Here is a 71,646-nt window from a genome sequence, read left to right as displayed (position 1 = left end):
AAGAGCAAGAGGGGATCGATTTTGCTGTAGCTTTCTTTGTGCAATTGAATTCAGGTAAGGGTGAGACTATCTCTCAATGATAATGGTTATATAATTCTGATTTTGGTTTAGCATAGTTCTAGTTGAAATTGGGAATTGGGGGTTAGGTTTTTGGAGTATGATTCTTGGATTGAAAAGTGTAGAAACCATGACAATTGTGTTAAGAATCGATGTTCAGATTGTAGAATAAACATAGGTTGAGTTTCCTATCAAATTTGGGGTTTGGGTGGATGAAAAATTGGGTTTTTGGCTGAAAACTGGTCTGTTCCCGTAGGGTTGTTCGTCGCAACTCACCACAGCGAGTAAACTTACTCGCCTCGCGAGCTGCACAGAGACAACATCACCTGTTTCACGTTCTTGCATCTTTTTCACATGTTTCTGTTTTGAATTGGTCTTTGGTGTAAACATGAAATTTGTAGATAATTTTGTTAGCTTTCCAATGGCTTTAATTTAACTCGAAAATGATTTTTGGTTTATGAGATATGATGAAAATACTCCAAGGAGGTCTTAGTGAATTTTTATGAATTTCAGCACAACTTTGTCAGAATTTGAAATGAAAACTGGTATTGATTGGTACAGAATAGGTCTTAGGTGTAAACACGAAAGTTGTAGGTATGGATGTTAGCTTTCTAATGCTGTTGGTTTGACTTCAAAAGGATTTATAGAACTTGAGTTATGGTCAAATTACTGCACGTAGGTCACAGTGAAGAATTGTTTATGATTGATGAATTAATATATGTATCTATATATTTGTGAATACGATATTGTCAATGATTTATGAAGTGTTATATGTATATATGATGTTTTAAGATGTTGATTACCATTTGATGTTGTTATGTCTTGAGATTGTTGCCATGTTACTGGTTATTATTGATTAAGATGCATCTGTTGGTTGTGTTGTGGAAAATGTTGGTTAATATTTGATTAAAGTGGGTTAATGTTTAATTAAAGCAGGTTAATATTTAGGTAACGTTGTTTATGTTGTTGATTAAGCTATTGAGGTTGTTGTCTTAAACATAGTTATATTAAATTATGCATTATTCTGAATGGTTGGATTGCTGAATTGTCGAATGTTGCTGATGGCTGTGATGTATGATTTATTATTTAACCATACATGTTGTAAAAGTGGAGTCATATGGAGTATGTATGCATGCTCAAGTTGTATGTAGATATACACAAGTAGGTCCATTGCATATGCATAAACAGCTGAGAGGACTCATGTCCTGGAACACTAGTTGTTCATAGCGGTGAGGGCTTCGGTCCTGATGAATGCTTTAACCATTCAAAAGCGGTGAGGTCTTCGGTCCTGTTTGGTACCACATGCATATTTGCATTTATTGAGGAGTCTAAGGTGTTGTCTTAGCAGTGTTGGCATATCATTTGCATGAGTCGTTGTTGTTGGTTTTAATTATCATTTGGTTGATGTTGTTAATGATGATATACTTATATATTGATGAATTATTATTATGACAGGGTGTTAGATTTAATTGATGAGTTAGATATCTATTATTGATGATATTGTTGATTATGAAATATATACATATATTGCATAATTGTAGTTATCGTCGTTGTTGGTTGAATTAGTAAGTGTTACTAAAGTTAAAGAAGTAAGAACATTATTGTTAAATATATGTAGTTGTTTATATTGTTATGATGTGATGATTATGTTGTGTCGTTTATATTATTATGAGAAGATGTTTATGGTGTTGAATATGAGGTTGTTATGATGTTACGTGATGATGATTATGAATGTTGTGATGATGATTATGTGATGTTATCTATGAGTTGTTAAATGTACTTGATGATGGTTATGTTAAGTTGATAAGTTGTCTTTTATTCATGAATTGCTAATGGAATGTTTGATGAATAATTATTATTATGGAATGATGATGTTACGTATAGTTGCTAAGTTGTCCTCTATTCATGAGTTGTTAATAAGGTGCTTGGTGGAGAATGTTAATACGAATTAATGATGTAGTTATGTTGTATATGAACTATGAATATGATGTTGTTACGTTGTTTATGTCATTGATTATGAAGTTGTCATGTTGTATACGAATTATGAGTATGATGTTATATGATTATCATTAAGATGTTGATTATGATGTTAAATGATGTTGTTATGATGTTGTTTATGATATCGAGTTATGACTGTTGATATGATGAGTACATAATATGGTTTAGGAGTCGTTAAAAGAATTATTATTACTAATTGATGGAGTTTAAGTTGTTAGGTGCATTTGATGAATTATATATTATTATTATTGATTCTGAATCTCACCCCTTCTGCTTGAAAATGTTGCCCTTCCTATGGGTAACTTGCAGGTGATCCTGAGTAGTCGGTGGTGGCTCAAGAGTCGTGTCTAGGGCTCTGATACGTGGGATGAGATTTATTATATTATATTATTGTTGTTTTCCTTTCCATGTATCAAATTTTGGAACTTGTTGATGTGGCCCTTGTTGGTTGACTTATTGATGATTAGGCTTAATGCCAAGATGATGTTGGTGACTTAAACCGTTGTTGTTGTTATTGAAATGCAAACTTTCCGCTGCATGATTTTGAAGTTATTAAACATAATGAATTAAATAGTTTTATTTTCTATTTAAGAAATTTTGAATTTGCAATGTAGCATGCCCGTTTGATGCTTAACTCTGATTAATATCTATTATTTAATTACTTTTGGGTAACGGGGTGTTACAGCAACAATCATATTCAATCAACAGCAACACAAACGGTATACAAACAGCGTTATATACCAATATCTTATGCAATTCAACAATGTCTAACATTTCCATATAATCCAAATAATGCGTATACAATTATATCATATTAAAAATAACCTCAATTCATCATAATCAGCTTCACAGATCATCATTAATATCATATACAACTTTCATTGTTATCCCAAAGTTCAACTCACAACATGGATTAAATACTCTTAAAACACCTTAATTGAACTCATAGTACTTCTAGTTTTGAGCTTTGGAATTATCCCAATTATCCCTCTTTATCTTATTTCCACTTATTCCACTAAACTGTCTAAATTATCAAAACATCCCCCACAACTTAATTTTATTTTATTTTTAAATCTGATTCTACTAAATAATAAAATAACACTACTTAATAAAATAACGACACACCACATAATCATTTAAATCACGTAATCACTAAAAATAGACTCTTAAACTTAATAAAATAATCTAATAAATAAATAGGGCGTTACACGTTGTATTTACTACAATATTATTTAGGTTGTCCCATGAACATATAATTTTTCACTTATTCGCATCAATGAATGAATTTTGGCAACCGGATTACTTGGACAATTGTTAAAACTTCTTTCAAATCCAAAGACATTGTATCAACCTCCAGACCCTTAGAGTTACTTCATATTGATCTGTTTGGACCAGTTAACACTGCATCCTTATATGGAAGTAAATATGGATTAGTCATTGTTGATGATTACAGCAGATGGACTTGGGTAAAATTTATGCATGTGAAGTGTTTAGCAGCTTCTGCACTCAAATACAGTCTGAAAAAGAATTGAAAATTTTGAAAGTCAGAAGTGATCATGGTGGAGAATTTGAAAATGAGCCATTAATTTGAATCTTTTTGTGAAAAATATGGAATTATTCATGAATTCTCTTCTCCTAGAACTCCACAACAAAATGGGGTTGTAGAAAGAAAGAATAGAACTTTACAAGAAATGGCCAGAACCATGATCCATGAAAACAATTTAGCTACACATTTCTGGGCAGAAGTAGTTAATACTTTATGTTATGTCCAAAATAGGATCTACATCAGACCTCTATTGGAGAAAACTGCATATGAACTCTTCAAAGGAAGAAGACCCAATATCTCTTACTTTCATCAATTTGGATTTGGATGTACATGTTACATTCTAAATACCAAAGACTATCTGAAGAAATTTGATGCCAAGGCTCAAAGAGGAATCTTTTTAGGTTACTCTGAAAGGTCAAAGGCATACAGAGTGTATAATTCAGATACACATTGTGTTGAAGAATCTATGCACGTAAAATTTGATGATAGGGAGCCTGGAAGTGAAACTCCAGAGCAAGTTGAAAGTACTGCAGGTACACATGATTCTGAAGATGCATCAGAATCTGATCAACCTTTTGATACTGAAAAGAATCCAGAAGCTGAATCAAATCCAGAAGCTGAGTCAAGTTCAGAAACTGAACCAAATCCAGAAGCACAAGATGAAAATGCTTCTAAAGATATTCAAGATAACACTCAGCATGTAGTTCAATCCAAATTCAAGCACAAATCTTCACATTCTGAGGAGCTAATCATTGGAAACAAAGACAGTCCTAGAAGAACAAGATCTCATTTCAGACAAGAAGAATCTATGATAGGATTGCTGTCAATAATTGAACCTAAGATAGTTGATGAAGCTCTCTCAGATGATGGATGGATACTAGCTATGCAAGAAGAGCTAAATCGGTTTCAAAGAAATGATGTGTGGGATCTGCTACCCAAACCAAATCAGAAGAACATTATTGGAACAAAATGAGTATTCAGAAACAAGTTGAATGAACAAGGTGAAGTAACTAGAAACAAAGCCAGACTTGTTGCACAAGGTTACAGTCAACAAGAAGGCATTGATTACACTGAAACATTTGCTCCAGTTGCAAGATTGGAAGCGATCAGGTTACTTCTATCCTATGCAGTTAATCATGGCATAATATTATATCAAATGGATGTCAAGAGTACATTTCTTAATGGTGTCATTGAAGAAGAAGTGTATGTCAAACAACCTCCTGGTTTTGAGGATCTTAAGCATCCTGACCATGTTTACAAACTTAAGAAATCACTATATGGCTTGAAACAAGCTCCCAGAGCTTGATATGATAGACTAAGTAATTTCTTAATAAAAAATGATTTTAAGAGAGGCCAAGTTGACACAACACTCTTCAGAAGGACTCTTAAGAAAGACATTTTGATTGTGCAGATATATGTTGATGATATAATATTTGGTTATACTAATGCATCTCTTTGCAAGGAATTCTCTAAGTTAATGCAGGATGAATTTGAAATGAGCATGATGGGAGAATTAAAGTTCTTTCTTGAAATTCAAATCAATCAAAGCAAAGAAGGAGTATATGTTCATCAAACAAAATATACAAAGGAGCTTCTGAAGAAGTTCAAGCTAGAAGATTGCAAAGTGATGAACACTCCAATGCATCCAACCTGCACCTTAAGCAAAGAAGATACTGGAACAAAAGTAGATCAAAAGCTGTACAGAGGTATGATTGGTTCTCTGTTATATCTCACTGCATCTAGACCAGATATTTTATTCAGCGTATGCTTGTGTGCAAGATTTCAGTCAGATCCTAGAGAATCTCATTTAACTGCGGTTAAGAGAATCTTCAGGTATCTGAAGGGAACAACTAATCTTGGACTCCTTTATAGGAAATCCCTAGATTATCAGTTGATTGGATTCTGTGATGCTGACTATGCTGGTTGTAACACCCCGTTTTTCCAATATAAAAATTTCTACACATTTATCAGAGTAAACAGCATAAACGGGATATCACATACAAACTTAATCCAAAAATCAGTTAAATAACAATTTAACTTTCAACAATATACTTAAATAATGCAGCGGAAAATTATTTCGAAAATCCATAAATCATTTTGGCACGCAGGCCACATCATAATATCTCAAATGAGTTACTCAAACATAAATAGCATAAAAGTTCACGTAAGAGAATGAAGCATGCATAATCATATAACCCCATCCCGTTACGTATCAGAGCGACCTAGACGACACAGTGAGGCAAGGCCACTCACGACGGCAACTGCACACTAAGCACGATCACCTGCAAGTTACTCATACGAAGAGCAACATTTTCAAGCAGAAGGGGTGAAATTTCATAACACAATAACATTAATCAATGTAATTCGAAATCATAAATTAACATCATAATCAGTCTTAAACAACATAGCATCTTTGATAAACAATTATCAAGTAATCACAGCTTCAATCATAATCAATAACATATACATCTTTAAACTCGACAAATGCGACAATGCAACTTAGACACTTATATGCATGTGGTACCAATCGTCATCATAAGTATTAATATACTTTAATCGTGCGGAGGACAAAGCTCCTAAACGTGTGGAGGACAAAGCTCCTAACATGGTGAGGACAAAGCTCAATGAATGCTAATGCATGGGCTTAAACAACAAAACGTCTTAATCAACTTATCACTTATACATCCAATAATTTGGAGTTCATCATCAGCTTATTCATGAACATGCAACTTAGTTAAATAACATTTGCAGCTTAATCAAATCACAACAGGTTTAATAACAAATCATTCTCAACAATTTCTTGATCATTCAACAATAATTCAAGTAAAGGCAATCAATCCATATTTCATTTCATAATCTCTTAACAGTTCATAAAAACTTCACAGTTCACAGTCATTATCTTTAATAGGTCTCATTAGTACCTAAAGTTCCTTTCCTAACCAATCCAAACCACCCAGGTCTCACAATCCTCAAAAACACTCGGTTCTGGAAGTGCTCGCGAGGCGAGAGCATCTGCTCGCCATGGCGAGTACAAGCTAGATTCCCAACTAAGGTTGTTCCAGGTTCAATCTCATTCTAAATCATCCTCTAATCAATAGTAGACACCTAAAGGTACTCAAAGGCATCTAAGGTTCAACTTAAAAGTCAAAAACTCAGAAAATGACATGCTCTCTGGTCAAGCTCGTTATGGCGAGTAGGGCTATTCGCCGTGGCGAGCGATGAACTTTGGCTCGGGTAGAATGCAGTTTTCACACGATTTCCATCATCTAACAAGGTTCTAAGCCTAATTTCAATTCAAGAATTCATCCTAAACATATTCCAAGGTTATAGGACGGTTTCTACATCAATCTAACTCAGTTTTACCGTTTGATCATCAATTTTAGGGATTTGACCTAATTCCAAAACTTCTCTAAATCAATCCTAACTTTGTCAATTAATCATCAGGATTACAACAATCAATATTACTGAATTATTAGTCTCACCCTTACCTTGTATTGAAGAAATCGCAGCCCTCCTAGTGATTCTCTCTTCTCTTGGCTTTTTTCTCCTTTTTCCAAAGTTTGATCGTACGTGCAATTGTTTTCTAAAAACTAGGTCTATCTCTTATATACTTCTTCCTAATATCTTATCTTATCTCACTTTCTCCCCCAAAACTATCTAAAATCTCAAAACAGCCCTCATCTAAATATTTTTATTTTCTTTTCAAATCTTATTTTATTTAACAATAAAATAAGTCTCATAATCTTAACAAATCATCAAAACACATCAAATCATTCAAATCGACTTAATCATCTTAAATCAACAAAACTCACGCATATATTATATAAATATAATATAATTGCCTAAACTTGAATAAATAAATAATTAAACGAAAGCGGGCGTTACACTGGTGACATGATTGAAAGAAAATCAACCAGTGGAAACTGTCAGTTCCTGGGAGAGAATCTGATATCCTGGGCAAGCAAAAGACAAGCAACAATTGCTATGTCTACAGCAGAAGCAGAATACATTTCAACTGCAAGTTGTTGTACACAACTACTTTGGATGAAACATCAGTTGGAGGACTATCAGATAAATGCTATCAGTATTCCCATTTATTGTGATAATAATGCTGCTATTTGTTTATCAAAGAATCCAATTTTACATTCAAGAGCCAAGCATATTGAAATCAAACACCATTTTATCAGAGATTATGTTCAAAAAGGAGTTTTAGATATACAATTCATTGATACATAGCATCAATGGGCTGATATATTTACAAAGCCTTTAACTGTTGAAAGATTTGATTTTATTAAGAAAAATTTGAACATGCACTTTGTGTCTGATTAAAATTTGCTTGCCTCTGAATCTGTTGAAAGCTAGATATATTTTTTCATTGATTTGAGTGAGTGTGTGATAAAGAAGTGTTCTAAGATCATAGTTATGGTCACTTATTTCATATGGATCGATGATTATGGTCACTTATTTCCCTGAGTCACAAATTTGATTATCCAATTTGTATGTTCGAAAAAGGTAATCATTATAATTTTTGAAATTTCTTAAACTTTCCACCCTACTAAATTTTGAAGTTTTTCTTTACTAGATATGTTGAAGAAATAAGCTGATCACAAGTCACTAAATGATGTGACAGTGGATATCATAGTTTTAAAATTCGACTCGGCTATCGACTCGACAGGGGTATTGGGTCACTGGGTTAATGGTCGAACCATTGAGTTACTGGTTGAACCGCATAACTGAACCGGATCAAATCAAATAACTCGGTCATATGACTCGGTCTTAATATTAAATTGTTATTGGTATTTAACCAAATTAAATTTAATTGAACTAATGACTCATCACTTAAAAACTAAAATGCAATATGTATATTAATATTTGTATAGCTATATATTATAGTGTAAAAGGGTGTATGTCATCTAAGATGGTTCATGTATAAGATATTTTGTTAACCAATCATTAATTGACATCACACACATTTTTCCTCTAGGACACTTGCAAGAAAAAATAAAGTTTTCTATTGAAAAATAACACTTTTTAAACTTTAAAGAATTGACGACATAAATTTCAAGATACATCTTAAAGTTTGTTAGTATTTTCCTTATCAAATCCTTAGACCGTGTATAGCTAGTGCAAAACCATCAAAGCTACAACCTTTGTCCCATAATTTTTCCAATTATATATGTATATGATGTATCAAATGAGAACACTATTTATATTGAGAGATGAGAGGATTAAATCAAAGCAATTTAGATCAATATTTACTGTGTAATTTAATTTTTAAAACTACAGCTTATAATCTTTTCATCGCTTTCATTTCCTTTATCCCTGTATCTTCTCCCACCATCTCCTAGGTTGGTTGATGCTGTTTCATCTTTTCTTAAAACATGATTTAAGTTTGAAATAAAAAAAAAATGTTAACTAGTAATAGACAAACTTTTTTTTTTTTTTTTTTATGTACATGTTAAGAAATTCGTTGTATTTACTACAATATTATTTAGGTTGTCCCGTGAACATATAATTTTTCACTTATTCGTATCAATGAATGAATTTTGGCAACCGGACTACTTGGACAAACTTTGGTTCCACTAAAAACTTTGAGAAAATGGTTAAATATGTTTTTTTTGTCATTTTAAGAATTTCCTTCAAACATTAATTCCTCTAAATTTATTGTTATCAGTTTATTCCTAGCTTTTTGACAAAAGTCCGTGTCTCATGTGCCAAGTGACTTTTTTATGGCATGGCGTTGTTATGATCTTAAAATATTATTAACTTTATAATTTTACTATTTAATATTTAATTTAATAGTTTAATCTTTGATTCGAAGTTAGAGATATATCAATAAAGATTAAAGATTGAATAGTTAAATTATTAATCTAACGTCTCTCTTCTCTCTTTCTCAAACCCTAGCCGTCATCCTTTTCTTCTTCTTTTTTTTAGAGGGGTGATTTAGGGTCAATTTTGACCCAAAAATCACCCCTCTGAATTGTTTTTCCTTCTATCCTAATTGAATAAGTGATTTCACATATTTTCGATTTTCTTTCGTTTGTTTTTGTGATTTTGTCGTCTCTGAACGACTCTGTTTGTTTTAATTTCCCGTCTTTGTGCGGTGTGTTTTTGATTTCCCGTCTTAGTGCGGTGTTTATTTCATTCAAGTTGAAAGATTAGCTTTGAGCAAGTGCATATCCGATCAATGACAATGACTTTGGCATCGTCAACGTTGCAGATCCGGAGACATGAGTATTTCGGAGACATGAATATAGTCATATTAGTCATATTTGTAGGCATAAGCACTTTGCCGGTTTATGCTATTAACATGGATGTTGTGAGTTTGTTTACAGATTCATCCTTTTTGTTTTTAGCGAATTTGGATTTGTATTGTATCGGTGTACTCTATCAATTTGAATGAATGAATATCGTTTATTTTTGTCAAAAAAAATTATTAATCTAACAATATTTTAAGACCTTAACGATGACATTTCATCAATAAAGTCACTTTGAACATTCGACGTGAACTTTTGTAAAAACAAAGGTGTCTAAAATTAGAAACAAAATATTTAGAGCTACCAAAGTTTGAAAGAATTTTTTTGGAGGGATTAAAAAGAAAGTCGGTATATTTAGACTATTTCACCAATAATTGTTAGGCTTAATTACAGTCCTCGTGTTTTGGCCTACTCACGAAAATGGTCATGCCCTTTTAAAACAGAACAAAATTGTTCTTCAATTATCATTTTTGTTGCATTTTTTGTCCTACCCCCATTTTATCCTCCAAAAACGCTGATGTGTTGCATTTTTTGATGAGGTGTCCAAAAAAGCCCTTAGGTGGCATTTCCATGCGGCATTTAATCTGATTTAAATAAATAAAATAAACTAATAAATCAAAAAAAGCTTTTATTTATTTTTTGTTTGCTTTAAAATCATTAAAATAAAAAGGGGAAGAGAAAGCTTTCAAGCGCATATTTATTTCTCTCACTAACCCCAACAATCCTCTCCCTTCTCTCTAAAACGTCTGCCTGTCTTCATCTTCTCCGACGAGACTTGGCCGGTCCGGCGCGGTGGCTGGTGAGCCACCACGGTGGCGCCGCCGCGCCAGAAAAGAAATCCTCTTTTTTTTTATGCAATTGCTCTACTTCTTCACCTCTTTCTATTTTTAAAAACAATTTTTCAAAGAAAACTCATATACAACCTAGATCTGCAAATCAAAATACGAAAAAACAAAAAAACTACCTCTTCTTTCTTCTTTCATTTCAGTTTCGAAAATAAGGTTAGATTATTGATGTTGTTGTCGTTTTATTTCGAAAAAGGAAGTGTGTTTGTGGTTGGTTCCAACCGGTACAGTAGTGGTTTGTGTTTTTGTGTTATTTGAAATGGATATTGAAGTTATTGTGATATGATGGTGGCTTTGTGAGTATGTTTGTTGGTTGATGGAAATCGAAATTGTGTGATTGTTGTTGAGTTCTTGAAGGTTTGTATCAGAGTTTGTGTTGGTGATGTTAGAACATGATTATGGAAAAATACTTGTGGTTGGTGTTATTAGATTGAAAATTGTTGCTGTTCTTGAGGGAGAAAAAATGGTTGAAACAACATCAGATTATTGGTTATGCGTTTTGTTTTGAAGTTTGTATATAATTTTTTTTTGATAGATATAGAGGAATTAATTGTGGGTTGAGATTTGTTTGATTTGGAATAAAGAGATGAAGATATGAGAATATGTATCGTTGAATTTGTTTTTCTAATTTTTTTGGGTATTTATGAGTTTGAGTTGAAGATGATGAAGAATCATGAGTTTGGGTTTGAATGGAAGAAGAACATGGAGGAGTATATAGAAGATGAAGAAGCATGATGGAAAAGAAGAAGATGGAAAACCTTGAAGAAGCGCTTGAATTTTATCTTTCTTTCAATTTTATTTCCTTTTTTTTCTTTCAATTTTTTTTATTTTAATTTTTGAAATGTTTAAGTTGGTTTTTTAAATTAAAAAATGTTGTTTTAATGACATGTTAATGTCATTTTCCCATTTGGCACTATCACATAGGTATTTCTTTGCCATATCAGCGTTTTTGGATGATAAAATTGGAGGTAGGACGAAAAATGCAAAAAAAATGATAATTGAATGACCGTTTTGTTCTGTTTTAAAAAGGTATGCCATTTTCGTGAATAAAAAATTATGAATAAGGGGGTATTTTCGGAACAATGATATAAAGTATAATTGAATTGATTTTGGGGACTTTTTCCTTATATTTTAGATCAAAAAATTATGATGACTTTTGAGATTACAATTAAAGTTAGGGAGAGTGCTTGAACGTAAATCAATTGGTGAGCTATAAGATGATGTCGGAGTCTCAAGGAGGAGATCTGATTTGATATCCGAAAACTAACATAACTATTAACATTGCTGACAGCTGCCTATAAAAAAATTTAACCTCTTTTTTTGTTCACATATTATTAGTATAAAGTTTTCATCTGCCCGTTTAGAGATGATTAACCTAAGTTGAGACAAGACACACAAAGTTTAACGATCCAATAAAATATTTTCTTTTATAATTCCTTAACGGGACATTGATTAAAATTTCCCTTTTTTTTTTTTTTTTGATAAATACATTATACATTTTATAAAAACAAAATGATTTTTGCGCGACAACTTTCCTTATAACAATAGTTATGGTGGATTTAACCACAACTATACAATGATTTTACATTTTTCAATTCTGTAATGGTTTCTCATCAAATGTATATGTAAGATCAATTCCATTTCTTACTGAAATTAAGGCATATAGTTGATGAAATAGCAATCCACAATCATACATCGGCAAAGAATTGATACTTTTGAACGTTGTTGATTATGAACCGAAGAGCTGAAATTGTGGTTGCTATTGTAAGTAGAAATGAAACGACAATGTTGATCCAATGCCACACCTTCTTCTCTGTTCTAGCAGTTTTTCCCTTTATCTTTGATTAAAACAAAAGTATAAACAAATTAGTCGTATAACAACAACAACAACAATAATAATAATAATGTTCCAGAGACTTATCTTATATTTATGGACGGAGATAGTACCTTAAGAAAGATCATGCTTGGGAACATGAAGGTAAGAGGAACTAGTGAAAATGAGCCTAGCAAGTTTACAAAGTCACCCATAAAAGGAAATGCTGCAGCAATGAATGTATTCCCAGTATAGAAGCACATCCTTAGGAGAAATAAGCGTTTCAAATTCTCCCCTGAATGCATACCCTTGCCAATTTCTAGAAATCTAGTGTCCAAAGCCTCATGAATTGGTACCACAAATAACTGTATTAAAAAAAAGTAAAAATAATAAAATAAACTTACCCTTTAAGTAGCTAAAAAAAGTGTATGTATTTACTCAAACTCAAATTCAATTTAACCATTCAAAAAATGAGCACGAACACTGGACATGACATAGACACGGACACGTCGGAACCGCTAATAATTTAAGAAAATTATATAATTTATATAATTTGAGATTAGCTGTGTCTGATACCGAGACACAGCTAATATGAGAAGTGTCCATGCTTACATGTTGAGAAACTGCAGACTGAAGAAAGACGATGACATTAACGAGCACATTGATCCATCTAGGACCACTTAGATTTTCAGGAAGATATGAAGATACCATTGACCCATAAGCCCAATATCCAACAATAGTAACACCATAATAAAACAAGGCTCCTACTGTATATTGTGAGTACAAGGCTTTCCTCATGTTCTTCACAGCTGGCTTACGTAGAGTGGACTGTATTCATTAATTTACCAAAAAATTAATTACAAAAGGTGGAAACAAATTAAAGAAAAATAGTTCAATATTTATTAATTATTGAAGTTGTACAGAATATGATATATGACCTGTATCTCAGGAAGCATGCCACTAGTGTTGGTAACAATGATAGCAGAAATAGCACCAAAACTGTTGAACACTTTGTTCACTTTGCTTCCACTAACACTGTAATCCTTGTCCGAATTTGATTTCCCTGCCAACATAAATGGATAAGGTTGGCTTAATTTAATGCTATGGTTTGACTAGGGACAAAAATATATTTTGAAATCAAAGGTGGTGAATATATAATGTTAAATTAGTTTACCATCTTTGACTGCAACACTGACAAGAAATGCTATGTATGCTAGAGTGACAACAGCTGAAGCTCCTAGCCAATTTCTCATAGAAGATAATGTTGGAATGGAGAAGGAAAAAATGAAGTATGCTGCTCCTGTTACTACTATGTAGTATTGAAGTCTCCAAGGAGAATCACTAAATTCTGCGTTGATTTCCTATCACAAAAAACAACCACTTTTATATAAAAAATTACTCATTTAATTAATTGATCCAATCATTTATATTTGTAAACTTTATTTACCTTAAGTGCCTTGCCTCCAAGGAGGATGAAACCCATGTTCCCAAGAAGAAGGGTCAAAAACTGAGAAGTCCATGTTAGGTGATACATCTTCGTTCCTAGGGAAATATGGAGTAATAATTTCATTAAGAATCTCTTTCAGAGTTTCAATTAAGAGGAACATATGATTGAAGTTTGAAGTTAAGAAAAAAACAAGTTAATTAGTTTAAAGACAAAGGCGTGTTTTTAGGAAACAATTTCATCTTAATCTCGCCACGAAATCTTAATTTTGTATGTCTATGCACATCAAACACATGATTTTGGTTTATATAGATCACTATTTTTTTATGTAGTCACATGATTTTGGTTATATAGTTCTCAATTTTTTATGTCGCAACAACGCATAAGTTGCATGATCTAGGTCATGACTTTGTGATTTTTTTTTTATGTCTATGCACTTCAGTCACATGATTTCGGCCATACACATCACTGTTTTTTATGTCTCTACATATCAGTAACATAATCTAGGCCATGACATCGTGATTTTTTATGTCTCTAGATATCAGTCCCATGATTTAGTCCATACCATCGTAATATTTTATGTTTTTGTCCATCCCTTGCATAGAATTTTTTGCAATATTAAAGATTGTGACGTGATCATGTGGCCTCAATTTCTGCAATATAAAATTTTGGACAAAGAATTTAATAATGAAAAACTGACCGTAAACAAATCCCATGAGGTCTCTATATCGAATGAACCTACGACCGTCGATGAAATGAAAAGCTGCCAAGAGCCAATTAGCATAAGCTGTGTAGAGTCCAATAACAAAGAGCAATATGATACCCCATGTCCAACCTAATGGAACCATTATCAGGTTAGAGAAACTGAATATCCAACCACAGTTGAAGCCTGTCACCAACATCAACCCCACTTGTTGCCATGAATCTGCAAATTGAATGAAACACCCATTAATGATGTTAACAATTACTAACAAAACAGCATAGAAAAATGTATGAATCATGTATAAGACAATAGTTTACATGAAAAAAATAAAAGAAACATAAAAGTTAAAACATAATTTAGCTGAGAATAAGAGTAATATACCTTTGTCAATAGTATGAGCAGTGGAAAGGTCATAAGAATCATTTGAGATATTCTTGTCTTCTTGACCATGTTCTAGGTTGAGAGTGAGAGAGTTATCATTGCTTGCTCTACCTTCAACCTCCATGGTGAATATGTTAACTCATTCCAATTTCCAAAAACGCAAGAGTTTGGTACACATATATATCTAAAAGGTTGGAGCACACTAAAGTGGAAGTCTATGTCAGACTCAAATAATTTGGATAGATAAATAATCAGTGGGATTATTTATCGTTTAGTGAAGACATTCAAACTTAGATTTGAAAATTTTAAAGAAACAAAGAAAAGATGAGATGAAAGTATTTTCAGTATTTTATTTCTTGGTCTAATAAGGTTTTTTTTTCTTTCGAAGGGGGTCTGATAAAGTTAGTGGTGCAAAAAAGGTGAGTGAAAATATGTCTTTATAAATAAAATTAAGAGATGATATAGACGTAATTTATCTAATATATAATTAAATTATTATGTCTTTACAAGATTCTCAATCCATGACCAACTGTCGATTACAATAATTGCCTAAAAGGGCTGAGAATTTTTTGTTTTTAGCGGACGTATAGGAATGGAGTAATTTTGATAGGAAAAATTATATTTGTACGATCAATTTTGTGACAACTTTATCCTCTCACATTTGCATTTTATTTTTACTTTTATCACTCTGTTGTTTTAGTTTTTGTGTCAATGACTACTTTTCTTTATAAATTTATAGTTGTCCCATAATTATTTAAATAACACTTATCCTTTGATATGATGTCGGTTTAAAACTTATTAGACATCCATCGAATCGAATATCATAAGTAAAAGAAAAAAGAAAAAAAATTATATACATTTCCGTAAATGTTTTTTCCTAGGATTTCTTATAATTTCTAATTTTCTCACCTAAAAAAAAGTGCATTTTTAGTAAATCATACAAAAAAACATGTATAAAAATGTACTGAAGTTTTGTCCTATAAAAAATTAATCGCAAATCATTAGTTTAATTGATTTTCAATATAGTCTCACATAATCTCGAAACTGTCATGTTTTCTTTAGAATAGTTAAATTTCATTTCTATGATAAAATTAAGATAATGCAATGCCATGAACATTTTCCATCCATATTATGATATCAATATTCAACATGTGATTAAGAAAGCCAAGAACAAACTCAAAACTGAAGATATGTATGCCTCCAGATCATAAAGTTCTTTTATTTTTTTGAGTCACATATCATTTTAACGTAAAGGTTGAACAAGACGTCACGTATCATTTTAATATATTTTATTAATTCTATAATGTTTTTTTTATAGGATAATATGCTTAATTGTTGCAACTATGATATCTTAAAAATATAATTGTTTCTCGTGATAAGTTATAACTAAACAAAAAAGTACATTTAAATGGTTATTACTACTAACAACTAATTTAAAATTTTTAAAATTAAAGATTTATTTGTTCATCATTATTTTAGACGTTTTATTTCATATAATAAGCCAATTTTTATAAATAAAAATCTAGGATCCCTACATTTGTTGCATCTATGATGTCCTAAAAATAATAAGGCTGGCCGTGATAAGTGAAAACTAAAACAAAAAAGTAGTACTGCCTCCGTCTCACAATATTAGTCGTTTAAGGTTTATGCACGATTATTAAGGAAATGATTAATTGTGTTTATTTCAATGGTAAAATTAGTAATATTTACTAAAAAATCATTATTAATTATAGTTAGTGAAGTAGTTAAGTTGGATGAAATTCAATAAATAAGTGTATAATAGTGAAAAAAATAATAATAAATGTTGCATTAGTACCGTAAAGTGACACTCATTTTAAGAAAAAGAAAAAATATTATAGAGACAATAATTGTGAGACGCAGGAAGTACATCTAAAACTATTGCTACCAACAACTAATTTTAAATATTTATTCATTTATTTTATCAAAAAAAAAATATTTATTCATTTATGTTTCATTTCATATAGTAAGCCAATCGAAATAAATTTTATTATTTTGAAAACACACATTACAAATGGGGAGGGAGAGAGAGAGAGAGTACTAGGTGACTCCTGACTACTCTTTATAGACAGTGTGCATAGGGCTCCACGTGCCCTTCTATTCTTGAATTAGTTCCAAGAGCAATATACGGCATATTATTATCAATGAGTTTTCTAACTTGAAGTTCATATAAATAGCAATAATCCAAAATAGACTCTAGAGAAGTAGGGGAAGAAAAAAAAAAAAAAGGAATCTTATGCTTTGCAAGTCGCAATAATACAATTCATTGTTGTTGTGGGATCTCTCAAGTTGTGAAAAACCTTAACTATATATAGCAAAGAGTGAAACGGAAGGGATTAGTCTTTTCCCATTATGGAACTTTCACAAGGGATTGGTTGAAGTGTTTCTTAAATATGAGACTTCTATACAGCTGAATGATTCACTTTTAACAATCATATAACACTCAAATTGAAATTGTAATTTCTAGATCTTCATAAGTATTGATTGCTGCTAACTTTCACATGACACGAGTTTCAATCAAAATGATTAGTAGTAAATGATAGGTTAACGACATGAGAAATTGTCGATACTTCACGTGCAAAATATGCAAAACCACACAACAACGATAGCGAATTTTTAACCAAGGTATATCCTATGTCGGCTTTAGTTTTGTTGTGTTTTATGCATTTAAAGATATCGTTATTTTTTTTTTAAACAAAAGAGGAAAGCGGCTAGCTTTTCACTCCCAAATATATTAACCAAAAAAGATTGATACAAAAAGAAGAAGGAGGACTATACCAAAACCTTCTCAAGAGTGATTAAACCTAAAATTAGGCCACCCAAGCCTATTTTTAACATAATCACTTCTGATTTGTATAAGCAAAGAGTAGTAATAAACAAAAGTGTTAAGAGTTAATCCTATATTAGCAAACGCATCTGCACAAGCGTTGCCTTCCCTATAAATATGAGATATAATGAAATTCATATTTGAGACCGTTCTAAGGTAGTTGGACCACCTGTTCCTTAGTTGCCAAGGAACAATGTCTTGGTTACTAAAAGCTTGGACAACCAGATTTGAATCGGTCTCTAACCAAAAGCTATTCCAATTTTTAGACTTGGCAAATTCAATGGACCTCATGGCTCCACTAAGCTCAGCAAAGAGAGAGTTACCAAAATTTAAGCCTTCAGCAAAGGCCCCCATGAACTGACCAGGCTTGTTTCTAAAAATAGCACCACAAGAAGCCTTACCTGATGCTAAGGCGCCATCATAATTCCCTTTTATCCAACCAGCCAAAGGAGGGCACCAAAGAACCTCTTTAACCATAAGCAATCTTGAAGGGTTAATTGAGACATTAAAAGCCTTAAGGATAGAGAATTCCTTGATATTAGCACTAGCAGACAGATTTGAATTACTAGTAGATAGAGAAACATTGGCAATTATATGAGAAATGGCACTTTTCCAGTGAAACTTCTTGTTTTGGAATCTCGGTAAATTCCTAGCTTGCCAAATAGTAGAGAAAATATTTATAACATTGGAAGTAATGGAAAGGCTGCATTGAGGGGACCAACCTGAAACCCCAAGACTCCAAATTTCCACCAAGGTTGAGAAATGGAGGGGTTGACTAAGAATTGAGGCAAGCCAGCACCAAAGATGGACAACATAAGAACATTCAAAGAAAAGGTGGAAGGCAGTTTCCTCAGTAGACATGCATAAGGTACAGGCAGAAGGCAAGGCACAACCTCTTTCTCTAAGTTTCTCATCAACAGGAACTTTATCATTCATAACCCTCCAAACTAGCAAAGATTTTGAAGGGGGAATGTTGGGGGACCAAACACACCTAGCCCACTGCAAACACTGAGAGGGAGTGTCTATGAAGATGTAAGCATCTTTAAAGGATAACTTACCATTAGAAGATTCTGACCAAACAAGTTCATCTTCTATGTCTATCTCTGGAATGGTAACCTGTTGAACAAGGTTCCAAATATGAGGGAACTGGAACGCAAAATCAGTGGGGAGGTTCCATCTATGATCAATAATATAGTCCCTAACAAGAATGCTATCATCCACAACCTCATCATCATTCCGAGATAAATTAAAACGAGGACCACAACAGTTATCAGACCAGAAGTGGATATTCTCACCATTTCCTAAAATTCATGTTGAGTGATCCAAAATGACATTGTATGCAACTTTTATACTAGACCAGATTGAAGAACAAATATGATGAGAAATTACCTTCCTATTTCTCATTACTCTGCTAAGAATCAATTCAGACCAGTCATCTTTTTTATGGATCAAGTCCCAGCAAAGTTTGAGATTGGCAGCCTGATTTAATTTTTTTAAAGATTTGATGCCTAAGCCTCCTTGTTCAGTTGGTTTGCACAAATTTTTCCAAGCCACCGTAACAAGTTTTGTTTTTAGTTATATTCCCACTCCAGATGAAATTCCTGATAGATGCTTCCAAGTCCTTGATCGAAGAAATTGGCCAATCATAAATTGAAATTGAGTGAATTAGCATGCTTTAGATAACAGACTTCACCAGCTGAACTCTTCCAGCAATAGAAAGCAGGGATGCTTTCCAAGCTGACATTTTAGCTTTGACTTTATCTGCAATTGGTTGAAGGTGACTAGCTTTAAGTTTCCCTTTAAAAATAGGAACCCCTAAATATGTAACTGGTAAAGAACCAATGTTGAAACCAATAAGATTCACAATATTTGCCATTCTAGCTGAAGAGATTGAACCAGAATAAATAGTGGATTTTCTAGAGCTAACAACTTGTCCAGATGCCTAAGCATATCTAGATAATAAATTTCAAAGCATTTATGCAAGAAATCTTCCCTTTACAAAAGATCATGATGTCATATGCATAAAGAGTGTGAGAAGGAACCTGGCATCTTCTAGTACCTGTCATCAGCTCAAGGTCTCCATCTTCAACTAATTTTGAGATTCCCCTACTAAGCACGTCTTCTGCAAGACAGAAAATTAAAGGGGATAAGGGGTCCCCCTGCCTCGTTCCTCTAGTACACTTAAAATAACCGTGCATAGAACCATTAATGGAAATAGAGAGGTGAGCTGATTCAAGGATAAACATAATCCAAGAGCAAAAAACATCACTGAAACCAAATTTCTTGAACACATGAATGAGAAAATCCCACTCCAAAGTGTCAAAAGCCTTGGCTATATCAACCTTCAGAGCAATATTACCTCCAAATGACTTAGTATCAAGTAAATTAATGGTTTCTGAAGCTATGAAAATGCAATCTTTGATGTTCCTTCCATGAATAAAACCTCTCTGTTGCCTAGAAATCAAAGAAGGCATGATATGAGCTAACATGTCTACTAGAATCTTTGAGATAATCTTGAATTTAAAGTTTGCAATTGGTATGAATTGAGTCATTGTATCAGCATTTGGAGTCTTACGGAATCAAGGCCACAATATTGGAGTTAAAATTTGGCAAGATCCATCCAGAGGTGAAGAATTGAATAACTGCTTTTTCCACATCTTATTTGATAATGCCCCAGTAAGATTGAAAGAAGACAGCACCAAAACCATCAGGACCTGGAGCACTGTCTTTGTTAAGAGAAAACGCTGCACTATGGATTTCATCTAAAGATGGGACCATTGTGAGCATCTGATTGGTGTTGTCTATGACTAATTGAGGAATAACCTCTTCAACCAGCAATTGATCATGCAAAACAATGTTAGTGCAAAATAAAGATTTATAAAAGTTAACGGCATGATTAGCAATAAGATTTTGATCAGTGATAATATTTTCGCCATCTTTGATTGAAGTGATGAGATTGGTAGTATGTCTAATTTTTGTAACCCTACGGAAATAGGCAGTGTTTCTATCACCTTCTAAATGCCACTTCACCTTGGATCTTTCATGCCAAAAGGTTTCTTCAATGTAAAGGGCTTTTTGTAGGTTAAGTTGAGCTTGATTTTCTTGTTGTATGATGGAATCATTATGGCCATTGGTTTGTATTTGATGTTGGATATCATGTAGATTTGCTTCAGCCTCTTTGACTAACTGGTTTACGTTACCAAAGACATTTTTGTTCCAAGATCTGAGTTCAGCTTTAAGCAATTAAAGTTTCTTGTTAAGAATGAACATTGGACAACCTACCACATTAGTTTGCCATATGGTGTTAACAACATTTCTACAATCAGAATGGAGGGTCCACATTTTCTAGAACTTGAACTGAGAAACAAAGCTGTTTTGGTTTACTTCAAAATCAAGTAAGATGGGATGGTGATGGGAACAAGTTCTTAGCAGAGTACAAACAGAAATAGAAGTGCACATATCCAGCCAAAGCTGATTGCATATGCTCCTATCTAATATTCTTTCAGTGAATCTCCTACCACTTCTCCCATTTTGCCAAGTAAAAGCTGCGCCAGAAGTTGGTAAGTGAATGAAATGGTTATTATCAGTCCAAGATTGGAAGTCTGCTATTGGGGTTCTAGATGGGGAAAAGTGACTTCTATTTTCAAAGGCACCCAAAATAGAGTTGAAATCCCCTATAAAGTTCCAAGGGATAGGGTTAAGATGGTGAATGGATTGGAGAGAGGACCACAATTGTCTTCTTTTCAGGTAGTAAGTTGAGGCATATACAGCTGCCATGCCGCATTTGGTATTGTTATAATCGAAGGTAAAGGAAACCAGTTGGTCTGTTATCAAAATAGGAGTAGGGTTAATATTGAATGTGCAAAGACACCAAAGGTTAGGTTGCAGGTTCTCCCTAATGTTTAAAGCAAACAACTTGTAGCCTAAATTAGAAAACCAACATCTAGGAAGGGATTCAAAATCCATCCAAGGTTCACTAACAAAGCAAAAAAATCAGGTTTATGTACATTAAGAAACCTTTTGAGAGCTAATCTTGATGGGGCATTAGCCAAGCCTCTAACATTCCAATAGAGACTCTTCATTGCAAAGGCTTTGATTTACCAGCCTTTGACCTGGTTGCATGAGCACTTTTGTTAATTGCAGCTCTTTGTTTTTTCCTCTTCTGTTTGTTGATCACAATTTGAAAATCAGCAGCATTACCTGGAATCTCATCTTCCATATCATGTTCTCTTTCAATTGCATCCAGAAGATTGGTTTCCGCATGCATCTTCATTTTCAATGATGTTTGCCCAATATTGCTTTAAAAAAGCCATATTTGCATTTACCTGATCAACATCTACATTTTTGTTAACTGCTTCCTAAAGATATCGTTATTTATCCGATAAAGATTCTCACTATTTTTAAAAAAATAAATGGAGGATTTAATCTAAGAGTGATAAATACGAGTCAAGATTCTTTTATTTATCAATCTCTACAATATGATTTGATTATGAATTTGTTTAATTCATTTATCATTTATTTAGTTATTTCGAAGAAACAATAATGAAATATATGTGGTGGCATATATGGTATCCATAAACTATCTTGACCCCACCAATAAATTGCTCATTTTTATTGGTTGATGGATAAATTACCCACCATTCTTCAAAGTAATCTAGAAAAAACCAAATATATTATCAATAACAGAAAATCATATCCTATGTCGTGCAAACAGTGCAAAGATTGGACTATTTATTTATGAAAGAATTGGAAATGTTAGCGAAATCTATTTTAATAAAGGCTAAAATATGGTTTTGGTCCCTGCAAATATGCCTCGTTTTGGTTTTAGTCCCTGTAAAAAAAATTTGTTGTTTTTGGTCCCTGCAAAATATTTTGTTTTTGGAAATAGTCCCTTGCAAAATATTTTGTTTTTGGCTAATGAGACATATTTGCAGGGACCAAAAAACCAAAATGAGACATATTTGCAGGGACCAAAACCAAAATGAGACATATTTGCAGGGACCAAAAACAACAATTTTTTTTTGCAGGGACTAAAACCAAAACGAGACATATTTGCAGGGACCAAAACCATATTTTAGCCTTTAATAAATTCACTTCATTAAAGAATTCCGCTAATCTTTTCTTTGTATTTATCTGTCATAGATTGACACTAAATAGATGGTGGATAAATAAAACAAACTCAAATTCTATTAATTATAGGAAAATGCTACATCCTCTGTCTCAAATTATATTGTCTATCTTATTTTTTCTTCTCTCAAGTTATTTGTCCATTTTATAATATCAATACAACATTTATTTATTTTTCTACTAACTTATGTTTATTCATTGTATTTCAATAATTTATAACTACTTCACAAACTATACTTAATAATTGTTTTAGTAAATCATATATATTTTGCAATTCAAATCAACACTATTAACCAATTGTTCAATAACCATATAAAACTCAAATGAAACACATATTGTGAGCCGTCAGAAGAAGTAACAAGTTCATTAATAAAACTTGTTGAAAAACAAATATAATAATTATATCTTAGAGCATGTATAATCAATACTTTAAAAGTTAAAAAAAATGTTACTTTTAGTACAAAATTTTCTTTTTTATGTTTCTTAACAAGTATCCTAAAGCAACACCCTTAGTTATACTCAAATACGATAGATGTATTTTAAAATAGGGTATTAATTTCGCAAAATAACAAAAATAGAGACACCAAAATTGTAATTAAATTTTTTTCTTTTAATTATTAAAAAGTACTTAAAAATAGTACCCTTTAAAGTAACATACAATTCATTGTATTCAATTTATAAGGTTTATTTTCATTTTTTGTCATAAAAAATTCAAAATAATACGTTTAGGTACCAGTAAAAATACGGTTAGGTGAACCACAAAAGCCATTCACGTATACCTTGTTATTGGAAAGAGTGGTATCCCTTTTACTCAAATTTTCTATCTATTTTGCTAAGAAAAAAACAAATCCTCTATCCAAATATCTCTTTTTGCTAGTAAAAGAACCCTTTCAAACAAAAAAGACAGCAATTCAATGGTTATTGTGATTTTGAATTTGATAATAGCAGCCATTCAATTCTGTTGTTGTTGATTGAAACAGCTATCCAATTATTAGCTGGACGCATTCCTCTCCAGACAAATATATACGATGAAATTATCATGTCACTATGTAAGTGAGGCCCTACACAGAAACAACAATGATATTTGATTTGAATATTGTAATTTATCATATATTCATTCAACATCTTATTTTATCTTTATATCATTTTTCTTATCAGATCATCAACATATTATATTTATCATATCACTCTTTTTTTCTTCTTTATTTCATGATGTACACACTCTTATAGGATGAACTTTAAACATTTTTCAAAGAAATAATATTACTATATATCAACATGCATATAGACTTTTGTAACCCAAAATAAATAAATAAAACATGCATATTTAACGGCTTGTTTGTTTAAACTATCACTACGGCGGTCACTTTAAAAAGTAAGAAAATTATTTACACGGTCTTTGAAAGGAGCAAACTGTTACTTATTTAATCATATGTTGGTTCTTATTTAATGCAAAAAAACATAGTGATTATTGAAAATGACCAATTCAGCATTCAGAATCACAATGACTACATATTTTGTCAACAAAAAAAAAATCACAATGACTGCATAACTAAACGGCGGACGTCAAGATGATTTTTGGACCCCATCATCAGCCAGAATAATTTCATTGAGCATATCCATTATTTGCACAAAAACAAATAATAAATTATTGATCAAATTCAAATGTTCTTAATTTATTAAAAACAACAAAAGAAAATCCCGATGAAAAATATTGAATTTGAATGCCGGAGAATAACAAATATTGTTCAGACATTTTTCCTATAAAGAAAATGAACAGGTGACATCATTGAGAGTAAATTTGTTTAATGTGAATAAAATGAAATAAGATTATTACATAAGTAGAAATCAAGGTGCTGCGATAAAAAAAATATAAAATTTCATTCCTACAAACTTAATTCGGTTGGTAAGGATGCAGAATGTATGTTCAAAGTGAACCTTAGACACCTATGTTTATTCACATAAAAGAAATTTCTAGCCACTAAGCTATTGCTCGACCAAAAAAAAAAAAAGCTCTTGTAAATTAATAACAAACTTTTTTATAAAAACCTATTTCTAAAAGGATTAGCCCATTTATTAATTTTGTTTTATGTATTTAAAAAAAAATCATTTTATTTTATAGTAAACATAATCTCCTAATATTCTATAGCTCAAATAGACGTGGCAATGAGGCGGGGTGGATATGAGTTTAACCTTCCTGTCCCCATCTCCAACTTCCATATACTTTCCTATTGTTCTGCCCATATCCATTGAGCATATCTTGTTGGATATCCCCTCCTCATCCTCATCCCCGTAGTGAATCCTTTTTTATAATAATAAAAATAGAAGTTTTTTCAGTCTCGAGGGCAATGTTGTAATGCATTATCCAGTAATATGCTCATTTTAACATTTCCTAGACGTGATGATTTGGTTGCTCCTTTAAATTTCAATGACAATAATTTTCTAGATTTGGCTGCAAATATCAATGAGTAATTAAGTAATTTTCTACATTCGAAACGGGTTTGGGTACAGGTCCAAAGTAGGTACCTATATCCTCGTTACTTGTTTTGTATTGTATCCGTGTTTTGACATTGGAGAAACCACAAACTCATACTCAAACCTAATAAAAAAGGGGTAAACACGTCAAATCGGAGTAAGTTGAGGTAGATAATCTTAAATAGGTTTTGTTGTCACACCTAAGCTAAACATTTATTTTTTTCACGTCTGCGATTGAATTTGAGTAGGAAAATATAAAGTTAGATTCGACCAAAACTTATGAAAGACAATTATACTTTGTCAAAGTCGGCCCCTTATAACACCCATAATTGCCTTTTAATAAAAATATGGTTTCACACCAACACACAATTTTGGTCTAGCCAAAGAGGGTTTTTATTTTTTACAGCAATATAATTAAATTATTTCATTCATCAAGGTAGTAATAATATATGGAGGAATATAATCAAAAACTTAAGAAATAGTACAAGACAATGTCATACTAGATAGAAGATATGCAATATTATTGGTTTATCTCCGTGTAAAATTTATCCGAAAGTTTGGTATAGAATACAAGATTGATCTACTAGCACGTAAAATATTACCCTACTATATATGTTCTATGACCTAATCTTCCCTCCAAACGATCCCGGACTAATGTGGCAGTCTAGTTCAATTGACACTTTGGAGTAGCCCTTGTCATAAGCCACACTAAATTAAAGCATGCTTTAAACCCCATGTTTTAAGCCCAGATATCACACTAAAGCACATACAAATTTTCCTTTTTTGTCACGGACACACATTCCTACACAAAAACATTCTTATCATTTCAAATGGCCTCATCCACATTTCATTTCAGTTCTCCCACATTCGGTGCAATCCATCTTTGAGTTGCTGCTTCTGTATCAACCTGTTCCATCTGCTGCACTTGTTTCCTCAACCAAAAAAAAGGTTTAGGTACGTACAGTACCAAAAGTAATTCAGCAAATTGTTGATTTATAGTTTATCTAAGTTATATGTATAACTGCCACTCTGTTTTCCTTCTTCCCTTTTAATTCAAACTTCAACATCCAAGATATAGCCTTTGAAAGCTGGTGGTGCGCGTCACCCCATCCGAGGTTGTGAAAGAAGATGGCAATAGCGCCGCACCCGTGTTTTCTTTGGTTTTCAAATATTCAAGCATTTCATGAGCATTCTTCATCAAGAATCTTTTAATGATTGAAACTTCCTTTAATTTCCCTTTGAAGAAGGAAAGATCCACTTCCTTAACTTTGGAACCTTGATTCCACGATTAAGATTCTTGAATGAACACAATTGTTACATTGATTCTCGTGAAAGTCCTTAAACAAGAGTTTGTAGAGAGAGAAGTTTTGGGAGAGCGAGTGTAAAATTGAGACGTAGTAGTTTAGAACATATTAAAGCTCATAAATAATTGAAAAATCTCATATGATTCGAATCATATGTGAATAAATGAATTTTGAATTTGCATGAAGAATCAACCGAAGCACATGAAGAATGATTGGATGAAGAATGATTCGAATCATCATAGATTTGATTTGAAAACTCCCACAACAAAAAGTTTGAGAAGAAAAATGATTCAAATCTTTTTGTTCTTCACAAAAAATTATTTGAATTGTGCGGTCAGAGATAAATATAATAGAAGGAAAAATGATTCTAATCATATTGCACTTAATAAAAAATGATTTGAATCAAAATAGAATAAAAGTGATTTTTAAAGTTCTTTAAAATACTAACTTGTTCCAAGCCACTTTCCACCTATAGTTTTTATGCAATAGAAATATTTCAAAGATCATTATATGATATGAAAACATAACTAAGAAAACATAACTCAAAACAACTTAGTCTAATTACATAAACAAAGGAGACTTCTATTGAGCCTGTGAAGGCTCTCAAGCATGTGAACTAGAGGCTTCAATCAGTGACGGGGTCAGAAAAAATAATTAGGGTGAGTTGCTAAAATAAACTATAAACGATAATATATAAACATAAAATTAAAGTAGTAAAAAGCATTAAGCATGAAGTTGAATTGCAAAGTTTGACTAAAAAGTTCATGTGAATGCTTTAAAAAAATTAATTACATAGTTTACTAATGCTATAAATTATGATTTTTTTTTATAATACAACTCTTAATTGGAGAAATTTTCAATTGATAGACAATATAAAAGAGATTTGAAACCCCCAAAAATCAGAAGGTTTGTAAACCTTCACTAACCAGTCAAATATAAGCATGAAAAAAATCACATATGTCACTTTTAGAATCGTTGAAAATCTAAACCGTTGAATATTGTTTAAAACCTTTCAAAACAGACCTAAAAGATTTTTTTTTTTAATTTTTCAGATGGGCCACTAAACTAATGAGTGAAGATTTGGATCTATAGAACACTAAAATCGTAGTAAAATTGTTTAAAATATCGCAAATACACCTGCGTTGATTTTTTTTTTTTTTTTTTCCGGGTCCCATCAAGGGCTCCGCCCCTGGCTTCAATTGAGTCTCCAACTCTCGTACAGCATTATTTTGGAGGATTATTTTTTTTTTCATTTTCTTTTGGTCAGGTTTTGGAGGATTATTTAATGCACGCTCTTTGAGTACAGAACTATACAAGGCCCCTCCTCCCTACCATACCATGTTTCATCCTACCAACATCTGTCAGTTATATAAATATAACAACCAACATGAAAAAACAAATAAGGGTCTGTTTGGGAAACCAAAAAAAGAGCTTTTAGTTTTTAGCTTATAGCTTATAAGTTTGTTTGACAAAAAAAAGCTCTGTTTGGTAACACTTTTTCACCATGAGCTTATAGCTTATTTCACGAGCTTATAAGCTATTTTTCAGAAGCTATTCCAAATAGCGTTTGAGCTTATAGCTTCTCACTTTTTCTTCCAATTTTACCCTTATTATTTCATTTAAATTGTATTTTTATCCATTATAATTTTTATAATAAGCTACGTAATAAAGACTACTGTCCCTTTATTCCAATTTTTGTATATATATCAGCTGGCCTTTTTTTTTTTTTTGAAAAAATATATACCTTCGTTTTTTTTTTACGGAACAAAATACTATTATTCTATTAGTGTTACTTTTTATTTTTATTTTTTTGAGGTAAGTAAGTGTTATTTTCTTTATTCTCTCTAGTTAGTATTACTCTATTAGTGCTACCTTTTTTTTTTTTTTTTGAGGTAAATGTTATTTTCTTTATAAAGTAGAAACACTTAAATGATAATAAATATAAGTTAAAATTTTAGTGAATAAAATTTAATTTAATTTATAATACATAGGATATATTAAATTAATAAATTTAAAGTATTTTTTTAAATAAAAATTAGTTTACAAAACTACAACTACTTAAATTAATGATATAATTTTTATTATGAATCAAGAATACCCTTTATGTCATTTTACATTTATCAGCTAGTTGAACCGTTATTTTTACCAAACACTTCAGTTAGCTTATCAGCTAAAAGTTATCAGCTAAAAGCTATCAGCTAGCTTATCAGCTATCCGCTATTTTTACCAAACAGAGCCTAAATCATTCAAGTATTTCATCAAATTGCAACTCATTGAGGAGTGTCATAAAAGCCCATATAATGCAAACATATAAGATGATTTCTTTTTAGGTCCCCTCCATATCTCTTTAGGCTCTCTAAAATTACGAAATTGATCTTGTATGATATGTAACAATCGAAACATCGGGTAATTAACTTCTGGATGTTTATTTTAAAAATTTCCGTTTTGTACCTCATTTAGATAACTACTAAATGTTCTTTTTAAAAATTTCTATTTTGTACATCCGGAACTATGGTCATTGTGGACAAAATATGTCGGCTTCTCATATAAGTTCATTAAAAGCTATCACATTTGAAGAGCCCTTTAGATTACCAAAATATCAATCATTTTGGTCCCTCGCCTATGTGGACATCTGTAGTTCGAATATTTTGAGTTACAGGATGAACATCTGGTAGTTATCTATCGGAGGTAGAAAATGAATTTTTTTAAAATGAACATCTTATAGCTATCTACTAGATGTATAAAATGAACATCTGATAGTTATCTATTAGAGATACAAAATAATAAAAAATTAAAATAAACATCTGGTCGTTAAGTACCTGATGCTCCGATTGTTACATATCAGACATGTTATTTAGGACAATTTTGTAGTTTTAAGAGTCTAAATAGAGATATGAAGGGGGCCTAAAAAGAAATCTTCAACATGTAAAATGGAAAAAAGCCCAATGAAAAAATATCGATAATATCTACTGTATTTATGTTGTGAATTCCAACACAAAACCCTTAACACTTGTTCATTCAGTTTCATTTCTACAACGCTACCCTTATCCACAAACAACGATATTGTTGTGTTGTTCCTTTCCTCTTCTCTCAATTTTCCGCTATGTCTATCACTTCCTTCAAATCTCTCACAATGGCAGAATCATGCTTACTTTCTCAACCTTCACTCTTCTACACCAAATCCAAATCCCCATTCATCTCTAATTCCGCCAAACCCTTCAAGGTTCAAAACCCATCTTACAATTCTTCAAAGTTTTCATCATCTGTCTCACTCGTTTCCAAGAGAAGAACCCGTCATTCTTCTTTGGTTACATTTGTTGCACAAACTTCTGATTGGGCTCAACAGGAAGAGAAGGAAGATGGTGCTACATGGGAGAATCAAGCGGATGCTACATGGGTTGGTGAAACTGAAAGTAACGAGAATGAAGAAGTTGAAGTTGCCAGTTTTGAAGAACCTTCTGAAGATTTGAAGATTTTTGTTGGGAATTTGCCTTTTGATGTTGATAGTGAGAAATTGGCTCAGCTTTTTGAGCAATCTGGGACTGTTGAGATTGCCGAGGTCAGTTCTTATTATTTTTTTTAAAAAAATCTTATCTTTTTTGAATTCGTAATTGTTTGAGAATTATTAATTCATAGAAAATTAAAGAAAATGTTTGACTGAATAACATAGATTGTGTGTAATTGTTGTGTATTATGTTGAATTATGGTAAAAAAAACACACTCTAAATTGTGGTTGCGGTGCGGTTATGTTGAATTATGGTAGAAGACACTCTGAATTGTGGTTGTGATGCTGTTGTAGAGATTTGCTAAACTTTTATTGTGTGAACTGCAATTTGTAATTTGACAACTGTTTTGTGATTTCAGGTAATTTATAATAGGGACACTGACAGAAGTCGTGGGTTCGGATTTGTCACAATGAGTACATCGGAAGAAGTTGAGAGAGCTGTGAACAAATTCAGTGGCTTTGTAAGTTTTCCCCTTTATACCGTTTTACCGTGTGACTGAATCAGCGCTGATAAGTGTGAACAAATGTGTACATAATAGTTGTCCATGATGTGTGACTTCATTGATAAAACTTTGGTATTATAACCTTAAGGACAAAGTTCAAATTCTCTCAGGGGATTTTTGTAAAATGACAATTAGGAGTATCACTTCAACAAATGATAATTGCTTCCTTAATTTTTTCAAAAACAAATAAATTTGTACATGGTAGTCAAATTGTTATCTTAAGTTGCATTTGCTAGCTGCAATGTGTGTTACTAACTTCACTCCCACCCGCCAACTGAAACAAAACATGATAATTTTATCCTACACATACTTTGAAGTGGAAATTAAACATATCAATCTGAGAGTTTGACAGTTTTCTTTCATTTAGAGTTGTAGTCGTTTTCGATCTTGTTTCGTCATTTTACGAAGAAGAATGTCATTTACATTTATATTGTAGCATTACACAACTTGTAACTGCCTCTAAATTGATGTTGTGCTGTATTCATGAGAAGGGATGTGCATTATTAGACATTTTGAGGCTGGTCTTTGTACATTGTTCCTGTTCTAACAATGCTTTGCTCTAATCGTAGTACAATGCTTCAAGATTTTAATGGTGGCCATGAGTTGGTATAATTGTTTAGAGTTTAGACTAAAACTTGTAATTGGTAGTGTTTTGGCTCATGACATTTGATGATTTGAAAATGGAAGCCTTTTTGCATGTACAAAAGTATTTTGATTTGTCTCTTTTTCTCAAACAAATGAATGCAGAAAAGCAACATGAAAGAATGTATTATTAATATTTCTGCTCTAATTGTTCGTGTATGGTTTTTGTAGTTGTTTTGGATCTAATTCACCCTTTGTGTGACAGGAATTAGATGGAAGATTGTTGACAGTTAATAAGGCTGCTCCAAGAGGAACACCACGGCTGCGCCAACCACGTACCTTTAATTCCGGTTTAAGAGCCTATGTTGGTAACTTGCCATGGGACGTTGACAATTCTAGCTTGGAGCAACTTTTCAGCGAACATGGTAAGGTTGAGAGTGCTCAGGTAGTCTATGACAGAGAGACCGGTCGATCACGTGGTTTTGGCTTTGTTACAATGAGCAATGAGGCTGAGATGAATGATGCCATTGCTGCTCTTGACGGTCAGGTATGACAGAAATAATTGCTTACTTGTTTATTTGTAACATACCATGCGTTGGTATGTGCTTGGGTAAAGTTTTTGAGACACTGTTGTGAAGAGGTGTATATGTTTGAATCATTACAAGGACTAATGTGTGATTAATTTTTATGTTGCAGAGCTTCAATGGGAGGGCAATTAGAGTGAATGTTGCTGAGGAAAGGCCCAGGCGCTCTTTCTGAGTGCAAGAAATTCACTTTTAAAGTGAGTGTTGTCTGATTTCTTTTTAACGGCCAAGGATAAAATTTCAATTTTTTTATTTTATTTTCAAATGTTCCTTTTTGGCCACTGGTTTCACATTAGATTTGCATGTTTTAATGTAATAGTAATTGTTGAGATATATATTCGGATAAATTATCTGCCTACTTATAAAGTTTAAGTTCAAATTGTATTATTTTGAATGTCACCTAGCAGTGGAATTGGCCAGTTAATTGTTACAGTATTACCGTCTAACTTTTGAATGTCACCTAGCCTGTTTCTCGCGAGGTCATTTGGTTGTAACTTAACCGTTCAGCCTTTGGTACATTGGTACATGCTTCGAGACTTGGTATCGAGAAAATACCACCAGAGTTGTCATGAGTTGGGCTAGACCCTTTATTTCTCCAAGTTTGTTTCAACATTTTCACTCTGCCTATAATTTTAACCTACTATCCTACTATCTTCATTGAAGGATATGTCAATGATGCTTGTTAGTTAAATGAATTGACCTTTATGCAAAATCTTCAAGTTTGGGAGTGGATCTTCACATAATGTGAAATAATTTCTCAATCCGCCTCTCCAAAACGCAGCTTACTGGAAGTACGATTCCGGTAGTGTATTTTAGCAGATTTGAACATAAAGGAGGACAGATTGAGAATTTGTCAATATTCAATCCCCCTATTTCCCTTTTTTTTTTAACGGCCAGTCATGGGTTGAGGTTCAAGCTGACTTGTAAACAATTTTTACCGGTCAAATAAAACAATGATAAGTCCAACCGGTTGAATTGGAAAGCAAATCTATTGTTAGATTAGTTGTGCCCTTAAATCATAATCTACCTCGTTAACGCTAAAATCAATGACTTGGCTCATTGAACTCATGATTATTCTCTCAACACAGGCCAAGATGCAGTGTCAAATGACTCGTAGAAATAGATTTTCCTGTAAGCGATATTAGTTCTTTTGAACATTGTAGTTTTATCATTGCAAGCAAAGCAAATGAATTCAATAAAATGTATCTTCGAATCTGTGAACTAAAAATGGAAGGTTTAGTAGAACCCAATTATATATGTAAGAGAAGAGAAAAATTTAGATCTAAATATATATTTTCAATTCTTGAGGTATTTTTAAATCTACGAATTGTTAAAAAAAAAAATGTATTGATGAGTGGCAGGCACATCAACCTCGAACTGTTTGATTATCTTATTTCCCTTGTGTCTTGATGATACTATTCTGCAACTTTGAGTCATACTGTGTTTCATTCGAACCTTTAAACCTTAAATAATTAATATTCTTTTCAGTGTTATATGTTAAGTGCACCCTAAATCAAGCTATTTTTCTTAAAAGAATTACAGCTTGTTTAGGTACATAGACTTTTAATAGTTTCACGTAAGAGGATATTACAAAATTTGGCTTAAAATATCAACGATCTTACCTTCATTTTACGATTCTGATCAATGACTTTATTTAAGATACCATGTAGATAGATGGCACGGACTATTCTAACACCAAAACCCTAGTAGATAATGGTGTTCTAAACAACTGGGTGGTGAATCAAATTAAACGAATGTTTGGTCTTACCATTTTAATTTTGCAAAAGCTACACTAGCTTTAACAAAATTGAGGCGTGTCCCTATAATTTCAGCAAACACGCCGTGATACCAAGTATATACACTAAATTTGGTCTAGTATACACTACATGGTATATTATATAAGTAATAATTACGAAACAAGCATTGAGTGCTTGGATATTTTTTGTTAACCTGGGTTAGCAAAAACTATAGCCTATTCCAAAAATAGAGCTGCTATTTATAACCACAACCTCCATTACCAATGCTGCCAGCCACTATCACCATCTCCATCTCTAGTCTCCACCACCACCTTTTACTCTTTCATCTTTTTCACCATATCATCTTCTTCATTCAAACCTCTATCTTAAATCTTAATCTTCTATGATCAGTGGCATGGCCCATAACACGTAGCGCTAGACCCACCCACCTGAGTATGATCATGATATGATATCTGCATATTATTTTTGTTTTTATTGTTAATATCTCACCAAATCCAAGACAAAACCCTCCCACGTGTTTAATCAATCCAATTCAATTATATACATTTCTACAAGACAATTCTATTAGAATATGTAAATGTGCAAATATTAGCTTACAAATCCAACCCTTGTATTGTGTTTTTCCTTTCTCCTTCTCATTCTTCTCTCAGCATTAAGCTATATCATGTCTATCACAATGACAGGATCAAGCTTACTCTTTCTACCTAATTCACTCTTGCACACCAAAACCAAATTCCCTATTATATCAAATTCTGTTAAGCCTTTCAAGCAGCTACAAAACCCTTCATCATATGATAATTCTTCAAGGTTTTTGCCCTCGCTCTCTCTCACCGGCATAAGGAGAAGAACCGCCATTCTTCTCTGAAGATTTGAAGATTTACGCTGGGAATTTGACTCAAGATACCGATGTTGAGGAATTGAAAACACTTTTTGGGCAGGCTGGGACTGTAGTGCATGCTGAGGTGAGTAGTCCTTATCTTTTTATTTCATTACATAGATTATGTGTAATATTTGGTGTTACATTCTATTATAATTTCTCCCGACTAAACTATAAGCAAAAGTTAATCAGATTATGTATATTAAGAAAGATTGTTAATCACATTAGTATATGCATTCCCTAATAAAATGATAAAGTCTATAGCATAAATTAACATCCATGACAAATAAATTAATTGACGCAATACAAAATGTTTTCAGGTAAATTCCCTAATAAAATGATTTCAGGTAATTTATACTTGGAACCAATATGAAATGTTTGGATGTGTAACCATGAGTACCGTTGAAGAAGTTGAGAAGGCTATGAAGAAGTTCAATGGCTATGTAAGTTTTCCGGTTTATATTTTTGTAGTGTGGGATTGATTCAACACTTAGAATGAATGTGATTAACTAATTCATCCTTTGTGTGACAGGAATTAGCTGGAAATTTCTTGACTGTTAGTAAGGATGATATAAGAAATACACTACCTGATCTCCCAAAACGCCCACACGCATTTGATTCTCCTTTTAGTGTCTATGTTACTAAGTTGTCACGGAGTATTGAGAATAATGAACACTTGGAGCAATTATTCAGCAAACATGGTAAGGTTGAGTGTGCTGAGTTAATCTGTGACAAAGTCTCCAGTCGATCACGGGGTTATGGATTTGTTACAATGTGATATGAAAAATGTCATTGCTGTTCTTCACGGTCAGGTAAATATTGGTAACATACATTTAAATCTGCTCAACTGAAGCAACAAAGTGATTAATTTCTTACTTACCATTGGTAACATAACATGTTGCTAGCTTTTTCAACACAAATGTTGTTAGCATGACCCTTATAGTACTGCTAAATTTGAATCATTACAAAGACTACATGTGTGATTAATTTTTTTATATTAATGCAGAAAGGGGCATACACCAGCATGGGAGTTGTTGAGTTATCGCGTAACTTGTAATAAGTTCAAGAAATCTAGACTTTTAAAGTGAGTGTTGTATGATTTCTTTATAAGACCCTTTGCTCAATTTGTATATCACTATAAATAAATTACTCTATATATAAATGATTTTAATGTGTTGATTTTTCACGTTCTCACTAAATTGGTACTCCCTCACTCATTAACAATATGCAAAAAAAATAAATCATTTTTCATAGTTAAAAATGACGTTAAGTGTATTTAATTTCCTTTTTTTTTTTTTGTCTTACTCTTCTTGTATTTGCGGATCACCAAAGTTAAGGAGCTAATTTTCAACCAAACAACTTTTAGAAAAACAGACGAGTGCATTTAATAATTGGCTTCATGTAAAAACAAATATATTTACTAATCGACATCTAGTTAAATTGTCACTTCCTCTCAAATATAAAGTCTCTATGCAAATTAATAGATGTATTTATTATTCATTTTCTAAACATACCACTTATTAATACTATTAATTTATCTTAAAAATATATTGTTATTAACTTCTTCAACAAAAAAATACGTAGTTATCATTAGTCAAAGGAAGACTTGGAAAAAAAGTGAATGTCACGTTGGAAAAACAATCATGATTCTTTTGGAACGAAATATTGATGGTGTTGTTCATCGGACAAAAAAAGTGAACGCCAACGAACCTCATCAGACAAAGAATCATATTTTTCTCTTGTGTGTCGCTTCTAAATCCTTGTTGACGAACGATGAGAGGTTGGTGTGGTCTAATCCAACCTAGTGTTTGTCCTATTTGTAACGGGTCTTCAAGGACTCTTTTTCATGCTATCCATTATTGTCCTCTCGCCACTTCTCTATGGCATAAAGTATATGCTATATGCCAACCCCTGGGAGTAGTTTCTTCATGCATATAGACCGTACTCTATCTTTGGAATCACCTTGGAAGTTCTTTGGCATAGGAGGAATGTATTTATCTTTGACCAAACCCCTATATATTTTGTTGAAGAATACTATTGAGAGGATTAACGAGCTTGTTGATTCTACATAACACAAGGTCTTTAGTTCTCTCTTCAAGAGACTATAACCATGCAGTTACATGTCCCAAGTGATATTCGTTGGTGTCCACCCTCTGCTTAGTGGCTAAAACTCAATATTGATGGTGTTGTTCATCATCTATATGGCAAAGCTTCTTGTGGAGGTTTGCTTAGGGATCGTACCGATCTTTCATCAGAAGTTTCAGTGAAAATCTCGGTTGTTGTACCACTTTTGCTTCACAGCTCTAGGGATATGTGAATGAAGCTTGCGCATCAGAGGGGTTTTGATAGTATAAATGGTGAAAGTGACTCTCTTACCGTTATTCATCTCATCAGTCAAAGTTGCTCAGTGGATCACTCAAATTATCCCCTAGCGACTCTTGTTTCATCTTCGGTAATGTTGAGGTTCGTTGGCGTCATATCGTCAGGGAAGCTAATTAAGTGGCAGACACTATAGCCAAGCATGCATTGTGTCTTTCCTTGCCTTTTCACTGCTTTGATGTTTGTTTGATGGCTGAAGTTACTGTGATCAGTTTCACTAGGTTTTTTTTGTTTTCTCTTGGCCTTATTGCCCCTTTATTCATAAAAAGAACTGTCAATTTGGTATTCAAACTATAATCTACGTACCAATTTAGTTCCTAAACTAATAAAATCAACTAAAATGTCCTTTAAAAAGTATGAAAAATGCATCAATTTAGCCCCTAATATATCATGAGAAACAATCAAATTTGTAAACTGAGAGACTAAATAGTTGGATGAGAGAATAATTTAGAGACATTTTTGTTGATTTTAATAGTTTATGGACAAAATTGATGAGTGGGTGAGTGATAGTTTAGGGACCAAGTTGAATGTTTATTCTTTAGTATTAAGCATCATTGTGATTTTTTTATATTGGTTTGCACCAATATTTTCTCTCATTAGTATTTGCATGTAACTTCTCCAAGTAGTCATGTTGCCATTGTTTTAATTTTTGGCAATATAAAAATTAATTTAAGTTGCACATATATACCACTTATCGAGTACAATTTACTTTTTTTTTATTGTACCGATACAATTTACTTAATTACATGTTTTAGCCTCAAACATACTCAATAATTAAGAAATAAAAAAGGAGGATAAATATAAGATTTTAAATACAGTTTTATTGGGTTCCTGTTTTGGCGGTAAGAAAATAAAACTAACTTGAACTATACAAATTTCTTTCAGAACGCGGCATGTGATACAGAAAACCAAAGACACCTGAAAGCATCACCGACACTAATTGAGGATTTTGCTTTCCCTTCACTACCTTATTCTCCGTTAAGTTGAGCTTCCTTGCTAGTGAGAGGCACATATCGAACAGAAGTCTCAGTCCGGATACTGATAGAACCATCGGAGTTCTTATCCACAACCTTTAAATCTTGAAGTGCATTTCCAACAGGAATAACCATTCGACCCCCTGGCTTCAACTGGTCAATAAGTGGTTGAGGAATTTCTGGTGCCGCTGCTCCAACGTGAATGGCATCATAAGGAGCAAAATCAGGCCAACCCTGCCTTCCATCTGTCAGCACAACAATCATACAAATGTTTTTTTGGTTACATCAATCATACAAATGTTTGAAATTAAAGATCCACTAACTTACAATAGCTATTACTTAACAGCTTAATATAATATAACAAGGCAGATATTGTAAGGGACCAGAAGAAAGACCGTCAGATAATGAAAATGTAGACACACAAATATCTTGGATGGCCATAACATGAAGAATGCTTATGGATCAACTTTACTTTGGGCTTACGCCGACTCAACCACTTGATGAAAATCACAAATCTGACACTAGGTTATGGTTTTTGCGTATCTGAATGAAGGGCTCGTCAAAATTTTAATCATTCATATTCCTTTGTCCCCCGCAACAGACATATAGACTAGATTAAACTGTCATGAAATGATAGTGCCTTGGATACTATGAGGTGCCTAAGTCTTACATCAAAAAGTATGAGATGTTTTGTGAAGTACTTAAGTGGCTTGGTTCTTCCCCTTGATAATTAGTTTCTATGGAAGGGTTTTGCAAATAGTTGTGTGCATATTAAATGGTATCAAAGCCTGGTTGAGTGTTGACAGTGTCTTTGAAAGGGATATAATGGAGGGGATGACTGAAAAAAGCTAAACGAAGCATCATAGAGTGTAGCCGTTGAGACGTTAGGTCACAGTGGTGGTGCTAGGACTTTGGTATTATGGAGTGCCCTAAACCCTAGATCGAGTATCATAAGATGTTTGGCAGAGTACTTAAATGCCTTAGTTCTTCTCTCTCGAATGTCGATACATAGCTTTAAAGGGAGGATTGCGAAATTCTTGAGTGCTTATCATGGTAAAATGCAACAGTACTATTGTTGTGCAAGAAGTATAAAATTTTCAATCCTTCAGATCCATAGATAGAGATAATAGAAACCATACCACAATCATGCACAGAAAGGGAACCATCTTTCAAAAGTGGAGCTGCGGCACTTTTTTCAATATTCTTGATTGAAGAGGAAACCAATTCAGGAATATGTTCCACGCCAACAGTACGGCCATTGGATCCAACCATCAAAGCAAAGCAAGCAGTCAGGTAGCCAGTCCCTGCAAAGTGGCCCAGAGTATAGAGATTGTGAGTATTACATCCAGAGAAAATGGAGAAAAACTTCAGTAAAATTCTTTTCATTGTCAAACAGAACATCACTTAACTTTGTATAACACATCTTAAAACTTGAAACTTTTTCACATTAACATCAGCTACACAAATCTATTACAAAAACCTAAACTCCGTCAAGCAAAGGAAACAAAGCACCATTCTTTGTGCACACCCTTATTACTGCAGTTCTTATAAAATGGTATCAATACTACTGCCATCAATTTAATCAAACATTGCATAATAATTTCAAAAATTTATCTAGTGTCCATATCATTCGTTCACAACTAAGAAAACAACAAAGCAAGTACACGCATTATTTTCTGATAAGTGTGACGGAGAGTATACCAGAGCCAACGTCGAGAGCATGCATTCCAGGTTGCAAATAATTCTCGAGCAACTGAAGGCAGATTGCATGCATGTGTGGTGCAGATATAGTGGCATTGTAGCCTATAGCCATGGGGCTGTCAATGTAAGGTTGCGCCCCGTTGGGTACAAATACACCTCTGTCAATGTTTTCCATTGTTTCAGCTACCTTTCTAGATTTGATTATTCCATAATTCTGCAAATTCTCCACCATCCCTTTGTTTTTATTGATTGCACTCCCAGACCAGTATTGCTGTAATTTATTTGCAACATTACATTTCATTTACAGTTATACAACCAAAATTATTAAACTACTTGTAAATAATGCCATAAACATTTCATTTATTGCAAGATACTAAATTATGTAGTAGTACTGAGAGTGTCATCGGCTTAGCAGAGTAATTTGATCATTTACTTTAAACAAAAATAAAAATCTATATTTGAAAACAAATTAAAAGCAATTGAGGAAAATTAGTTCATGAAACCTAAGGATCGGAAAAATAAGGATTCCATAAGAACTCATCGGAAAGAAAATTAAATTATTACGATAAATGGGAGAGGTTACCTCCATTCTAGTGAGGAAGAGAACTTTGTTGACCCGGATCAGCTGAGTGAAACTTACGCAGAGATGCTGTAACCGGAAATGCTTGCTTTTATTCGATTAATTCAACTATTTCAATTATTCTCTCTTTTAAATATGTAAGTTTCGTTTGGATTGGCTTGATTTTGAATTTATATAAAATAGTTTATACAAATAAATAATTTTTTATGTATTATTTATAAGCTAATAAAAGTAGTTTATGTGTAACAAAAAAAGTTATAATTTTATTTATTGAGGGGAAAAAAGTTATAATTCTAACCAAAACAATAAAGGTAGTTTATGAAAACCAACTTATGAAGATACAATTTTTGTTAATGATAACTATGAATTAACATAAAAATTTATTTATTTGCATAAGTTATTTTTCACGAGCTCAAAAATAAATCAATTCAAACATTTCCCTAGTCTGTCAATTAACAAAATTAGTTGTTTATATATATATATATATATATATATATATATATATATATATATATATATAGTTTATGGATGTTTTAGTTGATTTTAGACCAAATACCCTCTTTTGGTCGTTTATGTTTGACAAAAATATCATGTTAGTCTTGTAGAAAAGCACACAACTTGACGCGGTAATAAATCTTAGCCGTTGATATCAAAACGGACGGTTTAAATACACATCAGTTTAAAATTGTTGAATGACCTCATTCGTTGATCTAAATTGGAAGGTCCTGATATGTTACAACGTCATGCTGCAACAGCCGGAAAACCAAATCCAACCAACAAGGGAACAAGCTCTCCCCTAAAATCAATGCATCCACAAAAGTATTCCACATAAAGGAAGCAGGATGTTCTCTAGAAGCAAGAATTAAGCACATTTATTGACCTCACAGCTACTCAGCTGAACTAAGGGATTCCAGTCTACCAGACTGAGAAGATAAGGAGCATCATCTGGTCTAGAATAGTTTGAAGGGGGGATGATGGAGGTATGGCCCTTTGGACAATTTGATCTTCCAAACTTATGACAGATTATACTGAAATTAAATACCGTCAATCAATTTAGTGTCTACATTAATCAATTCAATGAATGGGAAGTGAAGGTCGCTCATTCATACCAAGAGGTAAATCAATGCTTTGATGCGCTTGCAAATTTAGGATGCTCTTTGAATAACCCTGTGATGTTCTATGGATCATATCCAACTCATATTAGGAATTTGTTTGTAACTGATGCTATGGGGATTACTACCTCTCGTTTAATTTCCGTATAGTTTCTCTTGCTATGGGGATTACTGATCTAGGGTGTTTTTTTAAATATCAAGTATAACAGGATGGTGAAGAACACTAAGCAGTAAAAATAGTCAGCACTCTCGCAACATAAAGAAGCAAGAGAAACATTCCCTTTAAATTTCCATTAAGATAATTAGCTGTATCTGATACAACCTTTCACCAAAAATCTTGATCAATTTTTCACTAGATCCATGATAGGGAGAGTAATAGTTACAGATGGGTATTTCAAATCATCAAATGCTTTAGAAATCTAGAAGCAACTGAGGAAGAATACTCTCCAAATGAGTGGCTTCTATTTGACTATCACCCTCAGTCTCTGCAATAGCAATAGCACGCTGAACAGCCTCTGCATCAACAGAAAGGTTATGTCAAAAACAATATGGCATGGAATATATGCAAATCATAGTCTTGAGCAAGCATCAATGTGTTTCTCTTTTCATATGGATGAACCTGTAACAAAAACCCGGAGAAGTTCACAGGTAAGCTTCAAGGCACTGGCATTAGCTGCATGCGAAAAGACGGACAAGAGTTTCAGTAAGCGACCAACTTGCAATGCCAAGACAACTACAGTGACATAATCACATAATCTCCACCAAATAAGAAATCTCTCAACAGAATGATAATCACATAAATACCAGAAGTTGTCCGATTCTTCTTGGACGAGCCAGCTGCTACCTGTAGCAGTAAACCCATTTGCAGATTATTGACAGACAGTACAACAATTAACAATTAAGTAGGAGCTATTCTATAACTAAAGATAATAATGGCTAAAATATTTAAGAATGTAGGGCAAATTAAAGATGCTTAATATGATACTCCTATCAGGAGCACCGAACCAGTTATAAACTACAATATTATATATCAAGTTTTCTGTAAAATGGTTTGAGAAGTGAGAATCAGCATACCATAAAAACAAATGTTGTAAAATGAAGAAAAGAGATTAAAAGGGAAACAGTTTGGAATTGACACACGCTCGTACACGGCACTGACACAGGTAGTAAATTAAAAAATATAAGTAATTGAATGTAACTACAACTGTCGGCGTCGTGTCGGACACCAAACACGCCTTCAATCTGAAGTGTAATATAAAAATACAGACTACTATGCAGTCCCGTGTATTTTGTGTTTCACTACATAGATCTCTCATTTATAACAAAAGCCAACACAAAACCCGCTTCCATTTATAAAACATACACTAAACCTAACTCTAAATGCTCCAAGACCACACAAATCTCTTAACTAACCTATTAGCAAATTTCTTAACCCAAAATCTCCGAATTCAACAAGTAGCATTAAGAAATTGACATGAATATCATCTCAGGTTTCAGCTCAGCCAAATAACAAACACATAGCATACATAGATTAGAAATTTGCGAAAACAGAAATTTGAAAACCTCGGAATCCAAAGCATCATTGGTTGCAACATTTTCACGCTCTGCAAATAAAAACACAAATAATTTCATTAAAGAAAATGATATAGTTAGCGATTTCAGATAAATTGAGAAGTAAAAGAGAAAGTGTGTGACCTAAGGTTCGCAATGTCCAAATACGCTTCATGATGGAATGGATTAGATCCTGTTATTGAATGAAGAAATTGAAGATTAGGATACACAGAAAATTAGTATGAAGAGTGGAATTAGAGAAGAAAGAGTTATAAGATAGCCGTACAGACTCGAAGGTAGGTTCTTCCATTTGTGATTGCAGCAAAGGAAAACGCCGTTCGTTAATCACCCACGCGATGCTGAGCACAGTTCACACACAACAAATGATACTCGCTTGGAGGGAAAATAACAAAAACAATAAACTCACTTCCCTTGACTCCTCCCACAAAAAACGAAGGAAAAAAAATGCACTTTTACTATGATATAGGAAATCAACGCCAAATTAAATTAAATTGAATATAGTAAATCAATGCCAAATTATTAATGAATGAATAGAATAAATGTAGTTAAAATTTATCTTAATTAAAATTTCGGTTGTCATACAAATTCATCGTCTTGGCATTAATGTCGGTTGGGAGTAGTTGATATTTTTCACTGTCCGGAGACTATGTCACGGAAGAATGCATTAAATTGGATTAATGATTTTCACGGCACTTAAGTGCCGATGAATTAAATTGGATTTCGGCAGTTAACTGTCGAAGTTTTTTTTTGGAAGTTAACTACAGCCGGTTTCATTTTCGGTAGTTAACTGTTGATGGATATTTTGGTATTTTACTCGTGTTTCTCGGCCAAACTACATGTGTCAACAACAACTTTCTTTATTTTTTAAGACTGTTTGAATTCTGCTCTCCACACTGCATATTTTGCTCGCGCCCTGCAGCCGTTTCAAATTTACCCTTGCGCACCTTAAGTAACGCTGCACACCTTAACTCACGCAGTGCAAGTTAAGTGACGCATTATTACTGTTTTCGTACAAAACCCATCAGTCCAAACTCCAAGCACCATTTTCTTTCCCTCCACCTTCAAAAACCAAAAGTGCGATTTTTTGGGTCAAAATCCTCATCCCAAATCATTGCAAATCGTCAGGAAGCAAGTTTCTACGCTCATCAAGCACCAAATATCAGGTATATTGTATCATCAAAACTCATCTCATTTTGCTGGTTTTTGTGCTTGGTTCGTCTGGTTTTCGAGGGCAAGGGCTAGGTGCCCAAGTTAACTTGCGCAAGTGGTAAAGGCTGCGTGACTTAAGTCACGCCACTGTGCACAGTCATATTTTTGAATTTTTTGCGCCACTATTGTTCTTGGTTAGCTTGTTCCACAAGTAATTTATTTATTTTTCCTTTGCAAATTTTTTTATTCGATAGATATATAGTGAGATGGTTGACAATGTCACAGATGATGACGTTGAACCGAAACCGGCCAAAAATGAAGCTTCCGGCGAAGGTCCCGGCGATGTCAAACCAACCGTTTAAAGTTCAAATTCCAATTCAAGCTCGAATTGGTAAAATTGAATAACCTAAATCGGTACCTATCGGTGTTATTTGTGAAGCTCGCGACACCGCCTCATTTTTTACAACAAATGCAAGATGGAGAGAGCGAGAAGAGTTACATACTTGGGTTTGTCGACAAGGGGTAAAGGCCGGATTTGGTGTTTGTATAGATAAATCCGTTTTAAAAAGGTCGTACTTGACGACTTCTTTATCCATATTAGTTAATCTTAAAAGTTATCATATTCAACCTCTTTAATTAAAATTTGTATCTTAAATTAAAAGAGGGGGACCTTAAGGAATAAGATCTCACTCATTAGATTAAATCTATCGGTAATAATTTAACACTCTCATCTCTCATTATAACAATTTATTTTATTGTGGACATGTCTTTATAATGATTATGCTAACAAGTGTCTTATGGACTTAGGGCACTTGTTAAGAATTTAAAAGTAAAAAATAATTTAAGATTTTTTATAGAAAAAGTTTCTTTTTGAAGTTTCAATGTACTGAATACACAACTTTTAAGAAAAAATTTAATTTTTTGACTTTTAAATAAGTGCCTTTTAGCATTTTCCTTTTTTTTTTTTTTTCTTCTTTCTATCAATGGAAAAAAGAAAATGACAAGACATAAAAGAAAATTAAGGTTAATGAAAGATACCCCAATAATATCAATTAAGTAGATACTAGCCAATAAAGGGGGACAAAAATCAAAAACTATAATCTAATTATCAAAAGTAGCTTTAAATTTGGCCAACCGATTGACGCAAGAGTTTTCTTTCTGTAAGGTGTGAACAAGAACAATGTTTTTATAGTCAGCCTTCAACAGAGATATAATGTAATCAACAATCACATCATATGGATGGGTATGCAAAACTTTCTCTTTGATGAATTTTAGCGCGTAGAGAGAATTAGATTTACAAATTATATCTCTATATATATACTCTATCCATATACGCGTGATGTCATATACGCCTTTCTATTTTTATTCAAAGAACACAATTCATATATTTTCTTTGTATAGTACAATTTTTCACTCTTATTACTTAATCTCCGTTGAGCACATATATAGTACAAATTTCCATTATTATACTTAATCTCCGCCAGAGTATGTGTGGGTACATAATACAGGTCCTCTCACCTCTCAACTTAAGTTTCTTTATACATAAGAATAGAGGGATTCAACTTCTAGCAATTTATTGTTTAACGAGTCTGCATTTTTTTTTACAATTCGAATCAATTATGTTGAAAATTGTCTCAAAAATGATGATTGACGGTTGGACAAAAATCATGTCACGATGTGGAGAAATCGGGGCACGATTTTGGTTCAAAATTTGGAGTTTTGATTTGACAAAAATCGGGCCATGATTTTGTGGATAACGTTAGTATTGTATTGTGTACTAACGTGAAAATTGGGGCACAATTTTCAAGATCTAAATATTATATAAGACTTCATTCTTCATGTTTTGAGTACGCTTCAAAAGAGATAAACTTGAGAAATCGAATAAGATAACTTTAGAGCTGAGCGTCTTTGGTGAGGATTCTCTTGAGAAATTCTTTGAGTTGGAAAACATTTATAAACACCTTATTACTTGAAGTTACTTTAATATTAATTAATTCTTCCGTTTTGCTCCACTCATATAAATTTATTGGTATGATTTTTTAGTTCAAATTCACCGCTGATTGTAGAGAAACTTTATTATTAGAGCTAGTAGAGAGAATATATACTAGAGAAACATGATATCATATAATCATTACGTGTCAACTCTTCCCTTGGATTTTTTTTAGGGCAAAATAGCGTTGTTATTTTGGAATATATACTAGAGATTTATTTTTTTATTTTTTTGGTCAAGTAGCCAGTAGCCTAATGGCTAGAGTTCACACAATTTAATTGTGGAGTAGTGGAATGTTCGGGATTCGAACCCAAGCTCCTGCATATAATATGCAATATCCCTACCAACTGAGCTAAGCTCACGGGGATTTATTTTTGGTAAGAATCTATATTAGACATTGATATGACCTGTGAATAATGATCGTATTTGTGCAATAGTTTGTATGATTTTTGTACGACCTATTCTGCATATGGGCCAGTGCAGAAAAGAGAGAGAAGGAGAGCAAATAAATCTTGGGATAACACAAAAATATTTACTTATATTTATAAGTTATTATTTTAGTTACAGTTTTGCTTATCACGACTACAATTCTAGTGATCAAGAGCAAGCAAAGGCTTAGTACTAATCAGCTTTGAAACGGGATTTTATGCTCTTACAAAAAGCTGAAGCATAGATATATCATATGTTATATATAAGCCTGCATTAACTTGAATCTGCAGCTCTGTTTGGCACGTCCGGTTTCCTTGTAAACTCCCACGACGTAAGTGTCAGAATTTCAACTTATCTGGTTAATTAATTAACACCAAGTTTAAAAAATTCAAACGGGTAGAGTGGACATGGTTTGCATTAAGCAGAATCAATTAAGTTTTAAACCAAACCAAACACTTCCCAAACTCTAATATCACCATCAAGACTTCCACTAAACAACGTAACAACCTCATCATCATCTTCACCTCCACCGGAAATTGCCACCAACGACTTTACCGGTTTTTCATGTCCTTCCAACACTCCTCTACAACAATAGCTACTACCTCCCTTCTCCCTCTGCCAAATCCTCACCGTTAGATCAGCTGACCCACTCGCCAACAAATCATCAACGTTGACTAAACAAAGTATTGCCCCACTATGACCCCTCAACTTTTCCTTCAACACGATGTCGTTTTGTTTATCCTGCCACTGACAAATCGTCCCGTCACTCCCACCTGAAAACAACACCGTTCCATCACTGTTCAATGCCAACGCATTAACGGCTGGTTTCTGCTTCCCCACCATACTCACCAACGTGTAGCGTTTCACCTGATCATCCATCATCTTCCAAACCTTGATGCACCCATCAGCTGATGCAGTATAAACAACACCGTCATCAGAAACAACAACAGCGTTAATAGCGTCTTCATGAGCGTTAAAAGACTCCAAACACCAGTTATTACCTGAAGACAAGTCCCAAATCTTGAAAGTTTTATCCCATGAAACTGAGTACATGAGTTTCTCTTTCTTGTTTACTGCTAAACCAGAAACTGTATCATTATGTTGGATCCAAAGGCTCTTCCGGTGACGTCGAACACTGACGTAGTTTTTTGGCACTATGCAGCGTCGCAACCGGTCTTTAACGGTGGGAAGTGAGGAGAGAAGACGGTGTGTTTTTGAAGATGTGATAAGCCAGACACGAACTTTGCAGTCTTGGTGGGCAGTGAAGACTCTTGAACCACTGAAGGTGATGGACTTGACAAAACCTATATTAGAGATAAAGTTTGTTAAAAATAGTTAATTAGTTTGCTCATTCTTTTTCATATGCTTTATTGTATTATTGATTAGTAATTAATAACCTGAAGTGGAGGTTTCGTTGAAGGTGTCAATGAGAGTATGATGAGAGGAGAGATCAAAGACGTTGATGAGGTTGAGAGATGCAGCGTATAGAAGGTTACGGTGGACTGCAAGACATGTGATATGAGGCGTTAGGGTTTTGATGGAAGTGAGATATTGGTAGTTGAGAATGGAAATAGGGTTTTGTTTTTGTTGAAGGTGAAGGAAGGTTGTGATAGTATTAGTGAAGTCATTCTTCATTATGGTGAAGAGAGTGCAAAAAGAGTGATGATCGATGTGAGGCAAATAATGGATGGAGAATGGAGAAGGGAAGGGAGACAAAGGGGAGTAGCTGAGGAAGGGAACATAAGTAGCGGTTGGGCTGGATTCTCGTAAGGGCACGTGGATAATTCAGAAGTTTATACACGTGGCAAGAAGGGAATGCTACGAGGAGAAACATGGTGGGGCACAAAGTGAGTGGAGGGGTCCGTATAAGATTTGTTGGACCGTGAGAATCAGATTGGTCAACGTGTCACTTGTTAATTGATAAAAGTTTATTGAGGTACGACTCAGAGTGCTGGCAAACATCTTTTCAACCATATTGGATTTTACGCAATCAAGAAGAACACACATTTTTGAACATGATTAATGTTCGATCTTAATCTAACGATCTTAAAATATTTAAATTTTAAATTTATATCATGATATAGAATATTCATTTTAAATTTAGATTGTTATATTTTATTCAAACGATCATTAATATTTTAAATGCGTGAATGCATGTAATTCAATGATAGAAGGCCAACCATTTTTCGACACCCTTCTTGTGTGTATTTTAGACATGATGTGTTTATTGAAATAATAGTAAGTCAATATGATTCTACTAAACGATGTGATTCCAAACATGCACTATATTATTAGCTGAAATTTATAATTGTTGAGTGTTATTAGGATCAATAGTGATATCTACCGTGACTCTTCCAACACTTTCTCATTTCATGAAATTTGCTTGGGTCTCGCAAACTTTTATATGGTTTCCACCATTTTATGTGTGACATGTAATTTTCAAAATTCTATTTAATAAAAGAATGAATATAAGAGTGTTAAAATGAGTTGTCAATATTTTACTATTAGTGCTGCCATACTTTTGTATAAGGTTGTTTCATATGTGTGTGAATTCACATTGACATCCAAAACACATATATGTTTTTTGGAAAAAGCTTTATGGTACGACAAAACTAATAACGAGAAACAACGAATTAATAAGTGCCGTAGGATCCTTCATGAAATTGCAAATTATTTTAGCTTTCATGTATTTTGAAATTATAACACCACTACCCCATGATTCGTGTGCCTGTCGTGCTATTGTTTCTCGCACTATGTAGCAATGCTCATGTTTTTTATACACTAATTTATGGCAAAATAGCATATCCTAAGGTGGATTCGAGTTTGAGACTACCAATTATGTTGAAGATATATTACAATTCATTTAATTAATTTTGACTTATATTAAGCATATAAGTAATTTAAATTTTACCTCCAATGAAGTGAACCTGTTAAAAATTTTAAAAAATTTACTCTTGAATGAGATTAAGCATTTAAGTAATTTAAAATTTACGTATAGTGAAGTGAACAAATAATTTCGAATTTGTATCCTCGCTATCATCACCCCTTTCAACTCCCTTCATCATGTATATCTCTCTCCATTCCACTTACTCTCTACATTTTTTCTAAACTATTCTATCACTTCCTATTATCTTACTATGTTTTTCTTGATGTAGATGAAGGATTAAGTGAACGAATCTAATCTCACTAACTTGACCTAGTAGTAACCTTGGATAGAGTACACATGCCACGTACATGCATATACACACATTGCTGTCATCACGTACTGATCGATCAGGAAGAAAAAAAAAAAGCATATATATGGAGTCGCTTGATTATTTGTGATAGGAAACATTTGTTCCAAGATTATAACGATGGAAAAAACATTTAAACAATGTGTAAAAAAAGAGAGCATTTGAGCCATATATATCTCAATTGTTGGATTTAAGTGAGTTCTCACATTACATAAGAATCCATATAAGGTATATCTAATGTCTGAAGTGGTCTTAGAGCATTGATTTGTTATTACTCCTAACGTTCACCTGGGACTTCCGAACAGAGCATTTATTAGCCCTAAAATTTTATCCACATCAGGTATAGATTACCGAATAATTTTGTGTATTTGAATTATTAGCTGATGAATTGTAAAATTGTTTTGTAGAACAATAGAAAAGAACATCAGGAAACATGGCAGAGAATATATTTGTGTCAACGGACATAATGTTTTTATGACTATATCTGCTGACATAATGTTGCAAAAATGCTAAAGTATTACAATACCTCATTTGATGTCTATTCGACTAGGTTCATAGGCCGTCCACTATTATTTCAAATATAAATGGACACGGTAATGATAACGAGCTAAATACTATTCTATTTTAAAAGTGTCAAGATTTGTTCTCTTTTTTACTATTTTACATCAAAATAAATTTTTTATGCGTTGGCCTTTTTTACCACTCATTTACTTTAATTAACCTTTTTCATAGTTTACTAGTATTTCCAAATCTTTCCCTTTCTCATGGATACTATTGCTCCATTTCTCCTCCCGTCGGGAAGCCTCTTTTTACATCATGGTATCGTTTTCATCGAAATCTCACATTATTCCCAACAATCGAACCAAACATGATATACTGCCAAGTAAATTATATCGATTTTTATTAAAGTATAACGACTTTATTTTCTAAAATATTCTCTCCCTATAATACATAAAACCAAAAATTTTAAATATATGGTCCAAAACGAAAGATGAATATTATTCTCAGTAACTTTTTCGTGTATTTGCATGCTTAAAAGAATTGAAGTCTTTGTACCCAAAAAATAATCGAAGTCTCTGAAAAAATTGGTTGACTTTTATTTCTCCCGTTTTATTGGTTTTGCAAGCTTTTCATTTTTTTGGTAGAACGTAATTTTCATTTATTTATATGTTTTCTTTGTATTTATATTTTTGTATTTTGAATGAAGAATGAAAATAGACCAACATGATGAGTGATAGGCCAAAAATTTGTAAAAAATCGCTACAAATTTATTGTGATAAAAGCAAGAGATGCACAAAAAAAAGTTTAAAAAAATTGCGATTTATTTCTTCTAAACATTTAAAGACGTCTATATATATATAATGAGTGTCAAAAGGAAGCTTATTTTCAAAAAAAGAAAATATAAAAGGAAGCTAGCAAGAATTGTACAGTTAGAGTAGAGATCTCAATTTCTAAAAAATTGATGATTTTCTTACTATAGTTTTTTTAGTAAATGATATAAAACCGCACATTTCAAAGTAGTGATATTAATTTATCAATCATATTTAGGCGCTAAAAACTAGAGTAATGTATGTTAAAAATACCATAGAAAGGTTTATGCGAACATAACTAAGTTAGTAGAGACATTACGATATTGTGGTTGTAGTTTGAATTCAAAATTATTCATTTTAAAGGATAAAATTATAGTCACTACTATGTTACTATAACTAAAAAGAGAGCGTAGAACGTTTACTACGAGAATACTTGAGTCAGCAGATTAAAGATGTGTTCATATCTCAAGCTTATTAGTATTTTTTTTTAAGGGAAATGCTAACCGGTGCCCCCGGGGCACTAGTTAAGGGTATGAAAAAGGAAATTATATAGTAATTAATGCATTAAAATTGTGTAATTAATTTATAATAATGTCAAAAACAGTTTTCTTTTATGGTAATAATTCTCTTTTATGGTAAGCTTAACCAGTGCCCGGGGGCACCGGTTAGCAGGACCCTTTTTTTAATTATTATTATTTCCTATGTTTTACATATAATCCATCATTATTATGTTGTAAATAAGATTTTTTTAGTAAATTATATGTTATAAGTTCATGGAGCTTGTTCTCTCAAAAAAAAAGTTCATCGAGCTTGTTAGGTTTATCATGACTTCATAATCCTAGTATTACTATAATTTTTTACAACTGCGAATTGGATCACTCAAAAAATTGTTTCAATTTAAACCACATTTTTTTAAGAACAATTTAAACCACATTTAATTTGATATGATCAGATTGAATTTTTTATTTTATACGTAGATAAAATAATAATATTTATTGAAAAATTACACATATAAGTGAAGCAGGTCAGACTTTTTAATGAATCATGTAAACCAAAACATGTCGCACCGCTGATATTCTACATAATAGCATTATGTATAATAATAACAATCATTTTCTTTCATTAGACATCAATTATTAGGATTCCTACGCAAGGAACACGAGTTTGATGCAAGATACAGTAGAATCCCACCAAAGAAGAATAAACTATATCATAGTATGGTCCTGGAATACTACAAACATATAAATGGAGATCTCAAGAGCATTAAGCAAGGGTGATCAATATATATTTTGAACCTATTATAATCTGTGCCGTAGGGTCAGGCCAAGGATGAAAAGCGTCATTTTTTAGATGAAACTTGAATCCAACGAAATTGTGCTTAGAAGTATTATTTTGGGTTCATAGGATGTAGCACAAACGTTATATATGCATATTTTATTATTCCATCAAATGTTTTTTTTACTTATAAAAAAGTGTATACTTTTTAGGGTTAAATATGTTTTTGGTCCTTATAAAAAAGTCCCTAAAAGTTGAAGGAAAATTTTAGAAAGATTAAAATGAAAAGTTGATATATTTATAGGGACCAAAAATATATTTAACCCTATTTTTAATTAAGGATTATGTACACACATTAGATCAATAAGTTGTTTACTCTTACGGATTAAATATTATTTTGTTATGGTATGTTGCATGCGATTTTGAATTCTATAATTTTATAGTCGGTTTGAATGGGATTATATATTTATATTAGTTTAACCACTAGCATTAAGTATTAATGAGAGAATACTCCTTCCTTCCTTCCTTTTTTTTTTGGAAGGATCTCTCTTCCTTCTTATTGGAGACAATTCACCTTTTAAATTCATTAAATAAATGGAGAATATATCAAGAGCATTAAGTAAGATCAATACTCCCTCCCTCCGCTTTAAAATATAAACAAAATTTACTTTTTAGGTTCATTCATTTAACAATGTATGTGGTCCATATTATGAACCACACATCACTAAAAAATATGGATCACATACATCATTAAATGAATGAACCTAAAAAGTGAATTTTGCTTATATTTTAAAATGAAGGGATTATATATTTTGAACATATTAAAAATTTGTGTCGTAGGGTCGAGCCTATAATGGAAAGTATCATTATTTTTTTTATTAAATAGACGAATGACAACAACAATTGAAAATCACTCATAAGAGGAGGATTTGGAATTTGAAATTCGATCACAACTTTTAGCCTAACAATTTTAATATTTTTACTAGTTGAACTATAACCCATAATGAAAATGTGTCATTAATAAAATGTAGCACAAAGGAGCTAGACAAAACTGAATCCAATGAAATTGCGCTTTGAAGTATTATTTTGTATTCATAGGATGTAGCACAAAGGTTGTGCATATTTAATTATGCTATCAAAGGTATGTTTTTTCTTATAAAAAAGTGTATACTTTTTCATTGATGATCATGTGCGCACATATTAGATCAATGGATTATTTGCTCTTTAACAATAAAATATTAATTTGTTATGTTACATTCGATTTTCAATTTTATAAAATTAGAGTCAGTTTGAATGGGATTATTTTAGTATAAGCACTAGCATCAAGTGTTAATGAGATGAAGCTAATACACAGTTTGATTTTATTTTCTGTTAAATGCATAGCGCAAATACATAAAGTTAGTAAAAAAAAAAACAGAAGAAGCTAATACATATACACTTATATTACACTACAAATACATAATTAAGATGTTTATCAAAACATGGCCTAAGTAAAAGTTTTTGTTAAAAAAAAATTGGTGAAAATTGCACATTTGAGAAACCTTAAAGTTACGCACAGGTAAACTCATTAAACATTTTTCAAAAACAAAATATTTTGCAAGGACTTTTTTCAAAATTAAAGATTTTGCAGGGATTATTTCTCTAATAAATGGGTTCAGTCATCATATGTCACATGTGCAAATCATCACAAAAGTGGAGTCAGAGATCAAAACCAAAATGAGGCATATTTGCAGGACCAAAAACAATTTTTTTTTACAGAAACTAAAACCAAAATGAAGCATATTTACAGGGACCATATTTTAGCCTTAATATTTTGTGTGTGTATGTGTGTGTGAAATTAAGAAATTTAAATATATAATTGAAACAAAGCCTTAATATTTTAATTGATATTTTTGTCAACACATAAAGAATATATACAACATTTAAACTAATCAATAATTTTTGTGAGTCTTTTTTTTGAAAATTGATTGGAGATGAAAAGGCAGATTTTAGATGGCATGTGTAAACGTGATTTTCTTAATGGAGCAGCCACTATGATGAAGAGTCTGTTTAGTTTCTCATGATACATAGAGCATTTAGTGGAGCAATAAATTTAATTGTAGAAATTCACATTAAAACAATCGTTGTCTTCATCAGTACCTATTTGTCTCTTTACCTTTCCATATAGTTTTATCACATTGGAAGACACTAAGTTAACTTTTTAAATGAGTAGCAAAGGTATGTTTGCTCACGTCCTGAGATATTAAGCTGCCTAACTCGTACCGTTTTTGTAACACCCCATTTTTTCAACGTAAAAATTTCATAAACAATTATCAGAGTAATCAATACATAAATGGAATGCTACACTTCTTAAAATCATAAATGAGATAATTAACTAATTATCCTTCCAAAAATTATCAATATATTAATTCAAACTTTGCAACGGATTAAATTCATTAACATAAATAAGTCTTGGCACACAGGTCTCATCAAACATCTCATAAATATTCAGTTGAACAACTTAATCATGAATCAAATACGTAAGGAATAGAAAATAGCCACAAAAGATCTCATCCCGTTACGTATCAGAGCACCTAAAAGACTCAATGAGGGATAACCACTCACGACAGCAAAGCAACAACAACTACTCTCGATCACCTGCAAGTTACTCATACGAAGAGCAACATTTCCAAGTAGAAAGGGTGAGATTTCACAAAACAATAATATTAAACGTATAATTCAACAATTATATTTAACAACATGAAAACATCATAGATAATAATATATCATATATCACTTCATTAATAGTTCATATAAAGAATCACAACTTCAACATCTTAACAATTTAACAACTTTGACTCGACAAATGCGACTTCAACTCGACTATGCAACTTAGACCTCATATATGCATGTGGTACCAATCCAGGGCATCAAGCCCTCAACGTAATAAGTATTAATATACTTCTAGGGCATCAAGTCCTCAACTTAATTGAGCTAAAGCTCCAGGGCATCAAGCCCCCAACGTGGTGAGCAAAGGCTCCAGGGCATCAAGCCCCCAACAATGAATGCTAATGCATGGACACAACAACTCAACCTCTTAGAAACAACCTCTTATATAAATCCAATAATTTGGAACATCTTCTTTCAACTTAGACCGACTCATGCAGCTTAGTTAAATAACAAACAGCAACATAGACAATATGCAAAACAATTCATGATATAACCATATCAAATGCAAGTCATCAATATCTCAAATATTCATATATAATTCAAGTAATGTATATACAATTATATCACATTATAAACAACATCAATTCATATGCATTAGTCTTACTGGAACATCAACAACAAGATAAACAACTTAGTTTTTTACCTCTAGCAACTCACATCAACTCGTGTGACAAAGATCGCATTTAACCTAACAAGCCTCTACTCGCTATGGTGAGTTCAGGTGTAACTCCCAAAAATCAATTCTTAAACTATTCCATGTTCAATCTCAATCTAAAATCTTTCCTAATCATTATTACACATGTTCAGGCACTCAAAAACATCTAAGGTTTAACTTAAGGGTCAAAACTACGAAATCATGCTGACTCTCTGGTCACACTCGCTAGGCGAGTGAATCTGCTCGCTATGGCGAGCTGCAAGGTGCAACTCGCGAGGCGGGTAAAAGTTGCTCGCGAGGCGAACGATGAATGTAAGCTCAGGCAGAAGTGCAGTTTTCACGAAAATTCACCTATTCACATGGTTTTAAGCCTAACATTGATTCATGTAATCATATTATGACTTATCTAAGATCTGTAAACAAATTCTACATCAATCTAACAACTTTTCATCCATTAATCCTCAATTTCTCTTATTAACCCTAATTTTCCAACTTCTCTAATTCAATCCTACACTTGCTAAATACAATCATATGAGTTATATAGAATAATAGAATTGAATGCTAGTCTCACCCTTACCTTAGAATATGAAAATCGCAGCTCTTTGGTCTCTTTCTCTTCTCTTGGCTTTTTCTCCCTTTTTTCCAAAAACTGATCGTACGTACTGTTTTTCTAAACTAGGTCTCTCCTATTTATATATCCTCTATCTATTTTATCTTATTTCTCTTTCTCCCCCAAAACTCTCTAAAATCTCAAAACAACCCCTCAACTCAATATTTATTTTATTTTCAAATCTTATTTTACTAAACAATAAAATAAGTCACAACTCCTCATAAAATCACCTTAAATCACACATATCATATAAATATAATATAAACTCATCTTAATAAATTCTAGACTCAATTAAATAATTAAATAATTCAAAGAGGGCGTTACAGTTTTCGTTTAGATCTAAACCATTGAAGTTTCCTTTATTTCCATTGTGCTTATCCCATCTATCTGACTGCATCAAAATGAACTCCAACAAGAGGCACAAGGTTAACAATGGGCATAACCCTTTGTCTGACATAACAAACGGTATCACTTGCTAACTATTATTAATTGTAATTCTTTTAGTTTCATGAATCCTCTGATTAACATTACATTTCAGGTGGTGTTGCGTTTCGGAAGCTCATGCCTGCAAAACCTGGGAAACACATTCTAAAACATAAAGGAGGTGGTTTATATGGTAAGGAAAATTCAGAACAACTAAAAGAAAACAATGTATCAACGGAATATGTCTCTGAACGTGGGAAAGAGAATGAAGTTCCTCATAATACGCAAGGTAAGCTAAAACATCAGTGGGTTGCATATTGTGTGTAATTTTTCACAGTTATATGTTTTCGAGTCAGATTTCTAATTGTAATTATTTCTATCTATTTTTGTGTAATAAAAGTTGGAGAACTTCGTGATAGACGTGTTTCCATTCAAGAGATGGACCTTGATACGGAGTGCAATGAGAATGGGGAAGTTTCAGAGATACCTGAGAATGCATCTGGTAATATATATAAGATTTAAAAATTATATCAAACTATGAATACATTTTATTTCGTGACAAAATATATGCACCAGTTATATCCAGACTGTGATAGGAATATCAATTATGTAATTTCAGACGTAGAAGACAATATACCAGCAACTGTGGATAATGGATTAAGTGCTAACATGGATGAAGATTTCGAAACAAAGTGCTATCAGAACAATGAAAGGGGTGATGTTCCCTTTCATGAGTTAGGTATGCGTATTATAATCACTTTTCATTGCGTATTATTACTACTGACCAAGACTTTGTTGAATTGAACATGATTTAACTTTCTATGCACTTGACTTATTGACAGATAATGACGAAGAGGAAGATGTGACGGATGGTGCAAATGACACAGGTTAGCAGAAATTTAATATCAACCAAAAGACTAAACACCAATGTCGTGCAGCAAGCTAATATGCTAATATCAAGCTTCAGTTATGTAAAGGCATGTTGGAAAATATTGTGATTTACTTGCAGATTACTATAGCGTTGGAGAGCTGCGTTTTATCTGTCCATGGTGTGGTGCAATTATGTGGTACGAGGAAAGGGTATCAAAACACACTGATACATCGAATCCAGAATTTTCATTGTGTTGTATGCAAGGAATAATAGAAATAGCACCATTCAAACGTCTTCCTTGAAGATTGTACGATTTATACCACAATAACGACAAGAAAAGCAAAATATTTATGGAGAATATAAGGTCGTTCAATAGCATGTTCGCTTTTACATCTATGGGAGCCAATATTGACAGCACCAACAACAATGGTAATGCACCACCTGTTTTCGTTTTGAATGGAGAGAATTACCACCAAATCGGGAGCCTACTGCCCAAACATGGTGATCATCCGAGGTTCACTCAGTTGTATATCTATGATACGGACAACGAGCTTTCCAACTGTATGCTATCAGTCAGGTACATATCATATTATATATAGTTATGTCATTACTAAATTGTGCAGCAGGTTCCACAATGATGTACCTTAACGTATATTGGCTATGATGTATTTAATATTGTGTAATTGAATGTGCAGAATGGAAGATGACAAGAAATCGATTAAGAAAACTATCATCAAAGAGCTACGACATATCTTATACAACTCGAATTCGTTTGTAAAGTCATATAGGATGGTCAGGGACACATTATTAGAAGACAATGCTCCTCAAATTAAATTATGAATTCTGGGAAAGAGGGGTTATGATGGTAGGCGTTACAACTTGCCTACAGCTTCAGAAGTTGCAGCATTGGTCGTAGGTGATTATGACGCCGCAGATTTCGAAAGGGATGTAGTTGTTGAGGAGAGGTCAGGTCTTCATAAGCGTATTTATGTTTTTTAAATGTCTTATTTGCCATTGCAATACCCTTTAATTTTTTCAAGAGGATAAGATGGGTTTCGAAGAGGCATCAGGTTTACAGACAAACCTAAAACGAAACCTATTAAGTGAGTATTTGTTTCGATGAAAGAGTGGTTTGCTTACAAGATTCAACACAGAGATATATACCAATCACATTTATTATATGTCAGGCGTTTGTTCCAACAATTTTTAGTCGATGCATTCAGAATGATAGATTCATGGCGATTGATGTGGTATCGAAATCATCAAAAAGAGGTGAGAGCTGATTTGTACAAGAGACTCACAGAAGCTGTTCTTAGAGGTGAGACCAGTCCAGCCAGTGCAGGAAAGCGAGTGGTATTGCCGTCAAAATTGTTCGGGGTGGCACGTTACATGATACATAATTATCAAGATGCCATGGCAATATGTGGTTAGGTTGGTTACCCTGATTTGTTCATCACTTTTACGTGCAACCATAAATGGCCAGAGTTAGTTGACTTTCTTAAGAAACATAATCTTAAACTGGAAGATCGACCTAATTTGGTCAGTTGTCTTTTCAAAATAAAGTTGGATCATCTCATAAAGTATATTAAAAAGGGGAAGATTTTTGGGAAGGTTAAAGCAGATATATTGTGCTTATTTTTTGTGAATTATTATTAAATTTAGTTATATATATATATATATATATATTTGTTGTTGTATGTTTGTTCACTTACTAGGCATATTTATGTGCAGTAATATATACCATTGAGTTTCAGAAGCGCGGCCTACCACATGCTCACATATTAGTTTTCTTGCGACCTGAGTCCCGATGCAAGCATCCTAATCAGATCGACAAGATTATATCTGCAGAAATTCCATACAAAAATCGTGACCCAAGGTTGTACGACATTGTTGCATCCCTCATGATACATGGTCCTTGCGGTCCACAAAACACTAAATCACCATGCATGCTTAATAAAAAATGCACCAAACATTTTCCAAAAAAATACATTCAGTACCGTTATTGATTCTGATGGTTACCCAGTTTACCGAAGGAGAAACAACGGTGATTTTATCCAAAATGGGGAGTCATTTGTTGACAACAGATATGTAGTGCCTTATAACCGTCTTTTACTCCTGAAGTATAATGCCCACATAAATGTTGAATGGTGCAATCAGTCTAGGTCAATTAAATATTTGTTTAAGTACGTAAACAAGGGTCATTTCATATTAATTATAGAGAGCCTTCCGTTGAGCGCCTTAGTTTCCATCTTGAAGGCGAAGAGCCTGTTGTTTTCGAAGACCATGAAAATCTTGAAGATGTCATACAGAAACCCCATATTCGTGACACTAAATTCTTGGCATGGTTTGAGGCAAACATAAAGTATACTGAAGCCAAGGATTTGACCTATGGTGAGTTTTCGATGAAATTTGTTCGGAAGGCTTCAGAGCGTAGATGGTCCCTCCAGGAATTTCAGTTGGACGAATACATTTTTTCCCTCCAGGAAGTGGCGAAATTTTTTATCTCCGACTTTTACTTAACTTTGTGAAGGGTCCATCTTGCTATAATGACATTTACACGGTCAGTGGAAAAAAGTATAACACATTTAAGGATGCATGTTTTGCATTAGACTTAATAGATGATGATAAAGAGTTTATAAACGCAATTAACCAAGCTTCTATTTGGGGAACTGTCAGTTACATGCGCAGTTTATTTGTCCAATTGTTGGTATCAAACCAATTTTCTCAACCAGAGGTCGTCTGGAACAAGACATGGCAGAATGTGAGTGATGATATGCTACATCGACAGAGAAGGGCAATGCGTGTTCCAGGTAGTTATGTTTCAAGCAATTTTTAGCTTTGATGATTAGATTAACATTCTGTAATACTCCTAATTTGTTTGTGTTTGTTTTTATCATGTTATAGTGCATTATAACGTTTGATGAATGCCAATATAGATTTAGCCAATATTTTTGTTTATTCATCCTGTGTAAGATACCATACTTTTTGGCAATTTATGTTTTGATACATATACATTTGATCCACTGTGCTGTATATAATAAACACAATTGTTCAACAAAATGCACGTTCTATTTTTTACTTATTCTTTAATTTTTGCGTCCAGATTTGGTGTTGGATGATGATCAACTTAAAAGTTACACACTAGCTGAAATAGAAAGATTGTTGCACAGCCATGGAAAGAGTTTGAAAGAAGACTACCCAACCATGCCTCGGACGGACATATCCCTTATACATGAGTCCTGCAACAGGTTGATATATGATGAGATGAACTACAACCAGAATATGCTGGAGATTGAACATAATCAACTAATGTCTACTATGACGACGGAACAAAGAGGTGTGTATGACAAAATTATTTCCCGAGTAGATGCTAACCTTCCTGATATTTTCTTTCTTTACAGTTACGGTGGGACATGCAAGACATTTATTTGGAGAGCATTGTCTTCTGCAATACGCTCTAGGAAGGAAATCGTATTAACGGTTGCGTCTAGCGGAATCGCTGCCTTGCTTATACCTGGTGGAAGAACGACACATTCAAGGTTTGGTATTCCTATAATTGTCAATGAAATATCAACATGTGGGATACATCCAAAAAGCCCATTAGCTGAGTTGGTTTGTAAGGCAAAACTTATTATATAGGATGAAACACCTGTGATGCATAAACACTATTTTGAGGCGCTGGACCGTAGTTTGAGAGAAATTCTTCGTGTCCATAATAACGGCCGGACATATATCCCTTTTGGAGGGAAGGTTGTGGTACTTGGTGGCGATTTCCGTCAAGTACTCCCAGTCATGCCTAAAGCAAATAGACAAGAGGTTGTAAATGCAAGCATCAACTCTTCATATTTATGGCAGTTCTGCGAGGTATTAACATTGTCAAATAACATGCGCCTTTTACATGGTTCTTCAAGTTCTGATATTAACGAAAGAAAGTAGTTTAGTGAATGGGTGTTGGGTATCGGAGGTGGTACTGTTGGTGTTGCCAATGATGAAGATATTAATATAGAAATTCCAGAGGACCTTTTTATTCGAAGCTCAGGTGATCATATCGCTGCTATTGTTAATGAGATTTATCCATCACTTCTAGATGAAATGCACGATCCATCTTTTTTCCAAGATAGAGCCATATTAACTCCAAAAAATTCCACTGTTGAAGAAATTAATGAGTATGTTATGTCTTTGATTCCTGGGGAGGAAAAAACTTATCTGAGTTGTGATTCTCCACTTTCAACCAATTCATCAGCAACTAGGCCCGATGACATTCACACACCTAAATTTTTAAACACAATAACTGCATCTAGCATTCCAAATCATAAAATTAAGTTGAAAGTTGGAGTCCCTATTATGTTGTTAAGGAATTTAGACCCGATGGCAGGCCTATGCAATGGAACGCGTTTGATAGTTACTAAGATGGGCAGATACGTGCTTGAGGCCAAGGTTATTACAGGAAGTAATATTGGGGATATAGTATACATGCCTAGATTGTCATTGACACCTTCTGATACAAGGATTCCATTCAAGTTTCAACACAAGCAATTCCCAATTTCAGTTTCGTTCGCTATGACTATAAACAAGAGCCAATGACAGTATTTACAATTCCCAAATAGTAGCATTAGAGGACTGTCAGGTTTGTGTTTATATCATATTCAACATAATACAGATTTTGAATATCTCTAACATAAAGTTAAGCTGATTTTTTTGTACTGAATCTGATCCAACTTTCCAGGTTACATTTTGCATTATTACCATACATTAATAGCAGCTACATTCTGTTGCTGGTTTGAAAATGAAGTCATCCCACCTGGTATGTTTACATAGATTAACCAAGTTTCCTATGTTGAACTATTTGCGTCTGAAGCTATACTAGCACATATATCTTGAATGTCAAACGCGAATTATTTGTTTCAGGTTGTTGCACAGCGAACCTCTCATTTGTCTGGTGCACTTTTGCTGGCAGCATCAACTATCTACTGCATCTTTTTTCCTTTTTCTGGAGTGAACCTTTTTTGGGTCAATAGAATCAACTCTTTTTATCATTATGTGAAATGTGTAGTAGTTTCTGATACATTTGAAGTTTCCTATTTTATTCAACTAAAATTGTATGAATATTTAAGCTTCTTGAGGCATATTAAACTTATCTACATCAACATTGACAGACAATTTGATCAATTTTATGTGTGTATTGTAGTTTTTTGGCTGATGCTATTACACTTCTAAACAGACTCCATAAATTATATAACCATTCTATTATATTATAGGCGTCCAACGTTCCTTACCACATAAATTATAGATATTTTATGAACAATTTCATATGTTTTAACATTTTATGACTAGTGCGGTAGCACAGATGGACGATCTAGTAAAGTTAGTAAAAAAAAAAACAGAAGAAGCTAATACATACTACACTTATATTACACTACAAATACATAATTAAGATGTTTATCAAAACATGGCCTAAGTAAAAGTTTTTGTTAAAAAAAAAATTGGTGAAAATTGCACATTCGAGAAACCTTAAAGTTACGCAGAAGCACATTCTAAAAAAATTAATGCCAAATACAAATAACTATTTATGTGTTTGAAATAACGTATTTCTTGGCCATCGCTTATAACCCTTCTCGTTTTTGGTCTTGGATTTGAAAATTATAGCTTCCGAAGAAAATTAAATTTCTTAATTGGTTGTCTGTACCTACGCTATCCCTGCTTAATCATAGTATTTTGCTCAGGCAACTATTTGTTATAGATGTGGCTTAGAGGAGGAGACTTTTTTTCATTGTGTGATTGTAATCTTTCTCTAAGCATATGGCACCACTTCAGTTTTGACGACCAAAACTTCTTCTCTAACATTGTTGTGCATGATTGGCTTAAGGTTGGATGCACGGGCACCAACTCTTATTTCTTGTTCGCTGCCACGCTTTGGTGGGCATGGAGAAATAGGAACTCCAGTTTTTAATCTACAAGGGACTCTTGCTAGCCAAAGATTTGGAAATCACCAATCTAGTTTGCTACCCTGTTTCTCTTCACTGCATTAACCTCGTTAAAGGTCCCTTCTTCAAATTCTATGTTTATGATGTTTTGATTCAAGACATCAAGGAGCTGATTAAGCAGAGCTCTGTCACAGTTTACGACCACATATTGTTAAAAACAAAATTAATTTTATTTGCTTTCAACCACCAATAAGATTATAGCTTAATTTTGTCTGGAAGATATTGTAGCGAACCTCTTTTTCACGAAAGACCGCATTTTCGCACCAAATCACCCATACAGTTATTAACTAAATGAGTTGAAAAGTAGCGCGAATGTTTTTTGAGAACCCACCTAAATATTCAAATTGATGAAAGTGTTCTACAACATGAGCAGGGTGTACCGTATTAAAACCAAGCCAATTAGAGATACCAAGCCAGATTATTCGGAAAAATTTGCAAGAGAGAAAGAGATGATCAATATCCTCCGTTTGATTTGTTAAACAATATATAATGGACAGAACAACACAATACAAGGAAGAGCAACACATGATAAACTTTTATGGTATTGAATAATTTTTTGTCTTATACGATATTTAGTGGACAATAAGTTATTTTTGTATTTAGATAACTTGCATTTGGGACAAAAACTTGTGTCGTGGTTTAGTGAGACACAAAAAATTATGTTTTTGTCTTGTCCCTTGCCTTCAGTTTGTCATATTTCAAAAACAATTTTACAAATCAAACACTGTACAACTAAAATTGTTATGTCTTATCTTTCATTTTTTTAGCAGATCAAATGCAACATATACAAAAGAAATATTATAAAATTTGAAGTTTATAACAACTACATCAAATGTTATCTATCTTTACAATATTATAAAACCTATCTGTTTGATAAAATCTGATAACAAATTTGAGAATTATTTGAAATAATATTAACGTCATAAGTAAATTATAGACATTTGCTAGAAAAAAAACTAAACTATATTTCCTTGGATTTTATTTTAAAGATGATTGATTTTACAATTTTAAAGAGTTAACAAGATATTATTTTTCGTCAAAGAAAATAAATATAAATCAAATAAACTATTAAATTAGTCTTTAATTTTGTAGAACGTTCTCAAATATTTTTATGCGATTATAAACATTTCAAAAATGTCAATAACACTATTAAATTATTAAGTTGATCTCTATATTTCAGCCATTTACCATCGATTTAATTTTAATATTTAACGACTTTTTATCAATTTAATCTTTATATTTATTATTAAATTTGGTCCCTCGCTAATAAAATTTGACAGAATAAATGGCTTTTTTCTTTAAATATTCATGGTAAAAATGATCTATTTATTTGTATGTGGGACCTATTTACCGGTCTGTCTAGTCGCCACCTGAAAATCATTCGAATCATCAGAACCCTAATTCAATTAAGTTAGTGGATCAATTCTGAAACCAAACACAACAACAATAATGGTGAAAACTGGAAGACCGAAAGAACAAGTAGCGATTGATGCAATCAATTATGCTATGAAAGCTCTCAAGAAACGCCATCTTCTCGAAGAAGGCGCTCATGCTCCTGCTTTTCTCGCACTTTCTAGACCCATCGTTTCTCAGGTACGTACCCTTTCATTAACAATTTTCATCTTTTTTTTAGGGATTTTTATCATGGGTTCCAATAGAATGCTTAATAGTCAATAGTTTTGAACTTTTGTAACGCTGACATTTCTGATTGAATGTGTGTCTGTGTCTGACACGTGTTGGTGGTCTCCAACACGACTTTTGTGATCGCATTGAATTATGTCATTTTCTCAAATTATTATCAGTGTCTGTGTGTCTGTGTTTCATAAGTTGTGTACAATTTTACCTATTCTTAACCATACAAAGTTATTGGCTTTTGATGATGTCATGTTTCAGAATGTTGCTTGATATTGGAGTTAAATTGGTTGCTTGGATAGTTGTTTATGTGTTACAATTGGATTTTTGTTTTGTTGATTAAAGTGTTGTATTTATGTTGTTGAAGGGTTTTGAGTGGAAAGAGAAAGCAGAGAATTTGGAAGTGGAACTTCAGCAATGCTATAAAGCTCAATCTCGGTTATCCGAGCAACTTGTTGTGGAAGTAGCTGAGTCTAGAGTTTCAAAAGCTTCGCTTCAAGAGAAAGAAAATGTGATTTCTGATATGCAGAAGGAGTTGACAGAATTGAGGTTGCTTGATGTTTCTTCTGTGTTGTAACCAATGTTGTTAAATAGCAGCTATAGCACTGCTCTACCATAGCAGAATTTGGAAAAACCGCTATAGTTCCAAGAAACTCTATTTAGTAAAAAATGTTGTCCAACAGCGGCTATAGTGGTGCTATAGGCTATAGCACTATTGTGTATCGGAATTTTAAAAATCCACTATTTTCTGTTATTCTCGATTGACAACATCGGTTGTAACAGCCACCAACATTTTTTTAGTTTGTGATAAATGAACTTTTTTCACTTAAATTAATGTTGCAAAATGCAGGGATGAGTGCTCTCAATTAAAGACGGATTTGGAACAAAAGATTAATGAAGTAGAATTAGTTATCAGCGAGAATTCAGAACTGAAAGCACAACTGGAGCAGATGACTACTAAAGCTAATGAAGCTGAAGCTGAAAATAAGATGTTGATTGACCGCTTGATGTTAGAAAAGATGAAGGATGCTGAACGCCTAAATGAGGTATAATACAATCTCATATTCTCGGTCAGCATACAACTTTTGGAACTAGATATTAGTTTTTGTATACATTCTCCGTGTGAATGGATTTGGCTTTGGCAAGTTGTGCAATCTTGATGGAAATACTCTTAGAGCCTGTTTAATTGAACTTTTTTATCAGTACTTAAAGGAGAAGAAAGTTGAAATGAATTTGCAATGGTTATTTGTCTTGTCATAGATAGTTGTTTGACTGTAGGTAGAAATTAGTTTTTGTACCTCAATTTTTTCAGAAGGTTCTTTATCTTATTTGAGAAGCTCCTACAAGCTTGAAGCTTAGTTTGCCGGCCACTGGCAAGTGTCATTTACCTGCTCAGCAATTTCACACCAACATTGGATTTGATGTACTTCTAATTTTTTTATATTTTGAAATTTGAATCCTACTAGTTAGTAGTTTTTCTATTCAAAACCCATGGTGGCTGGTGCATAATATTTGGATCACTGTGATAGTTACATTAGTAGTTTATATTTCTTACATGTAGAGTCCTAACGAGACTGTGTTGTGAACAAATTCTTGTTCCATTTAATATTACTAGTTAGTACTTTTTCTATTCAAAACTCATAGTGCATAATATATTTGAATCACTGTGAGTTACATTAGTACATTATATTTCTTACATGTAGATTCCTCACTAGACTGTGATGTGAACAAGTTCTAGTTGCATATAATTGTAAATATCAACTTATGTTGCCAATTCAACTAATAATACATTTCCCATCTCTTTAGGCAAATGCACTATATGAAGACATGGTTCAGCGGCTAAGGGCTAGTGGTCTAGAACAACTTGCAAGGGAACAAGTAGATGGAATTGTTCGTCGAAGTGAAGAAGGTGCTGAATTCTTTTCAGAGTCAAACATCCCTTCCAATTGCAAATACAGGCTAAATGCACATGAAGGAGGTTGTGCTTCCTTATTGTTCGAGTACAATTCTAGTAGATTGATTACTGGGGGACAGGATCGTTCAGTTAAAGTGTGGGATACAAATACAGGATCGTTAAGTTCAAGTCTTACTGGCTGCCTTGGCTCAGTATTGGATCTCACTATCACCAATGATAATCGATCTGTTATTGCTGCAAGCAGCTCAAACAACTTGTATGTGTGGGATCTTAGCTCAGGTCGAGTCCGTCATACCCTTACTGGACACACGGATAAAGTTTGTGCGGTTGATGTTAGCAAGGTTTCGAGTCGTCTTGTTGTCAGTGCAGCTTACGACCGTACTATAAAAGTTTGGGACTTGATGAAAGGTTACTGCACAAACACAATCATGTTTCCCAGCAACTGCAATGCTCTTTGCTTCAGCACAGATGGACAGACCATATTTTCTGGACATGTCGATGGTAATCTTCGGTTATGGGACATTCAGAGTGGAAGGCTGCTAAGTGAGGTTGCTGCACATTCACACGCCGTCACGTCAATATCCCTTTCTCGAAATGGAAATATTGCATTGACCAGTGGAAGGGATAATTTGCACAATTTGTTTGATGTGCGATCTCTGGAAGTTTGTGGCACATTACGAGCCACAGTTAACAGAGTGGCTTCTAATTGGAGTCGCTCGTGTATCAGTCCAGACAACAATCATGTTGCCGCTGGGTCTGCTGATGGATCTGTCCATATATGGTCAATATCTAAAGGTGAAATAATCAGTACTCTGAAGGAGCATACTTCTTCTGTTCTCTGTTGTAGTTGGAGTGGAATGGGAAAACCCCTAGCTTCAGCTGACAGGAATGGAATTGTTTCCATCTGGTCATAATGGCTGTGGTAAAGATCAACGTTACAGTTTTAAGAAAATCTAACAGGTACGGGATTGTTTCCATCTGGTCACAGTGACGGTGTGGTAAAAAAGCTCTATTTTACAGTTTTTAAATTGGCTGGCTGAAATCTTTATTAAGCTGTTCCTTGTTTAGACAGGACACCATTGAAATTTTTGAATGATGTATATATCAATTTTTTAGCTAAGTACTTTCCTTTAGACCCAGTCTTGCTTAATATCTAAAGGGAAGCATGAATAGCACTAGTGTGCAATGAAGCTATATTGTAGTAAAGATATTGAATTGGCAAAATTTATCTAACCGTGTCATTGGCAGGTGGTAATTAACCTAGGAACAGCGGCCAAACTAATATTAATAAATCACCAGGTCCTGTTGCCCATTATTATTACAAGTTGTCACACAGTTATTCAAAAAATAAAATGTAACTACGTATAGCTAGTTTCATTCATGTACACCAGTACACTCATCGGATGACATTTTGTTAACCTGTAACCTCTTGCATACACTGCGAGTATCTGTAGGGAACCTAAACATTGTCACGGGGAGATATACAGGAAGTTGGAAATTAATACTCACAAAAGTATAGAGTCCACAGTTAATTCATAAAGTGATTTTATTTTAGTTTATGTTAGACTTCTTATTTTGGAGAACAATATAAGAGGAGATGGCATAAATTATTCAACAGTTATGTCCATTTTATTTTTTATGTCAGTAATGTTTATTTTTAAGAATAAACAGAGAAAGGAAAGGGAAAAATGATTGTGGGATAGTTGTTGAGTGATCATGGGAAGGAGAGACCAAGCTCTATTAGAAGGGAGAAGTCAAGACTCTCAAATTTCTTGGATAGGAATTGCCTTGCAAGAGTAAAAGTCAGTTGTAACTTCCCTTCCCGTTTTCCTTTGTTTTAATGTTTCATTCACTACTCTGTTTTTTGATAGTATTATTCCTTCTAATTATTCAGTAAATGAATAATTACTCAATGATAGTATTAATTCTGTTGTTATACCAGTTCTAACAACTTATCATTAAGTATGATGGATGAAATGAAGATAGAGATGAAGATGGATTTATTTATTTCATTTGAATCATTATCTTAGCATAGAAATCTGTAACTGAAGTCTAGGCCGCTTACAAGAGTTATGGTAAGTGAGTCGAACAAATGGGTTAAGCTTTTTTGACGTAAACAAATCATTAAGTCTAGCAATTGTTGTTAATATCCTTCTGAATTCAACTCTTTTAAAGTGAACAACTCTAAAATGTAAATTGAGTATTTTCAACCATTTGTTGAAGAAAATCAAATTTGGGGATTATAAGTACATCATAAGAGATCACACGTTTGTTTAAATAATAATATTTGTTTTTCTTACTTTATAAATTACTCATTTTAGAAGAGTCTTATTATATTCATTCATACTTTACCAACATCGCGTTAGTTTGGCTGGAATTGAACTCGAACCCCTTAACTCAAGCACGATATTGGCTTCGAGTCTCGTGGATGGATAAAAATATGGTTGGAATTAGATATCCTACAAAAGATGGCCAACTTGACAAAAATTAGTCATCATATGGACCGTTGATACTTTGCACCATGACATGGGTACCCAAAAAATATTCTATTATCGACACACACGGACTGTGTCAACCGAGTATGAATTACTCGACATGACTAGTAATTCAACCTACAAGTATCTTAGAGGGCATTGTTACCACATGTCTCCTTTACTGCTCGCACAAAGGCCATTATTATAAGAGTGGATTAAGAGACCTTTTCAACTTTCAAGTCATAGACAAAGTATGTATTAATCAAAGAAGCTCCTCCAATATGGCTAAGACAAAGGGATTGAATAAAACCTCTTTCAATGCAATTAAGGTACGCGTCTGATCTCTAATCAATTTATAATATGAAATAGATCATCACATAATTGACCATACTTGGTAAACGTGGCCTACTTGATGTTCTTCATTAGGAATTGATAATATTTGTGTTTTTCATTCTCAAGTAATGATTAGTAGAACCTAACGCATTACGCTAATGTAACTCTTTACTACAAGCAACAAGCAAGCTAGAACGTCACACTGGAGTCAAAAATCAAATTATAATCACTGAAGACTACAAGTACCAAATTCTTTTCTCATATTCCTTTTGCCTAATCCAATATTTTCCACAATACATAAAAATAAAATCTTAGCTTTTAGCACATTATGTAACAAACTTATTTAACATTGGCTCATCAATATTGGTATATATATTACACACAATAAGTGTATAAGGATTAAAAATATTCTTTAATATTTCAAAATTTAAAACAAATAGGAGTATATCATAGTCTTGTCCATATATCTAACAGAATCATTGGTATCATATTGGTATGCTGAAGCAAAACTACTTGTATATAAAATACAACCAATTTTTTCGTCATCACCTTTATTATTGTCCTCATGCACTATGGGAAACTACACAAGTTCAGTTGGGATGTAGAGAACACTTTTGTCCATCTTTCTTTGCACATGGAACTACATTACTTCATTAGTCATCATCTCGTCAGCTTTGGATAAATGCAGTTAATAATAATTATCATAATAGTTGCAGGACTCCTCTTCCAACATTATCACCGTCTTCCAAGCATGAAGTATCAAGCTCGTTAAGGTATTGGCTTGCGTGTGACATATAATTTGAAGACGAATATCCTTTAAGAGGATGATTCAGAAGACAAATTTTAAGTTTGATGTGGATAGCTTATAACTTATTAACTCATATGTGACCAAAATATACGTTTTGATATTTTTCATTATCTTATGAGCTTATAGTACTTTTTCACTAGCTTATATCATTTTTTTTAAGGAGATAATATCATTCTTTTAAACAATGATTCAACTGTCCCCGTGAGCATATCTCAGTTGATAAAGACAATGCATAATATATGCAAGGTCTAAGGTTTGAACCACGGATACCACAAAAAAAAAAAACAGCGTTTCAACTTATAGCAAACAAAAACAAAAAAACTTATAGCTTATTATTTTTATTTCTATTTTATCTTTTTTATTTTAACTAAAAACCTTTTTACTCTTTATAATTTCAAATAAAATAAAATCAATATATTAATGTTATAAGCATATTGACATCAAACTGTTATAAGCATACAAAAGATCAACCAAAATTCCCAAAAAAAAAAAAAAAGATCCGCTAGCGTTGTTACAAAAGGAAAAATAATACACAAAGTAAAAACTAAATCAATGGAGTATGTACCCTGAAAAAAGCAATAAAAAATTTTAAGAAAAATTTAATAAAACTTAAACAAACAAAAATTAATTTAATAGCCATAAATAAAATATATATTAGATTGATAAATTTAAATTACTAACTTCTAATATATTGAGTCAATTTTTTAAAATATCATTAACACTAATTGATATAAATTTTATTTTTTTAACAATTAATTAATATAAATTTTATTATTAACTTAAAATGTCTTTTATATCGTTTTATATTTATCAGTTTGTTGAACCGTTAATTTTATGTAACACTTCAATTAACATATTTACTATCATTTAGCCGTTATAAGTCATCTCATTCTTTGCTCAAAAAAAAAAAAAAAGTCATCTCATT

The 71,646-nt window shown here is 32.9% G+C and overlaps 7 protein-coding genes across 10 annotated transcripts; 3 read left to right on the top strand and 4 right to left on the bottom strand.

The window, feature by feature from the left end:
* Window positions 1–12,219: 12,219 nt before the first annotated feature.
* On the bottom strand, window positions 12,220–15,437 carry LOC25493687 (proline transporter 2). Of its 2 annotated transcripts, none has more exons than XM_013602264.3 (8): window positions 15,045–15,437; window positions 14,661–14,885; window positions 13,964–14,058; window positions 13,691–13,877; window positions 13,455–13,579; window positions 13,129–13,344; window positions 12,651–12,881; window positions 12,220–12,541 (listed from the first exon to the last, which is right to left on the bottom strand). In XM_013602264.3, exons 1-8 carry the CDS (start codon window positions 15,166–15,168, stop codon window positions 12,392–12,394), a joined length of 1,353 nt encoding a protein of 450 aa, XP_013457718.1. In that variant the 5' UTR covers window positions 15,169–15,437; the 3' UTR covers window positions 12,220–12,391. The 2 variants fall into 2 exon arrangements, with proteins under 2 accessions (XP_013457718.1, XP_039689697.1); XM_039833763.1 differs by having other exon boundaries at window positions 13,225–13,344.
* A 14,360-nt stretch (window positions 15,438–29,797) lies between these two features.
* LOC25493685 (28 kDa ribonucleoprotein, chloroplastic) lies at window positions 29,798–32,401 on the top strand. Its single transcript, XM_013602261.3, has 4 exons — window positions 29,798–30,354; window positions 30,660–30,761; window positions 31,651–31,932; window positions 32,082–32,401. Exons 1-4 carry the CDS (start codon window positions 29,899–29,901, stop codon window positions 32,142–32,144), a joined length of 903 nt encoding a protein of 300 aa, XP_013457715.1. The 5' UTR covers window positions 29,798–29,898; the 3' UTR covers window positions 32,145–32,401.
* Window positions 32,402–37,731: 5,330 nt separating this feature from the next.
* On the bottom strand, window positions 37,732–40,385 carry LOC25493682 (protein-L-isoaspartate O-methyltransferase 1). The gene is made up of 4 exons (XM_013602258.3): window positions 40,241–40,385; window positions 39,658–39,928; window positions 39,096–39,260; window positions 37,732–38,201 (listed from the first exon to the last, which is right to left on the bottom strand). Exons 1-4 carry the CDS (start codon window positions 40,244–40,246, stop codon window positions 37,951–37,953), a joined length of 693 nt encoding a protein of 230 aa, XP_013457712.1. The 5' UTR covers window positions 40,247–40,385; the 3' UTR covers window positions 37,732–37,950.
* A 1,220-nt stretch (window positions 40,386–41,605) lies between these two features.
* On the bottom strand, window positions 41,606–43,404 carry LOC25493681 (protein MHF2 homolog). 2 transcript variants are annotated; one of them, XM_013602255.3, is made up of 6 exons: window positions 43,191–43,404; window positions 43,045–43,093; window positions 42,913–42,953; window positions 42,154–42,193; window positions 41,969–42,022; window positions 41,606–41,864 (listed from the first exon to the last, which is right to left on the bottom strand). In XM_013602255.3, exons 2-6 carry the CDS (start codon window positions 43,073–43,075, stop codon window positions 41,761–41,763), a joined length of 270 nt encoding a protein of 89 aa, XP_013457709.1. In that variant the 5' UTR covers window positions 43,076–43,093; window positions 43,191–43,404; the 3' UTR covers window positions 41,606–41,760. The 2 variants fall into 2 exon arrangements, with proteins under 2 accessions (XP_013457709.1, XP_013457710.3); XM_013602256.3 differs by having other exon boundaries at window positions 43,187–43,394.
* Window positions 43,405–46,572: 3,168 nt separating this feature from the next.
* On the bottom strand, window positions 46,573–48,228 carry LOC25493679 (protein JINGUBANG). Of its 2 annotated transcripts, XM_024781597.2 has the most exons (3): window positions 47,887–48,228; window positions 47,491–47,793; window positions 46,573–47,397 (listed from the first exon to the last, which is right to left on the bottom strand). In XM_024781597.2, the coding sequence occupies exons 1-3, from the start codon at window positions 48,122–48,124 to the stop codon at window positions 46,928–46,930; spliced, it is 1,011 nt and encodes a 336-aa protein (XP_024637365.1). In that variant the 5' UTR covers window positions 48,125–48,228; the 3' UTR covers window positions 46,573–46,927. The 2 variants fall into 2 exon arrangements, with proteins under 2 accessions (XP_024637365.1, XP_013457708.1); XM_013602254.3 differs by having other exon boundaries at window positions 46,573–47,793; window positions 47,887–48,227.
* A 9,742-nt stretch (window positions 48,229–57,970) lies between these two features.
* LOC112420934 (uncharacterized) lies at window positions 57,971–62,159 on the top strand. The gene is made up of 7 exons (XM_039832801.1): window positions 57,971–58,152; window positions 58,271–58,345; window positions 58,430–58,540; window positions 59,794–59,966; window positions 60,185–60,385; window positions 60,679–61,187; window positions 61,512–62,159. Exons 1-7 carry the CDS (start codon window positions 57,971–57,973, stop codon window positions 62,157–62,159), a joined length of 1,899 nt encoding a protein of 632 aa, XP_039688735.1.
* Window positions 62,160–64,900: 2,741 nt separating this feature from the next.
* Window positions 64,901–68,369, top strand: LOC25493677 (autophagy-related protein 16). The gene is made up of 4 exons (XM_013602252.3): window positions 64,901–65,152; window positions 65,559–65,740; window positions 66,042–66,237; window positions 66,998–68,369. Exons 1-4 carry the CDS (start codon window positions 65,009–65,011, stop codon window positions 68,018–68,020), a joined length of 1,545 nt encoding a protein of 514 aa, XP_013457706.2. The 5' UTR covers window positions 64,901–65,008; the 3' UTR covers window positions 68,021–68,369.
* Window positions 68,370–71,646: the final 3,277 nt, after the last annotated feature.

The sequence above is a fragment of the Medicago truncatula genome, chromosome 4 (assembly GCF_003473485.1).
Source record: "Medicago truncatula cultivar Jemalong A17 chromosome 4, MtrunA17r5.0-ANR, whole genome shotgun sequence".
Lineage (NCBI taxonomy): Eukaryota > Viridiplantae > Streptophyta > Magnoliopsida > Fabales > Fabaceae > Medicago > Medicago truncatula.
Note: the sequence above shows the minus strand (reverse complement) of the source record. Positions and strands in the feature narration are given on the sequence as shown.

Coding starts and splice junctions, on each gene's coding strand:
- LOC25493687 (XM_013602264.3), bottom strand. CDS start 15,168: ATGGAGGTTGAAGGTAGAGCAAGCAATGATAACTCTCTCACTCTCAAC. Junction 14,886..15,044: donor TGCTCATACTATTGACAAAG/GTATATTACTCT, acceptor TTCAATTTGCAG/ATTCATGGCAACAAGTGGGG. Junction 12,542..12,650: donor CAAGCATGATCTTTCTTAAG/GTACTATCTCCG, acceptor TTTTAATCAAAG/ATAAAGGGAAAAACTGCTAG.
- LOC25493685 (XM_013602261.3), top strand. CDS start 29,899: ATGTCTATCACTTCCTTCAAATCTCTCACAATGGCAGAATCATGCTTA. Junction 30,355..30,659: donor GGACTGTTGAGATTGCCGAG/GTCAGTTCTTAT, acceptor TTGTGATTTCAG/GTAATTTATAATAGGGACAC. Junction 30,762..31,650: donor TGAACAAATTCAGTGGCTTT/GTAAGTTTTCCC, acceptor TTTGTGTGACAG/GAATTAGATGGAAGATTGTT.
- LOC25493682 (XM_013602258.3), bottom strand. Junction 39,261..39,657: donor TGCTCTCGACGTTGGCTCTG/GTATACTCTCCG, acceptor GCCACTTTGCAG/GGACTGGCTACCTGACTGCT. Junction 38,202..39,095: donor CCTTTCTGTGCATGATTGTG/GTATGGTTTCTA, acceptor TTGTGCTGACAG/ATGGAAGGCAGGGTTGGCCT.
- LOC25493681 (XM_013602256.3), bottom strand. CDS start 43,210: ATGGAAGAACCTACCTTCGAGTCT. Junction 42,954..43,044: donor TTGGACATTGCGAACCTTAG/GTCACACACTTT, acceptor TTTTATTTGCAG/AGCGTGAAAATGTTGCAACC. Junction 42,194..42,912: donor ATGATGCTTTGGATTCCGAG/GTTTTCAAATTT, acceptor TTACTGCTACAG/GTAGCAGCTGGCTCGTCCAA.
- LOC25493679 (XM_013602254.3), bottom strand. CDS start 48,124: ATGAAGAATGACTTCACTAATACTATCACAACCTTCCTTCACCTTCAA. Junction 47,794..47,886: donor CAACGAAACCTCCACTTCAG/GTTATTAATTAC, acceptor TCTCTAATATAG/GTTTTGTCAAGTCCATCACC.
- LOC112420934 (XM_039832801.1), top strand. CDS start 57,971: ATGGGAGCCAATATTGACAGCACCAACAACAATGGTAATGCACCACCT. Junction 59,967..60,184: donor AGCCAAGGATTTGACCTATG/GTGAGTTTTCGA, acceptor GTTTTGCATTAG/ACTTAATAGATGATGATAAA. Junction 61,188..61,511: donor AAAGCCCATTAGCTGAGTTG/GTTTGTAAGGCA, acceptor GAAAGAAAGTAG/TTTAGTGAATGGGTGTTGGG.
- LOC25493677 (XM_013602252.3), top strand. CDS start 65,009: ATGGTGAAAACTGGAAGACCGAAAGAACAAGTAGCGATTGATGCAATC. Junction 65,153..65,558: donor CTAGACCCATCGTTTCTCAG/GTACGTACCCTT, acceptor ATGTTGTTGAAG/GGTTTTGAGTGGAAAGAGAA. Junction 65,741..66,041: donor AAGGAGTTGACAGAATTGAG/GTTGCTTGATGT, acceptor TGCAAAATGCAG/GGATGAGTGCTCTCAATTAA.